Below are 60,948 nucleotides of genomic sequence, written 5' to 3'. Positions count from 1 at the left end.
TAAACATGACTGTAATACGCCTGGCTGATATCCATCCAAAAATTCTACAAAGATTTCCCTCCCCTGCTGCACAACAGCAGTTTATCTTTTGTCCATAGTCAAACAAGACCTGTGACAGCTTGTTGAGAGTACACTGAATTTTATATGTCAAAGGATTCATAGTAAAACCTGAAAATAAATGACCATACCATCTATGCTTTACACATATGTGACAGTCAGAAATATAAAATACCAATTTGTGCATTAGAAATGGGAAAACAAAGAGTGAAATTGTACTGTCAAAAAGAAGTCGGCACTTTCTCAATCTCAACAGAGTGCAGTATGCAATCACATAGTTACAAATAAGGCAGCTGAGTTGGCATGGTTGCATATGTCAAATTGAGGAGGCACTGATGGTCTAGGCTCAATCCTATGATGTTAAGAATCAGTTCTACAAGCCAAATTGAAGATGATTTAGGTTTTCCATATTCAACTAGTCCAACATTGAGCATGGGATACACGTAACAAAAATGACTAAAAAAATGTAGTTTCCAAACATATTTTCTTAAGCTGTTTTTTAAAGCTTTATTTTACATTTCTGAACATTGAAAGCATGCTGCCACTTTTATCACTGGACAAAGCAGCAGTGAAAGCCATATAAGCAATGGGAAGAAAGATTATTATCAGTTCAATACTGTAAGCACTAACAAAAATTTCAGTCCATTGAATTTTAATTTATTCATTGCCTTGGTAAAGGATTATGGTGAACAGTACAATGACAAGACGGACATCTAGTTTTAACAAAAATGGTGTTCATTCCAAGTACTATCAGGACACATAACAAAATCAAAATATGTTTTTCTGACTTACAGTATGGCTTCGTGGAAAAAGTCATCTATTGTTCAGAGCTATTCACAGTAATAAGACTGTTGCACATGTCACAAATTTACTTATAATTGAAGTTCAGCAACTTTTGTATTGCATTTGGCAGTGGGCATCTGAAATACAATTGTTATAAAGTTCACTTCTTTTATGTACTTTAATTTATTAGAGTCTTATGACTAACATTATGTGGCAAAACTTCACTGAGGAAAAATGTTATGCTTATCGATGAGTAATATGGATAATGTGTGGTGGCTAACTCTTCCTGACAATCACTTAGAGAGGCCAGCACACTGATGACAGCCTCGCAATACATTTTCTACCTAATAATGATATTGCTGTAATCAGTAATTATCCAAAATTGACAATATTGCTGTAATACTAAAAGGAGAAAACTCTCATCATTATGCATTATTCAATGAAGTGGAGTACTGACCGATAAAAATCTTCACTCATTTACCTAGTTGTCCGAAGCACAGCAAGTTAGAAAAATACTATATTCACAACTCTTTCGCCATGTGTGACTTTATCTGCAATATGAAACCATAAACTATGTTCATTTATTATAATATTGGACAAATAGACTTAACTATTTACACGGACTGCGTTTAACTAAGGTTTAAAATCCACAGGTATTTACATACACAGATAAAAAAAACAGAGACAAATACAATAAACCATTTAATTATGCTGTAAACATTAATACTAAAAATGCATAATATAAATACAAATTTTATGCACAAGTACAAAAATTTATATAAAAATATTAGTGACACTTACTAACATGAAATACTGAAAAGTCTCTAACATACTAATTCTATGATAATTTTTGTTATTAAAATTATATTTTTCAAAGCACCTTTGTCTTCTGTTCAACTGACTTTCTCAGTCATACATCATAGCTGACATAAAAAATTATAGAGGTAAGTAGGGCAGCACAAACTAATCAGTGTTGTTCAGCTACGTAACCATACGGTTTCCAGTATAATTGTTAAGACATCTGTTTCCTCTAGCTTTTCTTAACTTTTTTCTTAACTGTGAATTGTTTCTCCAAATTTCGCATTACTGAACTTCTCTGGTAATCCACATCTTTTTGACACATTCTTGCAAACAAAAATGGGCACTTATAAGTCACCCGCTCAACACAGAGAGTATTTGGCCCTAATTTGGAAAACATGAATTCAGATGTTGCAGGAACTGTATGAAAAGGAAAAAAAACTATTAACTTTTTAAATGCATTTACATATTAATGTAAAGAAAAATAATGTAGCAGAATGTTAGTAAATGAAATAGTGCAAGATACTCACAGCAAGCCACACCCTTAAAAAAGCATGTGCTATGATTTGAGTTGATTATGTAAGACTCTCCATCTTGTCGTACCTCAAAGTCAGCATGAGTGGAGTGGTGGATAAATGGTGCATGTGGCAGAAATTCTTTATATTCAGCAGAATATTTCCAGTGATCATAGTTACCACTCTCTGTCAAAATGCTGAAGTCTACACTTTAATTTCAAGAAACACACAAATTTATTTTGTCAGTTTCAGATGTATTTTTTTTTTCAAGTATTGAACAATGATACAATTAACATGCCAAAAGTTTTCAGCTGAATCAATTATAATGATTACACTCATTAACTAGGCACTAATACAATTTTTCCAGAAACTTCTCTTTAAAATTTTAGCATGATTCGTTTCTTTGGAACCATACTTCAAAAGCTGTTAAAGGACATTCCCTGGGAAATGTCAAGTAACAATCAGTTACAGATGGTTGTAGCCTCTTGACCAGTCCCTTTTTTCCTTAGAGTGACTTACAACAGTTTTTATGTCCATGAATCAACATCACCCTTGTTTTTTCATTGTTGTGAATACCAGACTTTTGAGATGAAAATATCAAAAACCTGACTTGCTTTTTCAGTTCACACACTCATATCTTATGGTATTATATTCCAAGCCACTCTTCATTGATCAAAAGTATGATCACTGCATAATAGTGAGTAACAAGGATAAAATGGGGTGTGCTATAAACTTTTGGCATGGTTATTACATTATGAAATAAAACTCATAACAACAAAGCACATATATTCTCTAAAATATACACATGTGCTTTCTCTAAATTTGGGCAAAGCAATGCGCGACAACCCAGATTTTGTCAATGAACTGCTTGCATTAGCTTTTGAAGTGTTCTTAGGTCACTGACATATGATAACAGCCAACATTTATGTACACAGAATACATACTGATAGACCTGAACGCTCTTTGCATTACTGTGTGTGAACAGATAAGAAATGATATGATTTCAATGTTGACTGTTAATATACTTTAACCTTCTAAGAAAGCTTAAAGTATACCCACAGTCAACAATGAAATCATAACTATACAGTTTAGAAGCTGAATGTTTCAAATTATGAGTTTTTGTAGTGTTTGAGATACAGCAGTAAGGCACATAATAAGAGGAGAAAATAATTGCTGGAAATAAAAGCACAAACAGCTGTTTATTGCTTACAATTGTGGCAATGGTTCAAGTACATATTTAATCATTCAGATAAGGTGTCAGATAAGAATTCACTGAGTCTCACTTGCTCACTTCTTGAAGAAGTCAACATACATTTCCAGGATAGGTTGAGCCAGCCTCCACACAACAAGGATCAGCAGCCTGGCACCATTTTGCAGCACTATAGCTGCTTGCTGATGACTCAGACGATTAGGGAAAGTTACTGGTTTTTGATGAGCAAACTGTCTAAGAGTCTTGTTCCTCATTCACTGCGGTGACTAGATTTACATTACCATGATATGACTCTTCAGGCTCTCCCAACAGATATTTAGGTCTGCCACTGGATCACATTTTGTGTACAGCACAATGTGTTCTTGAAACAACTGCTCAACATCATCTTATCACTGCTGGTAAGTAGTAAGTGCTGGTGTCAGCACTATTATGCACTGTTAGGAGGCCTCGTTCGGTCTGAAGACATGCATCATGGTCAACTTGCATGCAGACGGATGACGGTAGCATGTTCAGAGCATCCTACTAGGAGGCATACAGTGGCCTTCTGACATGTGCCAAGTGACATGGAGGGTCCATCTAGCTAACACTTTTTGTATGGCTCCCTGTCAGAGTAACACTCATCAGCAGTACCAGTAACCTGGTGTATGCACGTAAGGCCACAGCTCAGTTCCTAGTAGGGGGCTCTCAACAGTTACAGTCATCTGTCTGCAACCAGCTTGACCACACATGCTGGTCTTTAATCCTGGCCTGCTAAAAGACCAAAGCAGTGCAAACAATGGGAGTTGTCACTTGCCAGTATTAACAAGCAGCTGCCACCTGACAATGTCAAGCTATTAACTTGAAGAAATATTGTGGGGTATGTAAAAAATGGTCCAGTGGCAGACCTGAGAGACACATATTATGAAGAAAACTCAAAAGTTGACTATAACTGACCTTCAGATTATGGTAACACTAAAATGCCTATAGCCCCTGTAATATTATTTGACAGGATCACTCTCTTGCTTGCCTTCATTTTTGCATGTAATTCAGCAGTTATTGTGTGTGATTTTCTCTACTTTCCAAGCCATGACACACATTTCAATAACCTTTACAAGTAGAAGAGTCTAACCAATCTTTGCCACTGATTTCAGCGCTATTACATCAATTAATAGAGCTTCTTGTAACTGTCTCAGAGGTTTTTATTCAATATATATGTTTCTTTGAGTATATCTATGATTATTATTTATGTAGCTTTGTAATCTCCCCACCTGTCTTCATATCTATTAGTAGCTTTATCACAGTCACTGTGATTAGGCTAAAGGCCAAGGTTAATTAAGCCTACAAGCATGAGAAGGAGGTCGGGACAGAACACTATAACGTCAGTGCTCATTTTAGCAAGAGCAGACAGTGCTGGGGGGGAGGGGGGGGGGGGCGGAGAGGGCTATTACATGTATATGTAACACATTAGTCTGAAGACTGGTTTGATGTTACTCTCCATGCACTGCATAGATATGTACCCAGTAGAACAGTTCGTAATGGAAGGGACCCTCCATGGCATACAGTCACTGTAAAGAAACTTCTAAAGATCCAGAGATTACTGCCTAATAAGTGAAAAACAAAGCATAGGGTTATAAATAGAGAAAAGCTGAATGAAACACTTTCGGCTGTCAAGGGAGCAACAACTAAAGCCTTCAATGACTACTATTATGATATTGTCACATGATTTTTCACAAAATCCAAAGAAATCCTGACCATATGTAAAGGTTAAAGAGGCATCAAAGTGCCTAGTCACTTGGAGATGAGACAGGAACTGAAACTGAGACCATCAAAGCAAAAACTGAAACATGAAACTCTATTTTCAAATGTTTCTTTACAAAGGAAAATGCAGGAGAATTGCACAATTTTAATCCTTGCACCACTGAAAAGTTGAGGATGTCAAATTAAACACCAATCAGCTGTCAAATTTCCAACCTTATTTTATTTGGCAGCCAGTTTCAGCATTTTAGTACTCCATCTTCAGACCCCTACAGTGATCACTTCAACCTGTGGGTCGGCAGGCGATGGTTGAAGTAATCACTGTAGCAAATATCTACTAACACCAGAGTTACTGGCCCCTGTTTTGATCATAATCCAGATATATTCTTCCTACACATCAGTCAGGGTCCTAAAGCTGGCGTGGTAAAATGCTGAAACTGGTTGCCAAATAAAATAAGGTTGGAAATTTGACAGCTGAAAGGTGTTTAATTTGACATCCTCTATCAAACAGCCGAGTCCCACAACCATCTCTAAAGAGATGGACATACAGAGACTGTAAAGTTGAGCGAAATAAATGTTAGTGTCAGCAGTGTTGGGACACAACTCAAGTTGTTAATACTGAACATAGCTCCAAGGTCCAATAAAATCCCTGTCATATTCAATACTGTATTTGCAGCTGAGTCAGTCCCTTTTTCAACTGTAACCTACTGTAAAGCCTTTGAACAAAAAACAGTGCCCAGCAGTTGGAAGAAAACACAGATCATATCCATTTACAGGAAAAGTAGTAGAGTGATTCACAAAATTTCTGTCCAATATTCTTAACGTTGATTTGTTGCTGAATCTTAGAACACATTCTGAGCTCAAACTTAATGAAGAATGATATCCTCTATGCTAACTATCACGTAGTCCAAAAACACTGATCATGCAAAACCAAACTCACACTTTTCTCATATGACTGCTGAAAGATTCGGATCAAGGCAGTCAGATAGATACAGTGTTTCTTGATACCCAAAGAGCATTTGACTCAATACCACATCTACATTTATTGTCAAAAATATGATCATATGGGATATCAAGCGAAATTTGTGACTGGATTGAGGACTTTTTTGGTAGAGAGGACACAGCAAGTTATCCTGCTTGGAGAGTCATCAGCAGATGTAGAAGTAACTTTTTGGTGCCCAAGGGAAGTGTGTTGACACCTTTCCGGTCATGTTGTGTATAATAACTTTGCAGACAAGTGTTACCAAATAGGACTGACTGCGGATACTGATCGTACAGAGAAGGGCATCATGAATGGTCACAGGTTTGTGTGACCCACTGGAAAGTGTCCCAGAAATATTGAAATAACTGAACAGGCAGATTCTTAAACACAGTTGTAAACTATACCAAAATAGCCTACTTGTGAAGTTTCAAGAACCAGCTTTAAACGATGACTCCAGGAATACATATTGCTCCAACAGGTATTACAAGAACAAGATTACGTTCATTACAACACACGTGGAGGCATTTAAACAATCATTCTTCCCAAGCTTCACACGTAAATGGAACAGGGAAAACCATAATAACAGGTACAATAGAATGGACCCTTGCCACGCACTTCACAGTGGTTTGCGGAGTATGCATGTAGACTAGGCTACACTATGCAAACCTCTTCAATAGTTCATAACTATGGCAACCTACATCCACTTGAATCTGCTTGATGTAGGCACATCTTGTTCTCCCTCTACCATTTTTACCCACTACACTTCCCTCCACAACCAAACTGATTATTCCTTGAAGCTTTAGGATGTGTTCTATCAACCTATTCCTTCTTTCAGTCAAGTTGTGTCATACATTTATATTTCCCCCAATATGATTCAGTACCACTTCAGTAATTACCTTCAAACATTATTCTATAGCACCACATATCAAATGCTTATATTCTCTTCTTTCCTGTTCTGTTTCTTTCATATTTCACTTCTGTATGAAGCAACACTACAGACAGATACTTTCAGAAACAACTTCATAACAATTAAATGTCAGATGTTAAAGTTCTCTCTCTTCATAAAAGCTCGACATGTAACTGGAAGTCTGCATTTTACATCCTTTATAGTTCTGCCAATGTTAATTATTTTGTAGCGAGACTGTAACACTTCTTTACTGTTGAGTTGTTGCATAAGTTCATAGCATTCTTTCATAAGTTTAATAAACATGACAGATACACACAACAGAGACTTTAGTTATCAATAATATTTACTCCTTCACTATTTATAACAATCTCTAATTGCTGGGGTAACTTTTTGAATCTGCAACTGCAGAAAATATGTGATTTTGAGGTGAAGAACTTGTTGAGCCATGTTTGGAGTGCATTTTCATCTGGGAAGGAAGTCCATTGAAGATTATTCAACAGAGTGTGGAAAAGAAGAAAACACGAGGGTGCAAAATCAGGTGAATGAGATGTGTGTGGGATGACTTCCCAATCCAACTCTTGTATAGGGTTTTTTGTCAGTCTAGCACAATGGGAGTGGGTGTTATCGAATAGTAGCATCACTTCGCACAGTCTTCCTGATCACTCCTCTCGGATTGCATATGCAAGGTGTCTCAGGTGTTTACAATAAATGTCAGCAGTGATGGTTACACCTCGGAGAAGCAATTCATACTACACCACAGTGAATACACAGAACTGCTGAATTTATAGTACTATTAAATTCCATGTTGTGCACAAAGAGCTGTTGCACTTTCTGTATGTGACTGTGTGGTGTGGATTCACAAGCACCTTTATTCTCGATCTAGTGAAGATGCTGAGTCGCGATAGGCACAGCAAAAAGATTCACACAATTATAGCTTTCGGCCGTTAAGGCCTTTGTCAGCACCAGACACACACACACACACACACACACACACACACACACACACACACACACAAACGCAACTTGCACACACGTCTGCAGTCTCAGATAACTGAAACCACACTGTTATCTGAGACTGCAGACGTGTGTACAAGTTGCATATGTGTGTGTGTGTGTGTGTGTGTGTGTGTGTATTGCTGACAAAGGCCTTAATGGCCAAAAGCTATAATTGTGTGAATCTTTTTGTTGTGCTTATCACGACTCAGCATTTCCGCTATAATTCCTTCTCTAATATTGTTACATTCCATCCTGGATTTTCCATTGTTTGATTTATTCTCGGTCTATTCTTCTATGAAGAGAATACACTCAGAGGGCCTGTCAGGTGTACCATGGCATCAGCATGTTATCGAGACCTCCCTGTCCATCATATGATTCCTGTTTTGGATAAGAGTAAATGTGTGGAAACCACTGTTTCCATGCAAGAAGGGGGAACACCTCATGTTGCTCAATCATTGAAAGATCTGCTTAATGCAACCTTTCATAAACGTATTGAGACCAGAGGTTTTCCAGATGTATGGCCTGCAAGATCACCTGATCTGAATCCATGTGACTTTTTGCTCTGGGGATTTATCAGGGACATGTTCGGTTCCTACCTGATCTGAAGGCCAGTATACAAGAACACATTACTTAGATTCCACCAGCACTGCTGCAAGCAACTGTTGATCATGTCATTTTATGGATGCAGCATCTCATCAATGTGTCCAGTGCTCATCCTGAATGAATTGTTTAAGCAGATGTTAAAAATAAAATCAACCTTATGCACTTCTCACTTGTTTGACCTTTTCTGCCCACTCCTCCTGTTCCTAATCCATTATATATAGAAACATTTCTATATGTTTTTCTCACATTTACAGAGCCAGGTTTTCACCTGGTGGTCAAAACTGGAATTAATTTTTTTCCATCGTAAATCGGTTCCTCATTAATGCATAAGAATATCTACCGAGTTTCACTTCTCTGTGAGTAGCTGCACTTTAATTATAACCACCTGCTACAATGCTACCTTTGTGACTCAAATGTCTCTATTTCTTTCAATCAGATAGCTCCCATCTTATTAATTTCCTACCTTTCTGTAATGTCAGCCACACGACAATTACAGCACACACTGGACCTCTGTGAGTTGCCGCACATTAATTACAACCAAATGCTATAATGCTCCCTTGGGGACTCTCAAAATCCTCTATTTCTTTCAATTAGACAGTTCCACCTTGTTAGTTTCCAAATGTGCAGTTTGCAATTGATAAATAATGGCCAGAGTTCAATTCTGCTCCTACAAATATTTAGCAATTTAAAATCTTATTTCTGTATCTTTGTCTTACCAATAAAGTCAATCTGAAACTTTTCAGTGTACCCAGATCTCTTTTTTTGTTACAAAATTCTTTCATGATTCTTAAATCCAATGTTTGCAATGACTAAATTTTGGTCTGTGCAAAATTCTACCAGGCTGCTTTCTATTTCATTCCTTTTATCCAATCCATCTTCTCCTGGCATTTTTCTTTCTCTTCCTTTTCCTACTAATGAATTCCAGTCTCTCAGCTATAACAAAATTTTCATCTCCATCAATGAACTAAGTAATTTCTTTTATTATATAATGTGTTTTTCAGTCTCTTCATCATCTGCAGGGCTAGTAGGCATATGAAATTGTACTATGGTGGTGGGCTCTTGGCTTTGTGATATCTTGACTATGATAATGTGTTGACTATGCTGTACATAATAGTTTACCCACATTCCTATTTTCTTATTCATTATAGCCCTATTTCTTCCTTACCTCTGTTTGATTTTATGTATATAACCTTGTACTCCCTGCCCAGAAAGCCTATTCATCCTGACACCATACTTCACTAATTCTCCTTTATGTAACCTCTGCCTATTGATTTCGACTTTCCTAATTCTCTAACCTACTTACTTAGGAATCTAAAATTCCATGCTCTTACCCACATAACACCTGATTTGTTTTTCTGGTGGCAACAACGTCCAAAGTCGCCTCTGTGAGAAGATCCAAATGGGACACTATTTGCCTCTAGAATATTTTATGTTAGCAGATGTGATCCTAATTAAAAAAATAAAGAAGAACTGCATGTCCTCAGGAAATCTAACAGCTGTAATTCACTCTTGCTTTCAACTATTCACAGTACCTGTACTGCAAAGCCATGTTGGCCAGATCAGTGAAACATACAGATAGTTTACCCTGCAACTATTGAAAAGACTGCTGCTCCTCTTCAAGAACCATATGTTAGTCTGGCCTCTCCACCAATATCCATCCAGTGTGGTACTGGGAGATGAAGAAGCTTGCACAGGATAGAGTAGCATGGAGAGCTGCATCAAACCAGTCTCAGGACTGAAGACCACAACAACAACAACAGTGGTTGCACCTGGAGTATGGCTACCTATATCATTTATGCACACAAGTAATAGTATGCACTGTCTGCCAAAAAGAAGAATTAGTCTGTTACTTTGCAGCAAGCAAACAAAGCAAACTGCTGCAATGAAGACAGAAAATTCTAAACTACTATGCATTACAATAATGTAGTATAGGCCCTTATTGTACTCACATTGTAGGATTGAGCTTCTTCATGTTACTAAAATCAGCAACATACTCCCAGACATCAGCTGGTTTAGTATCTCGTATGATAATTTTAAAAATGGCGCTGTGCTCTTGAGAACGAAAGATAAAATAAAGCACAATTGCTGCAATAGAAACAGCAGTTATGCGTTTCTTGTACCAACGGATCTGCATTGTTGGAGGAATTTTATCTTTTTTCTATGGTATTGTAGGGTAACAGCTCTAACTGAAAAAAATGTAAATGCAAAAAGTTTCTCATAAAACTGCACAAAACATTTAATATTCTATTTCTGAAATTCAATTTATGTTACTGCTATTCCAAAAATTAATTCTCATTGTATTATTAATGATCATATGCAAAATATTACCTATGTGTTTCACTGTTTTCTTAAAGTAAGTTGTTAAATACAACTGCATTATCAAATGATGAATTTGATTTCTATCAACAAAAACAAATGCTATCCATAAAGAAGGGTAAGTGCAAACAAAGTGTTACATCTTCAAAGTAAGTAACAAAATCTTATCCCTCAACAAAGCAATTACACAAATAATTATTCTAAATCCTGCGAGAGTAAGCTTAACTGCCAGATAGAAACTGTTGGCACACTCAAGTGAAATATTTGTGAACAGCTCGAAAGGAAGGAAGAAATGAGCAACCCTTAAAATATTTCCCTTCATTGTTTCTACAAATTATATCTACAATTCACCTTAGTGTTGCAGTTACAGGATTTGCATTAAGTCACAGGATTTAGATTCATTCATGGGTGTCCATATCATAGGGCAAGGGGCCGCTCTTTCTCCCTCCCTTCCCCCCGCCCCCCTCCCCAACCTCTTAGGGAATGGAAAAAATATAGTGTATTCAGGTGTTTTTCTTTCAAGAAAATGATCTAAAAATTGGTTTTACACAGGTTTTTATCTGGGTCAGAACTGGAACTTTCACTCATCTTCCAAAATATTAAAAATACTCCAAGGCCCAAATATAATCACCCCCTCCTCCCCCATCTCCCACAAACTATTGTAAGGGTGCCATTGGATTAATTAGCTAAATAATTGCTTTGCTGGGTGATAAGATATGAGTCTACAGAGTGTAGCTGAACTGTTTAGTCAGCAAGTATCTGAACAACAGTGCTACAGTGCTAGCTATGTTGATACAAAACAGAGCAATGACAAACAAAGCAAACATTAGATTATACCTACAACAACAGTTGTTGAAATTGACATTTCGTCAGAAGGAAACCCAAGAAATTTTGCAGAGTAAGAAAGAAGTAGCCAGTGAAATATTAGCATTTCTACATGATGAATCAGTGGAATATATGGTGTCGTATATGCTCGACTCTGCGGACAATCTACATGAGGAGTGCTGTGATGACACTACATGCTTAACAAGCGAACATGATACTGAAACAGGTGTTGAGCCTCATAGTTCATCATAATTGCTGGACAGGGAGCTACAAATCCCATCTCCAGTCAAATCCAATCACTGTCCAAGGACTGGGTATTAAACATAATTGCATACATGAAAGATCATCTGCATCGTAGTAAGAAAAACAATTATGAACAGATTTTGAATAGGTCCACAGCAATATGACCATGTTGTGGACAAGAAAAACTATGGATATTCAAGGGAGGACAAGGTGCACTTGTTACAAAAACTGGTGTTTGCACATTTCAGGATGTATATGATAGTGCCCTACTATGTTATGCATATCAAATTGCACATGGAAGAAGTAAGATAACAAAATTTCAAACAAAGTGTCAACTTGATAATGCACTGTAAACTGAGAAATCGACCCAAAAATTTGTAGATGAGATAAACAAACTTATCCCATCATTTAGTATGGGATTTGTTTTCAGGTCTGACCAACTGGGACTTGAAGAGGAAATGCATATGAAAGGAACCCTGGGAACTAAAGGTACCAAGAGAGCTGTACCAAGATCAACTAACATCAATGCCCTAATGCATTCATACACAATTATGCAAACTGTCGATCTGTATGGTAAACTGGCTGGAAAGTCATTTATTGGGTATTAAAGTTGGAGATGCTCTAACCCCTACTATTCTTTCTCGTCAGCATGATCTTGCAAGGACAGTAGGGAATATTTACATCATACCAACCAAGCATGGGAAAATTGGTGTAAGAGAACAATAACTATATTATGAACACCGCTTTTGGCCAATAGCTCGTCAAAATAACTTGCTTTTGTTTGATTCCTGGCCTGCATATAAAAAATCATACCCCCTTAGACCAATCTATCACTCCTGAAAAGTGTGTCACATTTCAGTTGACACCACCTGGAATCACTGGACAAATTCAGCCTCTGGATGTTTGCTTTTTTCCATGCCTCTAAAACAAATTATTGCACTATCTGCAGCTACACCTTAAAGGTTACAAGGTAAGTTCCACACCAGACTGCTTCACATTCAGTGGCATGCCATCACATTCCATCAGTTCTCATCACCACACCACACCTGTTGTTGTTGTGGTCTTCAGTCCTGAGACTGGTTTGATGCAGCTCTCCATGCTACTCTATCCTGTGCAAGCTTCTTCACCTCCCAGTACCTACTGCAGCCTACATCCTTCTGAATCTGCTTGGTGTATTCATCTCTTGGTCTCCCTCTACGATTTTTACCCTCCACACTGCCCTCCAATACTAAATTGGTGATCCCTTGATGCCTCAGAACATGCCCTACCAACCGATCCCTTCTTCTAGTCAAGTTGTGCCCAAACTTCTCTTCTCCCCAATCCTATTCAATACCTCCTCATTAGTTATGTGATCTACCCATCTAATCTTCAGCATTCTTCTGTAGCACCACATTTCGAAAGCTTCTATTCTCTTCTTGTCTAAACTATTTATCGCCCATGTTTCACTTCCATACATGGCTACACTCCATACAAATAATTTCACAAACGACTTCATGACACTTAAATCTACACTCAATGTTAACAAATTTCTCTTCTTCAGAAATGCTTTCCTTCCCATTGCCAGTCTACATGTTATATCCTCTCTACTTCGACCATCATCAGTTATTTTGCTCCCCAAATAGCAAAACTCCTTTACTACTTTTTCCATTATCCTCGTTTTGCTTTTGTTGATGTTCATCTTATATCCTCCTTTCAAGACACTATCCATTCTGTTCAACTGCTCTTCCGAGTCCTTTGCTGTCTCTGACAGAATTATAATGTCATTGGCGAACCTCAAAGTTTTTATTTCTTCTCCATGGATTTTAATATCTACTCCGAATTTTTCTTTTGCTTCCTTCACTGCTTGCTCAATATACAGATTGAATAACATCGGAGAGAGGCTACAACCCTGTCTCACTCCCTTCCCAACCACTGCTTCCTTTTCACGCCCCTCAACTCTTATAACTGCCATTTGGTTTCTATAGAAATTGTAAATAGCCTTTCGCTCCCTATATTTTACCCCTGCCACCTTCAGAATTTGAAAGAGAGTATTCCAGTCAACATTGTCAAAAGCTTTCTCTAAGTCTATAAATGCTAGAAACGTAGGTTTGGCTTTCCTTAATCTAGCTTCTAAGATAAGCCGTAGGGTCAGTATTGCCTCACGTGTTCCAATATTTCTACGGAATCCAAACTGATCTTCCCCAAGGTCGGCTTCTACTAGTTTTTCCATTCGTCTGTAAAGAATTCGTGTTAGTATTTTGCAGCTGTGACTTATTAAACTGATAGTTCGGTAATTTTCACATCTGTCAACACCTGCTTTCTTTGGGATTGGAATTATTATATTCTTCTTGAAGTCTGAGGGTATTTCGCCTGTCTCATACATCTTGCTCACCAGATGGTAGAGTTTTGTCAGGACTGGCTCTCCCAAGGCCGTCAGTAGTTCTAATGGAATGTTGTCTACTCCCGGGGCCTTGTTTCGACTCAGGTCTTTCAGTGCTCTGTCAAACTCTTCACGCCGTATCATATCTCCCATTTCATCTTCATCTACCTCCTCTTCCATTTCCATAATATTGTCCTCGAGTACATCGCCCTTGTCTAGACCCTCTATATACTCCTTCCACCTTTCTGCTTTCCCTTCTTTGCTTAGAACTGGGTTTCCATCTGAGCTCTTGATATTCATACAAGTGGTACTCTTTTCTCCAAAGGTCTCTTTAATTTTCCTGTAGGCAGTATCTATCTTACCCCTCGTGAGATAAGCCTCTACATCCTTACATTTGTCCTCTAGCCATCCCTGCTTAGCCATTTTGCACTTCCTGTCGATCTCATTTTTGAGACATTTGTATTCCTTTTTGCCTGCTTCATTTACTGCATTTTTATATTTTCTCCTTTCATCAATTAAATTCAATATTTCTTCTGTTACCCAAGGATTTCTACTAGCCCTCATCTTTTTACCTACTTGATCCTCTGCTGCCTTCACTACTTCATCCCTCAAAGCTACCCAAGCTTCTTCTACCGTATTTCTTTCCCCCGTTCTTGTCAATCGTTTCCTAATACTGTCTCTGAAACTCTCTACAACCCCTGGTTCTTTCAGTTTATCCAGGTTCCATCTCCTTAAATTCCCACCTTTTTGCATTTTCTTCAGTTTTAATATACAGTTCATAACCAATATATTGTGGTCAGAGTCCACATCTGCCCCTGGAAATGTCTTACAATTTAAAACCTGGTTCCTAAATCTCTGTCTTACCATTATATAATCTATCTATAACACCACACCTATATGATTCTATATGCATTCTTTAAAAGTGGATACCTAGCTGAAGGCTCTGCACAGTTTGTAACTACCGTTGTGGTGGCTAATACATCCACAACAGACAAGAATTATTTACAAATGTTACTACAAGACAGAGTAGAAACACAAAATATAGCTTTTTTCAGTTTTGACATTTGATTTGGACTTTGTAAGAGGCACGTGTGGATTGTGGCATTCATTCTGCAAATACTGCTACTTTGCTTTTTATTATTACTTTTATTATTACAATCAGGCACCATCAGTGCAGCCTCAGTAGGCCAGGCTTGAAAATGAACCTGTAATGTTTGAAACTAGTTGCCTAGTATACATAAAGTAACTGTTGATAGAATCATTAATACCTATAAACTATATTAATATATATAATATAAAAATAAACAAAATATGGCAATGAGGTGGATAGACAATCCCAGTCAACAAGCAATTGGGAGTAACTTTGCAATTTTTTGCCATAGCCAGGTCATCTGAGTGTTTGAAATTTAGTGTGTTAATATCTACAAAAACTATCAGCACGCCTTTTTAAAATATTTGCCCCAATATACTTCTAATAACTGTTCACTTTAGCATGGGTGGTTTCTGTCACACTAAATAAATTAAGTCATCATTTATTTATTCATTTTAAATTGTTTAAAACTCTAGATTGCTTGAACTTATCGTATGTTGGATCATTTATAACATGTATTAGAACATATTCTGAGCTCAAATATAATTGGTTTTCTTGAATAGAGTGACCTCCTCAATACCAACCAGTGTAGATTCTGAAAACACTGATCATGTGCAGCTCACCTTGCACTTTTCATACATGACATACTGAGAGCTTTGGATCAAGGCGATCAGACAGATGCAATATTTCTTTATTTCTGAAAAGCATCTGACTTTTCCCTTCCTTTTACTTTGTAATAAATTTTTGTACCCATATAATGTGGAGTTTGAGCATAAAGTTTTAAACGGTGCGTGGGCAGCATAAAATTATTTTGATTTCTGGTGTTGTAATCGTGTTGAAAATGATTTGTTACAAATAAATCAGGGCTACTGTGCACAAAGATAATCAGCTCACAGATGTATAGTGCAGGAACACTTAATATATTTAGATTTTTTAGGAGTGGGCAACATGATTTTTTTTGGTCCTATATTGTGCATATTTCTAATGACAGTTTTCCAAAGTTTTAACATTCAACGCATATGGTTTGAGTTACCCCAAAACACGATTTCACACCTTATTACTGACTCAAGTAGCTGTGATATACTACTTTTTTATGCCCATACTGGCAGCATTGTTCAGTATCCTACTTAATTTATTTGCAAGGTACTGTATATGTGAGCCCCATGATCGATTTTTATCCAGTTGCGTTCCTAGGAATTTCGCACAGATGTAGCTTCCTGGAAACCCTGTTTTTGTGACTGACCTGAATATCATTTAATTTTGCTTGTTTTGTTTTAACTGCATAAACTGAGTCTTTTCCATGATTATTTTAACCTGTTTAAATCAAACCAGGTATCTAATTTTTCTAAAGTATTTAATACAGTTTGGGGAATTTGGTCAGTGCTATTACTTTTAATGCTTACAGATGTTTAATCTGCAAATAAAACTGAGACACTCAATGTTAAGTGGTAGATAATTTATGTGAAACAGAAACAAAATGGGACCCAAAATACAGCTTTGGGGGTACTCCACGTGAAATGGTTTTCCATTTTGGTAAGTATACGTTCCTCTCTCTGATGATATAAGTACTCTTTGTCTTTGCTTAGTTAGATAAGACTTAAACCATTCTAATTCTGTGATCCTAATTCTATACTTTTCCTGTTTACAGAGTAGCAAGGAGTGGTTCACACTATCAAAGGTCTTCGTTAGGTTCGCAAAAAAATCCTGTGGCAAGCAGTGAGTTGTCCAGAGAGGAGCTAGCATACTTCAGTGTGTCTGGAAAATAACCTTCTTGAAGGGACTGGCTAAGTATTGTAGACAGTGACTGTGCAATTATTTTAGAGAGTGTTTTTAACACTTTTGTTGGTATCTCGTCCCATCCTGCTGATGTTTTACTTTTTAGTGATAGTATCACATTTTCTATATCTTTTACATTAGTTTTGGTAAATGTAATGCAGAGTTCACCTTCAAATTGCTCACTGTTGAAAAATTTACCTTATCTATGTAATCTTCTACAATGATGTTTGATTTGTTTACATTTATAAAGAATTCATTAAATAATTCAGAAATTTGAGGAGGATTTACAATAGTTTTATCCTCTATTTTGATTTCAGAAATATCATGGCCTCTAGCTGTGGCACCTGCTTCAGCTTTGATCACCGACTATAATGCCTTTGATTTGTTTTCACTATCAAAAATAAATCTATTATTTGCCAGTTCTTTTGCTACCTTCACAACCTTTTTGAAAAATATTTTTGCAACTTTTTACATAGGTAACAAAATCTGGACTTCTGTTATGTTTTAGTTCCCTAGGTAGCCTTCTTTTCCTTGCAGTAGAGATTTTTATTCCTTCAGTAATCCACTTTACTTTATTTCCTACTTTTTATGATGTACAGTAAGGGGGAAAGTTTGATTAAAAACATGTAGGAAGTTTTCCAAGAAAGTAGCAAAAGTTTCAGAACATGAAATACTATGATCTATTGCCTATTCCACCTTATTTAATCTATGATGGACTAAATTCATATTTTCTTTGATGAACTATCATTTGGTGGGGTGTCAAGTGAAATTTAGGACTGTATTGAGAACTTTTTGGTAAGGGGGGGCACAGCATGTTATCTTGTATGGGTAGTCATTGTCAGATGTAGACTTGACTTCGGGTGTACCGCACGGAACTATGTTGGGATCCTTGCTGTTCATGTCATATATTAATGACCTTTCTGACAATATTAATACCAACTTCAGGCTCTTTATAAATAATGTAGTTATCTGTAATGAAGTACTATCTGAAAGAAGCTGCATAAATATTCAGTCAGAACTTGATAAGATTTGAAAGTGGTGCAAAGACTGCTAACTTGGTTTAAATGTTCAGAAATGTGAAATTGTGCACTTCAAAAAACAAAAAAGCATAGTATTCTATGACTATAATATCACTGCATCACTGTTGGAATCGACCAACTCATACATATATCTGGGCGTAACACTTTGTAGGGATATGAAATTTGAATGATCACATAGACTCAGTCATAGGTACAGCAGGTGGTAGACTTCAGTTTATTGGTAGAATACTGGGGAAGTGCAATCAGTCTTGAAAGGAGACTGCTTACAAACCACTTGTGTGACCAGTTCGAGAATATTGCCCATGTGTGTGGGACCCGTACCAAGTAAGACTAACAGGGGAAATTGAACATAAACAGAGAAGAGCAGCACAAATGGGCACACACTACGTGATCAAAGGTATCCACGCACCCCCAAAAACATACATTTTTCATATTAGGTGCATTGTGCTGCCACCTGCTGCTAGGTACTCCATATCAGCAACCTCAGTAGTCATTAGACAATGTGAGAGATCAGATGGGGTGGTCCGCAAAACTCACGGACTTTGAACATGGTCAGGTTATTGGGTGTCAGTTGCATCATACATCTGTACACGAAATTTACACACTCCTAACCATCCCTAGGTCCACTGTTTACAATATGATTGTGAAGTGGAAACGTGAAGGGATACGTACAGTACAAAAGCGTACAGGCCGAGCTCATCTGTAGACTGACAGAGACCACCGACAGCTGACGAGGGTCATGTGTAATAGGCAGATATCTATCTAGACCATTACACAGGAATTTCAAACTGCATTAGAATCCACTGCAAGTACTATGACAGTTAGGCGGGAGGTGAGAAAACTTGGATTTCATGGTTGAGCGGCTGCTCATAAGCCACACATCACGCTGGTAAATGCCAAACGATGCCTCATGTGGTGTAAGGAGCATAAACACTGGACGATTGAACCATAGAAAAACATTGTGTCGAGTGACGAATCATGGTACACAATGTGGCGATCCAATGACAGGGTGTGGGTATGACTAACGCCTGGTGAATGCCATCTGCCAGCGTGTACAGTGCCAACAGCAAAATTCAGAGGTAGTGGTGTTATGGGGTGGTCATGTTTTTCATGGAGGGGGCTTTCACCCCTTGTTGTTTCGCATGGCACTATCACAGCACGGGCCAACACTGATGTTTTAAGCGACTTCTTGCTTCCCACTGCTGAAGAGCAATTTGGTGATGGCGATTGCATCTTTCAACACAATCAAGCACCTGTTCATAATGCGCAGCCTGTGGCAGAGTGGTTACACAACAGTAACATCCCTTTAATGGACTGGCCTGCACAGAGTCCTGACCTGTGTCCTACAGAACACCTTTGGGATGTTTTAGAATGCCTCCTTCATGCCAGGCCTCACCGACCAACATCGATACCTCTCCTCAGTGCAGCACTCTGTGAAGAATGGGATGCCATTTCCCAAAAAACCTTCCAGCGCTTGATTGAACATATGCCTGTGAGAGTGGAGTCTGTCATCAAGGCTAAGGGTGGGCCAACACCTTATTGAATTCCAGCATTACCCATGGAGGGCACCATGAACCTGTAAGTCATTTTCAGCCAGGTGTCGGGATACTTTTGTTCACATAGTGTACGTTTGTTTGATGAATGGGAGAGTGTCACAGAGGTATAGCAGGAACTGTACTGGAAGACTCCTGAAGAGAGATGTAAACTATCCTGAGAAAGTCTACTAACAAAGATTCAAGAACTCGCTTTAAATGAGTATACTACAATCCCCAATGTATTGCTCATGTAGGGATTGTGAGGAGAAGATTAGAATAATTACTGCATGCCCGCCCACAGGCTTTCAGACAATCATTCTTCTTGCACTCCATAAGTGAATGGAATGGGAAGATATCTGCCATGTACCTCACAGAGGTTTGCAGAGTACAGATGTAGATGTAGATATTATACAGAAGCCAAACAGGAAGAATGCAAACACACAATGGCAAAGGATCTGATAATACTTGCCCTCACACAGTCAGTACCCATTGGTAATACTGAGAATATTTTGGTCAGCATCGCTATTGTTCATCAACATTTCTAAGATTGATATTCACTCTCAAGGAATCAGAATATTGACGTACTGATAAAAATCTTAATGTAGACGCACCTCTTAACTTACATGTGACATTTCTACCACTGTAGAAGATAGGCACGAATCATACATTGCATGCACAAAATGGCCGAAGCTGGTCAAATCCATGACAGCAGAGCAGAAAATGGGTCCCGAGCACATTACAATGTGAGCAATTTGCCCTCCCTCCCATTGATTTCTTCGACAGGCCAATTACGAGTTGGATCTGACCCATGGGCTGTCAGTTGCCCACCATGTTCTAGGGCCTCCTATTGAAATTTTTGAAGCAGTCTGAAGGTCTTCTTGGCCACATGTAGAAAAGCATCATCCTGGAAAAGTTTGACAGCTTGCCCCTGCACTTTTCCTTGATGCCCTATTTGAATATCAGCATGTGTTTGTAATACTGCTCAGCATTAACTGTTGCATTTCCTGGTAGCCAGTCAATAAACAGATGTCCCTCTTCATTGAAAAACAAACTGAGTGTTACTGTTCCAGCTTTTGGGGCAGAATTGACTTTTTTTGGATGAAGGAGCCGAGATACCACCACTCCATGCTCATCTGTTTGGAGGCAAGGTTTGAAGTGGCGAGGCCACGTTTTATCACATGCCACAATGTAAGCAATGAAATCTATTCCTTGCTCCACCTATCTCAACAGATGGATCACGCAAACTCCCATTCTTGCCGTCTTGTGATTCTCTGAAAGATGCTTGGGCACCCACTGTGCACAAACTTTACCATACCGAAGCTTCTCATAGATTATGTCATGCACAGTCCCTTTGTTTAATGTCATATGTGCTCATCCGACGATTCATCCATATGAGCTCCTCCAATGCCAAAATCGTGGCATTGGTGGTGACAATGTGCATTGCCTATAGTGTGGTGTGCTCTTGATGTTTACATGTCCTGCCTCACAACACTGGAAACACCAGAATATTATGCACTGTATAAGACACTGCTCTCTGTAAACCTCTTTCATCCTGCAATAAATTTGTGAAGCATGCTCCCCTTTGCATATAGAAACTGGATAACAGCTCTTTGTGCTGATCAGGAGGAACCCATCATGCAATGAACTGTGGAAAAAATTCGCCAGAAATAAGGAAATTGTTATGAAGCCATTAACTTCACTTCTGCAACTGGAAATACCAGCACACCACTTCTCAGCAAACACATTCACACATTGGGACTTCATACAATGCAACTACTGTGAAGGTCTCCTTTTCAATTGGGCATACCTTATACATGTTTCACTGTTTCATTAAAGTAAGAAATTAAGTACAGTTGCATTAGCTCATGATGAACTTGATTTATCGGAGCAAAAAAAAAAACTATCCCTCAGTGATCATAGATGCCTAAAACTAATGAAAGCCATTTAATAAAGAGATTGGAATAATATTTGCCTGACTACGAGGGGCGTTTGAAAAGTTCGCGCAAAGTCCAAGAGATGGTACCATTGGCACATATCAAGGTCATGTTTAGTTAGTAGCATCTTTGGAAAGAACGCACACCAAGTTTCATCCATATGTATTTGTTTGTATTTGGCATTCGTGTTAATGAAGGAAGTCAAGTGATTGTCGAAAAATGGACGAAAAAGAATTTCATGTGGTGATTAAATATTACTTTATGAAAGGCAAAATGCTTCAGGAGACTAAATAGAAGCTTGATAAACATTACGGTGACTCTGCACCTTTGATTAGAACAGTTTATAAGTGGTTTCAAAATTTTTGTAGTGACCATATGGGCACAAGTGATGCTGAAAGTTCTGGATGCCCTGTGGAGGCTACGACTTCAGAAATCATTGATAAAATCCGTGATATGGTGATGGATGACAGAAGAGTTAAGGTGCATGAGATTGCTGGTGCTGTGAGCATCTCAAATGATCAGGTGCATAATATTTTGCATAAACATTTGGACATGAGAAAGCTATCCGCAAGATGGGTTCCGCGATTGCTCATGCTTGACCAAAAATGGAATCATGTGAAGTGTTGCAAGGATGGTTTGCAGTTGTTTAGGAAGAATCCGCAGGACTTTAAGCATCGTTTCGTCACTGTGAATGAAACATGGATATATTACGATACTCCTGAGACCAAAAAATAATCCAAACAATGGGTTACCAAGGGAGAATCTGCACCAAAAAAGGCAAAGACCATTCCTTCAGCCGGAAGGGTTATGGCGACTGTCTTTTGGGATTCGCAAGGGATAATCCTCATGACTATCTGGAAAAGGGTAAAACTATTACAGGTGAATATCATTCATCATTATTGGACCATTTGAAAACCGAGGTGCAAGAAAAACGACAGTGATTGGACCGCAAAAAAGTCCTTTTCCATCACGACAATGCACCAGCACACACCTCAGCAGTTGTGGTCGCAAAATTAGTGGAAATAGGATTCCAATTCGTTTGACATCCCCCCTATTCTGCAGACTTGGCTCCCTCGGACTACTATTTGTTCCCCAATTTGAAGAAATGGCTGGCGGGACAAAGATTTTATTCAAACTAGGAGGTGATCGCAGCAACTAAGTTATTTTTCAGACTTCGACAATTCCTATTATCTGGAAGGGATCAACAAATTAGAACAGCATTGGACGAAGCGTATAAGTCTAAAAGGAGCCTATGTTGAAAAATAAAAAAGGTTTACCCCAAACACGTAAGTAGTTATTATTTTTGCACGGACTTTTCAAATGCCCCTTGTACACCTTACAGTAATCAGTTATTTATTTATTGCACATGTATTCCACAGATCTATAAGAGATCATAAGACAAATAACAAGGAATATACTGAAAAAATAGTCATAGCAATAGCCATCTATACACATTAAAACAAAATGAGAGTGCAGAACTGGATAAATAGTCCCTATGCCCAACAGTACAAAGCATCTGGCAAAGGAAAAATACACAGATATGGCACAGTATTCCCATCAATGCCAGTTCTAGCTGGGCCATCAGTGAATAGATTAATACACTACCTGTAGTCCATTTAAATTTATTTGATAGTGGACATCTGTCACTTGCCACTGCAGTGCTGCCACAGTAGCCGCCAGCTACTGCTCTGTTATACGTAACACGCAAACATGGCAAGTCACTTCACAAATGCTGTTAAGGTGTAACACACAGTAATATTGGAAGTAGCCGCTACAAAGTATGTTGGAAATGTAAGATGCTATGTTGACAGCTGATTTTAAGTGGCCAAAGACTGGACTGCAGCAGGGGACACATTTTGTGGCCCTGAATTTAAACTCGTGTCCTAACCTAAACACAACCTTATGATGTGATATGTATTTGAGAAAGTGGTGATCAACAATCTGTGGCAGAACTAAAATCACAATCGCTTTGTTCATGGCTATCAAAGCTAACTTCTAAGTGCAAACTCAAGACAGACAAACTTCAGTTTCTGCACTAAAAGTAAACTGTAACTCCTTGCTATCATTAGTTACCTGAAACTATCCTCTGGCTATGTGAGCTGCTGCATTACTAACAAATCTGCAGTCCTTATTGGCAGTTGGTTGCAGATTATAGATGACAGAGGCAGATTCCAAATGAAAAAAGAATGTTAGGTAGAAAAATAAAAGCAAATACAAAAGTCAATACCACGATGAAAATGATGTGGCAAAGAATTAGAAATAAAAAAAATTAGCTGAATAAAAATGATAATCACAACTCTTTTGATTAGATTTAGAAAAAATAAATTTCACATTTGACAAGATTCAAATCTGCAACGTTTACAACGGCAAATTAATATGCTAACCATTGCGATAAAGCAGAACACTGAGTACATTTGTTATATTTTTGATCTTGACCAGCCAGTCACAAAGATGAATTGCAGCCTTCAAAAACTTGCTTTCATGCAATGTTGTGTGAAGCTTATCTAATGTGACCTGAGGTTTGTGATTCTAATAACCGCATATGTGATGCTGAATCATGTCTTGTGTGCAAGTATCCAGTAGTGTTTAGTTAGCGCTGGGTATGAACTATGTATATTTCATTACCATCATTATGTCTGTGTTTTTTGTTCATAGTGTGGTTATCATGCATGATGAAACATGAAATAAAAGTGCAGACCCATGATTCGAAATCAATACACAAGTAAGAATGCCGGACAAGGAATTGGAAGTGAACTGACCACTTGTTGTGGCAGTCTGGCTATAGCAATTGAATCATGATAAGATCTGTACCAAATTCATCACACAATAAAACTTGTCACTTCACAGAAGAATTATTGCATTGTTTGCACCATTCAAAATGTCACCTTGTGGTTAGCATTTATGGGCTTGTATAAAACAATGCAAATCAAATTGTATTGCATCTCATGATAATTTTAATCAGACTATATGAAAGATTTGGAAAGTCCAGGTAAAGTTCTGAGTTGTCATAAGCACTGAATATTCTGTCCAGAGAGCAGTCCAAGGATCAAGAGCCTATAATCCAAAAATGTGATGTGCTCTGACAGTGGGGCACCCATAAAGGCTGACCATACAGGTCAGCTGGTTAGCCCATGAGACAGGATGGTTGCACCACAGGTAATACAATATTACCTGCAAATCACTTCCACTGAAGTTTACTGCCACTACAACACACACTCATAAATGCCATCTGCAGGTCCACACAAGCTATCTGTCACACAATGTACCAAATTCATCACACAATAAAACTTGTCACTTCACAGAAGAATTATTGCATTGTTTGCACCATTCAAAATGTCACCTTGTGGTTAGCATTTATGGGCTTGTATAAAACAATGAAAATCAAATTGTATTGCATCTCAATGGCATGTTCTGTCACTGATCTCTGTACTTGAGCTGCAAATAGAATGCTCTGAGGAGACAGATAAGGGTGTTTGCTGGCTGATTTGTACAGTATGCTGTAGAACTTAATGATCACTATCAGTTAACTTATTAGACCTACCAGAATAAGATCTGACTTCAGTTATTTCTCGATAATCATCATCAACCATATGACATCCACTGCTAAATAAATGCCACCCAATGAGTGATATGGTGCAGTGGTTTGCACAATGGACTACAGTTTAAATCTGATGTCAGCCATCCAGATTTGGGTTTTCCATGATTTTCCTAAATCACACCTGAAAAATGCCTTTCAAAGGGTACAGCCAATTTCCTTCTACATTCTTGAAACATTACGAGCTTTTGCTCCATCTCTAGTAACCTTGATGTCAACGCGGTTATATCATAAATTTCTTTCCTTTTTAAAAGCCACCTTCAGACTTTTCCATGGATTACACTCTTCAGCTAAATGTATCACAGTGTTGCTGCATGTTTTGATCAAATGTCTGAGTGGAGTGGAAACAATACTCCCCAGATATTACACAACGGATTTTTGTCCGAATTTTTGTAGCCACACGAGGAGTTGGAACTGGACAAATGGAGTATAAAGTTGACAAGTGTGAGGTCTTGTTTTGCAAAACGGGTTTCACTGCTTGAAAGTAATCAGGATAGCTAATAAAAGTTAATGAGTTATCAGAGGAAAAATTTTTAACTGAATTTTCATAGCCAAACAAAGAATGGGAAAGGGTCAAATGGGGTATCAAACTACTAGTGCAACGTCCGGTTTCGCAAGAAAAGATTTACTTGTTTGACAGTAATCAGGATTATTAAGAAAATACATAGTTAGTGATAAGAAGAAAAACTGAAATATTTCACAAATGGCTACTACTGGCTATGTAAATGAAGTGTCAAAAAGTTTGCCTCTTCAAGGGCTAGTTATTTTGTGTGGAAAAAGTTACATTTGTGTACAAATTGTGGAATTCTTTCTTTCATATTCAAACCCAAAATAAATACCAAATTACAGCATAAATTGAAACCTCTGTGCTTTGTCTTAATCTGTATACTCTTAACATTAATACAAGGATAAGTCAATAGGTGTCTGAAATAAATATTTATAATTTATTGCAATAGGACTACAAGATTTAATTATATAATTTTTCATGATAGTCCTCCTGTTTCTCAATGCATTTGGTCCACTACTGCACAAGCTTCCCAATACCTCCAAAAAAACAGTTTTTTTGTTGTGCAACAAGCCATGTTTGCACCACTTCCTTCTCCTACTAATCAGAGCTGAACTCTTAAAACACCTTTAAGTGGACTAATGTGGTTTGGCACATAATTAACAGTCACTTGCCTGTTACTCAAAGGCACAGACTTATTCAGTATAGGCATCAGTTGTGGCTGTACCTGGATGCTCTGCTCTTTCCTCATCCTTCACACTCATTTGATCACTTTTGAACTGTTCAGTCCATTGGTAAACACTTTGCTGTAACAAAACATTGTCCCCTTACTGTGCTGAAAGTCTTCTATGAATTGGTGCTCCTGGTACACACACACCCCACAAAAAACAGATTACAGAATGCTGTCTATGGTACAAACAGAGAGTGACTTAGCCATCTTTATGTTGCAACAGTGCAAAGTGGACTGTTGAGATAACACTGTAACCCACTACAGGCGAAGATAACAGTCCATTTAGCAGTTTTCGGGCACACAATGCTATAGAACCAATCCAAAGACAATTAAAGGAAGATTGCAGATACTTATTGATTTATCCTGGTAGAACACCATCCAATATTAAAAATTTTTTCCGAACAAAACTCAAGAAGAAAAGAAATTTTTTTTTAAAAAAAAGAAAATAGTCAAATGTTTTGTGAAATGATTTGTCTACACGTAAGAAATAAAGTAGGTTAGAGAAGCATTTGACATGCCACATCTGCTCACATAATTTTGAACATCATTCAAAAGTGTGTCACAGGTTTTTATTTCTACTTTTAGAGAAATAATTTCACAAAAGTTTTTTTCTTTTTTTTTCAAATTAGTCATCCACCTACCTACCATTAGTTCATCGCCTTAGTTTTTTCCAATATCAGGGAATCACACAAAAAATCTCCTTAGCATGCTTCCATATGCCTTAGTTCATAACCTGCACACAAGCATTTCATTTTCACTACAACCATAACTGTATCTTCCACTCCACTGACCCATTTGTTTGTTTTTATATCTCTCCTAGTAAATTCCACCATGTGCCTCTTCATTAATAAATCTTTCACCCCACAGAGCAGAGTGAGCACTGTATTGCAATGTACTAGCATATTAAAACTATGTGCCATTCCTGGAGCCCTGCATGTCGCAGGCAATATTCTTACCAACTAAGCTACCCCAGCATTACTCCCAACAGCATTAAAAGGTTTACTTCTGCTAATACCTCTTTCCTAGTTTCCAAACTTCACAAAAGTTCTCCTGCATACCACGCAGGACCAGCTCTCCCAAAAGAGAGGATACTGTGGAGAAATGGCTCGCCCACAGCCTGAGGGATTCCCTCCAGAATGAATCTCTTATTGTTCACCAGTGTGTGCATCATTCTCCTCCTCATTGCTCACTCACTGACCCTCAATTTTTTTAATGGTTTTCACATTTAAGTGCCTGCCATTCACCTCCTCATGGCTTGCTCAGTGACCCTCAATTTTTTAAATGGTTTTCACATTTAAAGTCCATGTCTCATTGTTATAAATTGAATCTGATAACAGATATAGATTGAAAATCTCCATTTAAAAAATTCTACTTAGTCCTCTAAAACCACTTGAGACCATTTTTATTTTTCTGCTTAATTTATTATGGCATCCATAGAGTCACTATCTTAAATTGGCCTGATTGGTATTGTAGATGGACAAAAAAATACTCTGACAATTATGCACTTGTCTTGCTATCCACCTTAAATCTGAAAAGAGCTGTGCCCTTTCCCCATCACATGCGATGCACCTTTGCAGTAGCAATCTACAATTAACTAACAGATTTGTGGCACCTTCTTATGCACAATAAATATATATTCTATGAGTTATCTCATAGGATCTAGCGGCCTCTTTTCCTTCGAGCAATTTCATTTCCTTTTCACTCCTACTATTGTTTACATCTATGCATTTTTTTTCCTTTTTTTTCTTTTTTTTTTTCTTTTTTTGGCATTTGTTTGAGTGGTAAACTAATGATGGAATATAATACTGATATGAGGACAGATCATCACTATTGCCTTAGAAAGAAGGATTTTGTATAAATTGCCATCTTTTTTACATATCAATTCACTGCTTGCCCCTTCAAATATAACATAATAAAATTTTTCCTGTCACATGACATGTCATATACAATTATTTGATTGAAACATTGGTGATTTGTCAGTAAACACAGTTGCATGCCTACATAAGGAGTTTCAGAACCTCCCTCCCTCCATCCTACACATCACAGAGCCTAAACAGGCCCACAACACAGTCATCAACCTTTCCTCCAAATGCCTCAGATCTGCAAAATAGAGTCCTTTCTTACGGCCTCACCTTTTTCCCTCGCCCAAAGTCATACTGAGCTTTTAAAGACCTTCTCTCTACCCCTACGGTGGTTACATTTTTCTTCCATTAACCCTACCAATCAGACTCACCCCAAAACCATTATAGGACCCTACCTGACTCAGCTTATTCCTCCATCTAACTGTGATCCATCCCCAGTGGCCCCAAATCAGCCCCTGTTATCTTTCCAGAATTTCCGAACCACAAACCTTGCCTAGCCATCATTCCCCTTATCATGCAACATGGGAACCAACCTCATATCTGTAGAGAGAACCACACTCCTTCACCTAAAAACTGATACCAATCTCATACTCCTACTTGCCACAAAAAGGCTATACCACTCTGCTCATGAACAAGGACTACCTGGCAGAAAGACTTCCCCAGCTGTCAGATACATCCACCTCAAAGCCCTGCCACATTGACATCATTCCAGAAATTCAACAGGATCTCTAGTCCCTCCTCAAATCCTTGTGCCTGTTCCAAAACCTCTCCCCTGATTCTATCTCTCTCCTCACCTCCAACAATCCCTGCACTCCTACCTTTTATATGCTACCTACAGGACATAAACCCAACCATACAGGACACCCTGTTATGGCTGGTTACTGTGCCCCCACAGAGAGTATCTCTGCCCTAGTGGACACCTTCAGCCTTTATTTCTCCATCTAACTGTGATGCATCCCCAGTGGCCCAAATCATCCCCTGTTAACTTTGCAGAATTTCCTAACCTCAAACCTTGCCTAGCCATCGTTCCTCTTATCCCACTCCACAACATGGAAACCAACCTCACATCTGCACTCACCTGTAACCCACCTTCCCATGACAAAGACACCAGCCATTTCCTCCACTGACTCTCCATAGTTTCTCTCCCTATACTACCCATCATCTTGCTCATTACTGTTGATGGCACCTCCCTCTATACTAACATCTCCACTGCCCATGGTTTTGCCACTATTGAAAACTACTTTTCCCAATCCATGGCTGATTCCAAACCTACAGCCTCCTTCATGGTCACCATGACCAACAATATCCTCATCCACAGTTACAACTCCTTTGAAGGCATCACCTACAAACAAATCCATGGTTCAGCAATAGATACTCACATGAAACCTTCCTGTGCTAATCTATTCGTGGGCTATCCATGCAGAATCCCAAACTTCTTTTCAGATCCACTGGTAACAGATTCATTATCTGGACCGAGGGCAGAACACCATACCCACATTCCTCCAGAACCTCAACATCTCCTCCCCCATACACTTCACCGGATCCTCCTCAGCCCAATGAGCCATCTTCCTTGATGTCAATCTCCATCTGAAGGATGGACACATCAGTACCACATCACATCTAGCAGTCATCAACAATACCTCCACTTCAACAGTTGTGACCTATTCCACACCAGCAGTGAGTCCCTTCATACAGCCTAGCCACCCATGGCCCTCCCATCTGTAGTGACAACAGTCCTCTCAAAATATGCCATGGGTTTAGCTGAGGCCTTCAATGACCAAAATTACCCTCAAAACCTTGCCCATAAATAGATCTCTCATGCCTTGTCTCCCCAGTCACCCACCACCCCCCACATACCCACTATCCATCCACAAATAAGTACTCATCATGTGACTCAGTACCACTCAGAACTAGCGTGACTGAATCACATTCTCTGCCAGGATTTCAATAATCTCTCATCATGCCATGAAATGAAAAATAACCTTTCTACTATCCTACCTGCAATGGTAGTCCACGGAACACCCAGCCTACACAATATCTTTGTCAGCCCATCTACTCTACCCCTGTTCCCAACACCTTGCCTCGTCGGTCACATCCCTACAATAGACCTACATGCAAGACCTGTCCTATAGATACTCCCACTACCAGCTACACCAATCCTGTCGCAGACATATCCTACCCCATCAAAGGCACAGCCATCTGTGAAAGCAGCCATGTGACCTACACATTTGGCTGCAACCACTGTGCTGCAAGCTCCATGGGCATGACTACTAGCAAGTTGTCTGTCCATATTAATAGCTACCACCAAACTGTGGCCGAGAGGCAGTTGGCCAACTCAGTTGCTGATTGTGCTGCCCAGCACTTTAATGACTGCTTCACAGCCTGTGCTACCCTTATTTGTCCCACCAACACCACCTTTACTCATCTGCTTACGTGGGATCTCTCCCTGCAATGCATCCTTTGTTTCCATAATGGTCCTGGGCTCAGCCTTTGCTAGTCCCTACTCTCCAGTTCCCTCTTCCCTTCACTGCTCCCACTCTAGTACTACTCATGCCTTCCATTCCACCAATTCATGCATATAGTCCTTTCTTCCGCTCTACTTCACCCCCCCCCCCCCCCCCCCACCCCACCTACAGCTCACAGCACAGGCAACACTGGTGTCTCCCCGTACCGTGCTGCCTCACGTCTCCTCTGTGCCCCCACTACCTACCCCAGCTAGATTGCTGTTCACCTCAGATTCAGCTGCAGTTTGGCCTTAGCATCAGGAGATGACAGAGGTCATGTGTGTTTGAGTTATGCTTGTGTGAACGTGTGTGTTTTTTACTACTTCTAATGAAGGACATAGTCCAAAAGCTGAACTTTTCTAGCATTCTTTTCACTGTGCCTATCTGCAACTCAACATCTGTTCTCTGTGGTGAGCTGGAGTCTATTCTTTCCATATTGTCGTTATTCCATCATGGACTTTCTATTGTTTGATATATATAACTATGGCTCATCTGCAAAGGAAAATATAGTTAAAACATTCACACTGCCTACTCATGAATATTTCTCATTCATATAAATTGAAACCACATTAGACTAACAGCATATATTGAACAACTGCAAAGAAAGCCCTTATGTTTGTTATCTGATACGATCAAAGTATTAGCTTGGTAAGTACGTCCATAGTGTTTTTATTTTGCATGTTGGTATTGTGGTCACTATAGGTTTATTTATCAATTGCCATTTTTTATTTGTAGTTCATTGTTGCTACTAATGTTTACATATTGTCATTTTGTCATATGTACATAGTGAGTGGAGCTGTGGATATTAGAATATGGAGTACCAAGTGGAGAACTCAGTACATTTCGATATATTATTCTGTTTGAGTTCAATAAAGGGATGACAGCATGGAGGCAGCCAGAAACATTTGCACCGTGCATGGGGATAAATCCATCGAACAGAGCACAGTAAGACATTGATTGTCTTGCTTTTGGGGAGAACTGTTTTCACATTAGTAGCTCTCCATGCGCAGGAATACTATCAGGGTTTGATGAAGATCGTTTACACGCCTTAATCCACAATGATCCATGTCAGTGTACTCAAGACCTGGCAAAGGTAAGGAATTTGATCATGCCACCATCATGCAACATTTGCATGCAATAAGGAAGGGTCAAAAACTGGGTGTGTGTGTACCGCACACTCTATGCCAAAATCACAAAAATCTGTGTGAGGTCATATATGCATCTCTGCTTGCTTGTCATCAATTGGCTAGTGAACAACACCAACTTTTCCTACCCTGTATTGTTACTGGTGATGGTAAATGGTGTCTTTATGCTAACATATGGAAAATAAACGAATGGCTGAGCCAAAACAAAGCAGCAACTCCACGGACAAAGACTCACGTACACCCACAAAAGGAAATGTTAAGCATGTGGTGGAATGGTGATGGTGTGGTGTACTAGAAATTGTTTCCCTGAGGTGTAACCATCACTGCTGACATTTATTGTCAACAACTGAGATGTCTTGCAGATGCAATTGAAGAGTAACTGTCTGGAAGTCTGCACGAAGTGATGCTACTCCACCATAATGCCTGCCTGCATTCTGCTAGACTGACAAAAACCACTATATGTAAGTTGGATTGGGAAGTCATTCCACATCCACCTTATTCATCTGGTCTTGCACCCTCAGATTTTCTCCTTTTCCACTCTATCGAACAATCTTCGAGGCACTTCCTTTCAGATGAAAACGCGCTCCGAACATGGCTCAAGGCAGAACTGCAAATTTACCCTAGTATTGGCAGGCTACTGTAAATAATGAAGGAGAATATATTATTGATGACTAAAGTCTCTGTTAAGTGTTTCTGTTGTGTTTCTTAAGCTTGTGGAAAAATGCTGCAAACTTATGCACTAACCTAATACCTTGATTTCTATAAATCAAGGTAAAAATATGGAAGTTTTGAGGAGATGACAATAACAAGAAAGCTCGTGCTAAGTAATGGTTCCATGTGCTCCTTGGAGGATGAAATGAGATAATCATGGTTTTTAAAAAAAAAAATCACAAAACTTGTCGAAATTCAAACAGATGTGCATTGGTTGTGTTGAAACTAAGCCAGAGTATAGAAGACTTGATAAGCAAAAAAGAATTTATGTTCAAACCTAGAATGTCTATCAGTTTGGTACAGCACAAGGAATGTCAATACAGAGTGTGATTATGTAAGTACTGAAAGTGGTAGTATAATGGTGATTCTATTACTGACAGCATCAATGAGCCTCAGAGGAGAGAAACACATTTCTTCCTGTAACACAGGAAAGATCATAGAAGAGGACTGTCAGCAACAACAAGCCTTTTACAAGCATAGAAATCATGCTTAAAAGGAGTCAGGTGAGAGCTGAAATTCTTTCTGTTTAATATAATCACTGATGAAACCAGCTGTGTGTGGAACAGTACAGACAACCTGTAGAGTGAAATGATCATTTATTGCACCAGCATTAACACACATATAACCATCAGTGATCTAATGTTGTGCAGTCAGTAATACCTACAAATATTTCATCCCGTGTGCGTACTGCAAGCTAAACTGAAATTCATACATGATTCTTCATGCAGTCTAATGTACATGCCTCGAATCACCCAATCGTTTTCTATCATTTTTCATCTGACATATGATACTTAGACAACTCTCGATTAACATCAGCTGTCTTCTTTCACTATCAAAACACCAACTCACAAATTCCAGTTGCTCTATATCTACATTTAATGCTATCACTCTGTACTGCCACCACGATGTAGTTGGTAGTTTTATGCAACACTATTCTCATAACAACATAGGCTGCTTCAAAAATAATAATTTGATTTCAAAAACCTATATATTTTTAATCATAAACCAAAAATAAGTGCTTGTCTTTAAATATATAGTTAAATCAAAAATTTTAATGTTTATATGAGCACATTTTGTCGATATTATAGGGTACTTCACACCATACTGATGTGAGCACGCCAAGAATCAATGTCACAGTGATCTGATTGTGTAGTTCATTCACATTAGTCAGAAGTGGAGGTACATAAACAGTTCTTTAATGGGTGTTTAACTGACTGACTCATTCCTCAATGTATTTTTGTTGCTGGCAAAACTGTTGTTACTTTCCTGCAATATAATTATAGTGAAGCCAGATTGTGTGCCTTATCCAAATCAAAACTATTATCACGATTTATTGAGCTCCACCAATAAAAAACCTTCACAGCTTTCTTTATCACCAAGACACAAAAAGTGATGTGGTTGTTAAAATCTCAACAAAGCGGTCCATGTTTATGCAGTGTTCCAGCACAGATCCCAGAGCTAATTGCACCAGGCTAGGTGCATAGTGCACAAAGTATTGCTGAGAAGGATATCCTAGAAGATGACCTTGCACAACTGGAGAGTGGTTCTGAGGAAAATGGATGTCAGCAGCATGGTTTCACATAAACCCGTGGTGCAGGTATAAGATCAGAAATATGAATGTGATGTGTTTAAGTATGCGGTATACGTGTTTTTTGTGAGTGCTCTTTCTACAAGTTAGGGCAGATACTCCAAAAATATCAAGCAAATGTGATTTTCTGCCCTTGTGTTTTGTCTCGCCAACCTGCTGTGTACGCCTCTGCCTCATAAATCTCACAGAATTTTTTATTTTATCTTCTTCCTGTGATTACAGACTATGATGCACTGTTATTAAATTGTAAACAAAACAGTAGAATTTTATTTAAATTTCTCTTCACATTTACTGACACATAGTTTGCTTCAAAGACTAGCTATGTAAACTATAGGACATCTGTATTTTCACACATCAGTAAGCTACACAAAATCAGAGAATGTTCACTCTTTTCACAAGTGGAAATAATCAACAAAATAAATGTAAATTTTATGAGACTCACTTAAAACTTCACCATTCTGACATATTGCATCTACACACTTCAACCGTTGAATCACATCTGAATGACACAGAAACTAACATTTCAATTACCGTGTACAGGCTGACATTGCACCTATGATGATTTAAAACTTCTCCACAAAAGAAAATTTCGTAAACATTAGATATTTTGCGAGTTCACTGCTGGGCCCTGACTGACTTCCTGGCTGCACCAAATGAATAACAACTGGTGGCTGAATCATGCTAAATTTGCAACGCCTATTATATATGTGAGTATTAAAGGAATTATAAAATGGGAAAATGCTATGTTATTTCATTTTATATTTTAACATAAAAGAGAGGACAATTACAAGTGACAAAGATGCAATATACAGGGTGAGTCACCTAACATTACCGCTGAACATATTTCGTAAACCACATCAAATACTGACGAATCGATTCCACAGACCGAACGTGAGGAGAGGGGCTAGTGTAACTGGTTAATACAAACCATAAAAAAATGCATGGAAGTATGTTTTTTAACACAAACCTACGTTTTTTTAAATGGAACCCCGTTAGTTTTGTTATCACATCTGAACGTATAAACAAATACGTAATCAGTGACGTTTGTTGCATTGTAAAGTGTTAATTACATCTGGAGATATTGTAACCTAAAGTTGACGCTTGAGTACCACTCCTCCACTATTCGATCGTGTGTATCGGAGAGCACCAAAATTACGTAGGGATCCAAAGGGAACGGTGATGGACCTTAGGTACAGAAGAGACTGGAACAGCACATTACGTCCACATGCTAACACCTTTTCATTGGTCTTTTGCACTGACACACATGTACATTACCATGAGGGGTGAGGTACACGTACACACGTGGTTTCCGTTTTCAATTACGGAGTGGAATAGTGTGTGTCCCGACATGTCAGGCCAATAGATGTTCAATGTGGTGGCCATCATTTGCTGCACATAATTGCAATCTCTGGCGTAATGAATGTCGTACACGCCGCAGTACATCTGGTGTAATGTCGCCGCAGGCTGCCACAATACGTTGTTTCATATCCTCTGGGGTTGTAGGCACATCACGGTACACATTCTCCTTTAACGTACCCCACAGAAAGAAGTCCAGAGGTGTAAGATCACGAGAACGGGCTGGCCAATTTATGCGTTCCGCCACGTCCTATGAAACGCCCGTCAAACATCCTGTCAAGGGTCAGCCTAGTGTTAATTGCGGAATGTGCAGCTGCACCATCATGCTGATACCACATACGTCGACGCGTTTCCAGTGGGACATTTTCGAGCAACGTTGGCAGATCATTCTGTAGAAATGCGATGTATGTTGCAGCTGTTTGGGCCCCTGCAATGAAGTGAGGACCAATGAGGTGGTCGCCAATGATTCCGCACCATACATTTACAGTCCACTGTCGCTGTCGCTCTTCCTGTCTGAGCCAGCGAGGATTGTCCACGGACCAGTAATGCATGTTCCATAGATTCACTGCCCCGTGATTTGTGAAACCCGCTTCATCGGTAAACAGGTAGAGCTGCAACGCATTCTCTGTTAATGCCCATTGACAGAATTGCACTCGATGATTAAAGTCATCACCATGTAATTGCTGATGTAGCGACACATGAAACGGGTGAAAGCGGTGACGATGCAGTATGCACATGACACTACTTTGACTCAGTCCACCGGCTCTCGCAATGTCCCGTGTACTCATGTGTGGGTTCATGGCAACAACAGCTAACACACCAACTGCACCTGCTTCTCCTGTGACGGGCCTGTTACGGACCCGTTTGCGTGCTACGACGATACCTGTTGCATACAGCTGGCGGTAGATGTTTTGCAATGTGCGGCACGTTGGATGCTCTCTGTCCGGGTACCGTTCTGCATACATCCCACAGGCTTCAGCTGCATTTCGTCGACACTCACCATACATGAGTATCATCTCCGCCTTTTCAGAGTTCGAATACACCATGGTCACAGTTCCTACAACACTACACTATCACAGACATCTGGTAACACGGTGTACTACAGTTGGTCTGCGTGCGGAGACGAATGAAGAATAACAATAGCAGCAAGCGCTACATGCGGACACTGCGACAGCTAGACCAAACCACAACAGTGCACTACAGCCACACTCGTAAACACGGTCGTCATCGTAAACATGTTCCTGCAGACGCTGCTCGCCGACCATGGCCTGTGTTTGTTACAATACGCAACTGAACATCGGAGGTTTCAAGCGTCAACTTTAGGTTACAATATCTCCAGAAGTAATTAACATTTTACAATGCAACAAACGACACTGATTATGCATTTGTTTATATGTTCAGATGTGCTAACAAAGCTAACGTGGTTCCATTAAAAAAAATGTAGGTTTGTGTTAAAAAACATACTTCCGTGCATTTTTGTATGGTTTGTATTAAACAATTACACTAGCCCCTCTCCTCAAGTTCGGTCTGTGGAATCGGTTAGTCAGTATTTGATGTGGTTTACGAAATATATCCAGCGGTAACGTTAGGTGACTCACCCTGTATAGTGAAGTTAAGTTTTTCTAACTATTAACTGAATTATTAGGTACTATTTTATGGGAGAGCAATCTTAATGTGCACAGGAGTTTCCAAAGTTCACCAAAAATCTTCAAGAAAGTAAAATTTTTATTGGAATAATTAACACACTAACAGGTTTTTAAGTAAAAGTATATATTTCTGGAAATAGAAAAATTGGTGTTACAAAAACTGTGAAGTTTGGATTTTGCAATGAATTACATTTCAAGATTGGGGCATTCTGGAATATTAATATTTTAAACATGAATAACTTTTGAAACAAGGTGTTATCAGGAAAAGTAAGATGCCTGCTTCAAAGTGGAGAACAAAGGTTTTCAGACATGCTATGTCCCTCTTAAAACAAACAATTGTATCATTATTGAATTTTTACATTCATACAGTTTGCATAGTAAATAATGAATATGTCTTTAAATATAACATTTCCAAGATAACTAAATAAACTGCTGTCATCAGCAATCTGTAAATTATACAGTGAATAATGAAATTTAATGAAATACTGCTTAAAAGAGACATTAGTTATTTCCTGTAACTATTGTATATCAACTAATAACAAAAAGACAATAGAAAAGGAGAAAATAATGTAGGCATCAGGAGTCGTATAAGAGCAGCTAGGATAATCCCAGCTTGCTTTGTTACAATGGGAAAACTGTGTTTATTTTTGGTTCCGTCAAATATATTTAGTTGCTTCATTTAGACAGATGTGTACCACATTCCTTGTGGCAGCTACAGCAATTCAAATATTGAACAAACAACACAGACTGTTTGTGAAAGGTGTATTGAACCTGAGTGGTAGTCCCAATAAACATTACTCTGACATATGGAACTCTTTAAATTACAACAGTCATGTGTAAAATAAGGGAAAGACAACCACTCCCCTACAGCAGATCAATGCTTGAAACACATAACAAAAACACCACTCAAACTAGCTTTCAAGCACACACTCATTTTCTAGCAAAAGTAGGCACATTCACACATACAAATGCCTAAACATACACTCCAAAGGTCATGGTGAGGTTGCCTGATTTGCAATAGTGGTTTTAATCAGGACAAGGCACAGAATCTGGACCACATTGTAGTTAGTTTACAGAAAAGTTGATACATTGTTGTCAGGATCAAAAATACTTTGCTGAGTGACTCAACAAAATGAGCAATCTCTCCACCTCCTGTAGGGGCACATAACTTCGAGGGACCTTTGCCAAGTCTTTGCTACAGATTTGTGTGTACTGTGTCATCACATAATATACCTCCTCCTTTGAGGTTATTCTCTTGGCTCACTCAAAGGATGGCCAGCATATGTGTGCCAAAAATATTCATATAAGACATGGATTTTGCATTGATGAAGACCCAAAGGTTGATGGATAAGTGTCTTTAATATACCCCACAAAGAAACAAAACCAGACACAGAATGATGGGCAACATAAATAGCCATTTACACAATCACAAATTGTTTGGACCCATGAGATCTATCCACTGTTAACTGTGTTAAAATACTTTCAGAAATCATTTTAATAATGTTACACAACTCCACCCTTCTGGAAAATGACATCATCAGAGTCACACATTCCCTTTCAGAAAAGCCAGTTTTTCATAATTTACAAGTTTGATATTTCTGTGATAGTGTCAGTCAAAAAGAAGTCTGGGTCATACACCTCTATCGAGAAATGATACAAAAATACATTAAGTTTATGACAGTCTTTCATGAACAACCTGCATAAACAGAAATGTTTCAGCAAGGAGATCTCTTTCATGCTGGTCTAATTCATATGAATGCTTTGAACACCACTGTTGTTTACCAACCAACACGAGAAGTGACAAAGTATGTTCATCCTGTGCTGAGGGTAAAATTATAAAACACTACGTGATGTATCCTTCAAGTAATACAGAGCAATCAGTAATTAACTATTGTTGTTGTTGTTGTCTTCAGTCCTGAGACTGGTTTGATCCAGCTCTCCGTGCTACTCTATCCTGTGCAAGCTTCTTCATCTCCCAGTACCTACTGCAATGTACATCCTTCTGAATCTGCTTAGTGTATTCATCTCTTGGTCTCCCTCTACGATTTTTACCCTCCACGCTGCCCTCCAATACTAAATTGGTGATCCCTTGATGCCTCAGAACATGTCCTACCAACCGATCCCTTCTTCTAGTCAAGTTGTGCCACAAACTCCTCTTCTCCCAAATTCTATTCAATACCTCCTCATTAGTTATGTGATCTACCCATCTAATCAGCATTCATCTGTAGCAACACATTTCGAAAGCTTCTATTCTCTTCTTGTCCAATTAACTATTATAAGGTTGAAATTGTACCAGAAACATGGACACTGGAGAATAGCTACAAATGAAACAGTCTACAAGGAAACAGAACCGGTAATGAGTACAATCAGGAAGAAATGCATTTCTTTTTTCGGACATCTAATCAGAACACCGGAGAACAGGAGCCTAAGGAGAATAATAGAAAAATTGTGGAATAGTAAGAGCAACATTAAGTGGATTACAGAAATCAAGGAAGATATGGATGAGCTACAGATTACTGTGGAAGACCTAAGAAACAAAACTGACAAAATCAGGAAACTCACAGACACACAAACCAGACTGCAAACGAGAATCAATAAACAGACAACAGGAAGGGTAATTTCCGATGAAGAAAGAAGGATGAGATTCGAGGGAATGAAGAAGTACTGGGCTGACAGGAAACTGAAAAATTCTTTGTATAAAGCTGGCTAGAGAGGTCCAATGAAAGCCATAAAATACAAGCCACGTGATAGTTGGATTACCAGTTCTCTACTTACTTGACAAGTGACCTTTATTGGACTGTGAACAATTTGTTGAATGCATTCTCTATGCATTCATCAGAAACATGAGGATAGCCAATCGATTTCCTTACAAACAGACAACCTTCATCTTTAAAACAGATTCATGCATGTCAAAGTACCTGGCAATTACCTGATTTTGTTAATGTATACTTAACTTGTTTCACATTCCTTCCTGATGAAATGTATGGAGCACAATTAATTAATTAAAAGAATTAAATTTAAAAACAGCTATATTTTTAACACCTTGATTGTGTGCTTTTCTGGTTCTCAGCACTTCCCCTGCATAATGAGTGGTCCTCTTTCCCATATCATTGTTTCCTGAAGAAAATCACTAAATATTGTGCAATGTGTATTTAGCCCCAAAGAACACAATTACAAGTAGCAAAGTGGACTGATATCAAGCTGGAAAGAACATGTGATCCATATTCAGCCCTACAGAACACAATGACAAGTAGCGAAATGGATTGCTATAGCGATGGAAAGAGCGTTGCAAAATGTTAAACATTATTTATCAGTAGAAAGTGAAGCAGCCAACAGTTCAAAAACTGATTAGATTTCCACAATGCTTTCCTGGGTCGACAGAAGCATCCCATGCATCGGCTTTGACCCATGACGTAAGGGTGTTGTCATGTGTGACGTCATGACGGCGCGGAGTTTGGTTTGTGAGTGTGGCATGTTTGTAGATGTCATCATGTTGTGGTTTGTTGTGCTCTCTGGGGGTATGTTCAGGGTTTTCATTTGTGTGGTGTAATGGGCTCAGTTTGCTTTTGCTCATTATCCAGAATTGTTCAAGTGTCGGCTGCGTTTGTAGTGGAATTCGTTTCAGTGAGTTAACGATTTTGTGTAAAGGTTAATTTAGTGTTGTTCACTGTACATCATGTGGTAATTTTAGTAAAATTAATCGGTTGTTGTTTTTGTTCAGGAACGGATATGACGGATAAAATTAACAGTGCACAGGTCAAGGAAAGTGTTCGATCTCAATGTGTGGCTGTGTATGTTGATATTGGTATCGGGAGATGTTTTTGAGCTATATAGGCCAAGGGAAGTGTTTGAGCCTAATTTATGGGATCGGGAGTTGCTGTTGAGCTATATAGGTCAAGGGAAGTGTCCGATTCCAAATGATGTGTTTAGTGGTATTTGGGGAGTTTTGTGATGTCGGTTTTTTTAGTCATTTTGTGTGGTTTTGTATGGGGGTGGCTGTCTAAATTTGTTTATATTTAGTTTGCCCCCACCTAAAAACTCCCCATTTCCCGTCCTTGTACCATTAGTGTCATTACGCTTTTTGTGGAAAGTGTGTGTGTTTGTTTTTCAATGTATTTTCATCCTCATAATGTGTACATACCGACTTTATATGTGCCATATTGGAACCGTGGTTTATGGTCGTTTCCGCCATATTTGTGACGTCATGGGTCAAAGCAGATGGGCAGTATCGGACGCTTCCGTATTTCCGCTTTCCTAAGCATAGTAGTATTGGAGTTAATATGTCCTTGCCTTCTTCCACATGAAAATGACCCACCATCCAGCTTACTGGATTTATGCTTAATGGTCAATTCAAATTTAAATTTTTGCATGCACAAGGCATTACAGTGTGAAGGAAAACAATGTAGCTGCCACAAACCCAATTATCAGTACACACACAAATATTTTTTTTTTTAGTAATGGTTGACCTACAGTAGTGAAATAAAATAAAGCAGCTACCAGCAAAGGCAACCTCACATTTGTACAGAAGTGATGTACAATTCATTTGCTAGCGCTATCAATCTTGGCAGTTAGTATCCCAAAAAAGTCAAAAGGTAATGACACAGATAAAGCCAACCATATCAGATTAAAAAACAAATTTAATGTTAGGATAGGAAATGCTCGTGAGTGGAATGCAGGAGACATTAGTGTGTGGGTAGATATACTACACTTCTTGTACTCAGGACTTCAATAGTGCAATACCCAATGGAGTACAGGATAATTAGCAGGAATGCAATACAAATCAGTGAGCATATTGTGTAAATTGCATGGATGATGAAATACAGCTTTGGGGGATGAAGACATCATTTTTAAGTACAACACCCCTCATCTCAAGGCGTGCTGAGCAGCAGTTCCCACGTTTTGCCCACCCCTTTCCCCTCCTTATCACTTTCCACTCCATTCCTATGCTAAACTGACACATTCCTTCCACCTCATCATTTCCTCTCTCTTATAGAGAAGCTATTATAAAACAATGATTACCTTTTTAATACAATTTCTCTCAAATTTATTCTATCATATCTAAAACAGCAGTAAAGTAACACAACAGTAAATCTGTAGGCACCTTTCTTTTAGCATTACTATATATCTACATTAAAGCTATGAAAAATTTGCTTTCAGTTACATCAGCTTCATCTGAATCCAAATTACTTTTAATACTAAGATGAAAGATTTTATTACACAATTTTATTCCCTCAGTTACAGAATTTTATCCAAAATATTGTGCCATTAGAGTGTTACCGGAAGTGGCTGAAGACCCTTTGTCATGAAATCTTACCTGAGGACTGCCTGGGAACAGTACAATTTGAGCAATAGTGGATTTAATATGAAGGTCTCACAGCAAGTGTTTAGCAGGATTATGTACATAGGTCTCCACTGTTTTAATTTACACAAATGATTTGTCCAGTTTTATGTTAGAATGTTTAAAAATAGTTCCCTTAGCTCCTAAAAGAATTTGGAGACATCAATGCAGCACACTGAAGAACATTTCAAATAGTTTAATATGTGGTTAAAAAGTGAATAAATTACATATCGATCAAGGCAAAGCCACTGCTAGTTTCTCCAGTTTACATAACGGTAATCATTTGTGTGTTTACCACATCAGAATTCATATGCACATAATTTTAACATAGATTAACAGTAGTTGTCACCTTTGTAAAAAGATTGTGTGGAAACCTAGTTATCAGTTACACTTGATCAGCTCTTGTTATACATTATTCTACAAAGCCATTTAACAAATACAGTGCTGTTACATGCAAGTTTCCCTAGAGCAAAAGAATGTTTGTTTCGCAGTGAAGTTTATCATGTACACCACCAGGGTAAAAAGCAACGAATCTTGGAAACTGACTTCCAAGAAACTGTTTAACTCATTCATACGTACAAACAGTTGGTTCATGAAAACAAAAAATAGCAGCTAAAACAACTATTCGTTTGCCAGCATGACACACACCACAGGCAGGTGATCAACATATCTGCTACTATGCACAAACTAGAGTGTGGCAGAGTAGTTATAGCTACTCACAAGTGCAATTAGTTCATATCGTACAAAGAGAAGCATGCAACTGCTTCAAGAACTGGAAGAATTTAAGTCATGCCAGTAACACGATTAATTCTCGATGTTGCTTTAACGTAAGTTGTTAATACTATACATTAATATATAAATACACTATTGCAACCATACAATGTGTAATAATGAGAATTTTAGCTGTTATGAGATACTGTATCTGCCTCATTATATGTGTACCTTGTATGTACATGGACATAAAACAATGACATCCACTGTATAAGAACATTTAAAGACTGATAAATAAATAATGCAATGTAAATTCAGACGTTAATTGTGGGCTGTTTATTAAGGGTACAATAAAAAACTAACAAGCTCTTGGTATGCAAAGAAAATTTCTGTGCATTACAGAATTAACAATTACAACTGTAGTGGGCTACAGTATTCTTAATAAAGTACTAATAACTTCTGCAATTAGATCTCTATATACCACCTCGTTTATTTCGATTACGTCTCTTATTCGGCATCAAATAATTTTCGTTAGTCAGGTATGCAAGGTTTTGCATTGCAGCTGCCAAATTCTTTTTGAGAGATAAAACACAGGAAACACGTTTTTCAATACATTTTATTTGTGTGTTGCCTTCATTTCGATAACACTATTACAATAAGATAAACATTTAAGAACAATTTAAGAGATGTGGCAATTACTACTACAACATTTTTGCAAATGCCTGGGGTTTAATTCTGAAATCAGCATTATCATTACAGAATTGAACGTTTCAGTACGTTGTGACCGACAGCAAATATTTACGGCCTTGAAGTCTACAAAATAAGTAAAGGAAATGAAAGGACTATGCGACATCTTAATACTTTTTTCTTCCTTCTACATAGGTACCTTGTACAGCAATGCGATGGGTATTATTAAGAAAGGTTCATGCTACAAGCGATTCTGAATTTATTTTACCTCAATTATTGGTATAGCGGTATTCCTCGAAGGTTGCTACGAACTAAAAAGACCTAAATTATCTCATTCTCAGTAGATACGAGGGTGGCACAGGACATCCGCTGATATATGCATAAAAAAGGCGGGGCGGAAAGTTTGAGTTACACGTCGCGCCTTAGTGCATTGACATTACCACTCCACAGATGAATACGCATGCGCATATGGAAATCGACGAGCACTTCACTGTAGAAACTAGCAGCTTGAACATTTATCATGTCTCACAAACTGTATCGCCCACAGCTCTGATCGCGGAAGCAATTGTGTACATTTATTACCGAGTGTATAATAATTGTCGAACGACGTGCATATTCATATCTATATTTATTTATCGTTGTTGATTATGTACATATTGTGGGTTTTATTGGTTACGTAAACATAAAGATAAAATACATTCAGCTACATACACAAATGACAAGTATACATAATATATAACACAATATACAATATTAATAATTGGACAGAGAAATAAATGGAATAAAAATAAACGATGTGACTTCTGAAATTTTCCCGGCGTATTTCTTCTTCTAATAATTTCCGGGTATGCAGCCGGATCCCGTCGACATTCTGCCACGATATTTCGGCCCAGAGACGTCCGGCCATCATCAGGTGAGTACACAACTACTGAAGAGCCCAGGTGCAGTCGCGGTATTTATGCCGAATCTCGCGCATGTTGATGGCCGGACGTCTCTGGGCCGAAATATCGTGGCAGAATGTCGACGGGATCCGGCTGCATACCCGGAAATTATTAGAAGAAAAAAAACGACATAATACCGACATACATCTTCCCATGTGTTGTAAGAAAAGGAAGCATGTTTAAGGATGCAGTGTAAACTAATCTTCCATGGTATTTCTGAAATAGCCTTGAATTTTACAGAAACTATTTGTAATATGTTTTTGTTGCGGAACAGTATGTCTCCCGGGAATAAACTGTTCGTTAATGAAACCGATTTGGTCGAACTTCTACAAGAGGTCATGGGCCCAGGCCACGTCTAGCTGAACGAAACATAGTTTTAGGAGAAGACTGATCAAATCCAGTGCGTCTTGGTGGAAGAAATTATTGTTGATACCAGTCGTTCGAACGGTAACGGGAACCGTCTATAACAACATAGCTAAAAATGGCGATTATAAAGTGAATCTTGACGAACATTAATGGCCTGATGATTGGACTAAGTGTATTTGTATTTGTGTCTATTTCGCTTCGTTCACACGTACTCGAGGGCATACTTTCACATTTGTATGTTACGTATTTTGTGGTGAAATCTGTGCAGTGTAAGCCTAGGTTGTCTCAGGATGAATAAACTACTACCACAACTATCACCACTAGCTGTACTATTAACATGTGTGGTATTGCCATGGGATCCGACAAAGATACAAAAGGCACCATGAACAGAATGGCAACAGCATGACGCGAAAGTAGCATGTCTGAGTGCAACTGAGCTAATTTAACCGGTTACTGAACTTAATAATAATAGCTTTATTCAACATCTAATGGTTCACTGCACATGTACGGAAACAGTAATGATTACAGTTGTTTGTACAATACGCAAGACACATTCTTCTGAATACGTCATTCATTTGCAAAAAAATTACAATAAGATGTTTACTGATTTCTATTTACATAATTTCACAAAGCATTTATTGTTCTTCGTATATGTATGGTACTCTTCTAATGTGTAGAAAGGGTGCTTTACTAAAAATTTCTTAAGCTGATGTTTCAGTTTCATTGTAGGAAGAGCCATGACTGCACTAGGCAGTGCACTAGCTAATTTTATACCTGTGTACTGAGGCACCTTTTCGTAAAGTGCTGTTCTGTGGCTGCTGATGTTAAATCTTTCTGGGTCATTCCATGTCAAGTGTACCAGTTTAGAAGATGATCCCAGCTCGACCATCTTCAATTTTGATGAAAATTGTACAGGATGTACCTGAGGGCCCTACATGAACTTATGCAGTTTCAGGCTCACCCGCAACTTGGTTGGAGTGATAGAGCGAGTTTCGTGAAGGCCACTTTTACAGAGACCGAAAAGTCGTGAAGAAATCGTCAAGTTTGGCATTCCACTGTTCCTAATGTAAAAGAGCTAGACTCTTGCTTCTGGATATAGTGGTACAACTTTGTGCGCTCTACACACAAATGTTGCAAGTAGAGTTCAGGAAGAAATGTATTTGGCATAATCTCAGTTCAAAGTGGGCAAAAAATCATATCGCGAGAAATTTGCCCCATAGTTTTACGAGATTTAAGTAGTAGATAAAGTGCGCTATGGACCTGGTCTTTTGCCAAACTACTGTCTGTCTGGGTGTTTAGTATATCACAAATTTTGGCCTGGCTTGTGTGCTTAATTACTGTGCTACTATCCTGTAAATTTGCTAAAAAACATGAATGTATCAAAATATACCCATGTTCGAAATCATGTATCTCAAAATGAACGCCTACTACATTACATTCATTAACACCATTCAACGGAACACATTTCATTTTATTAGAAAAACTTATTTTCATTTTGGTGTCTCTTTGGGTAAGGTGAAAAAAATTCGCCTAAACTATCGACTTTTTTGGTAATTCGGAAAATACCTGCGTTGGTCCATGGTGGCTATGCCACTACCAATCTCACGTCTGGTAACCCCATCGCCAAGGGGCTACGCCCAATAGCCATGCAAGGTCAGCCATGTGTGGGTTTCTTTACATCAGGTTCCCAAGTCTGAAAGTGGGTGTCTAGCGGGTTCCCAAGCCGGAATGCGAATATCTAGCAGGTTCCAAAGTGTGAATGTGGGTATCTAGCAGGTTCCAAACCCTTTTTTGGTCCTCTCTGTGGTTCCCAATCTGTGATACAGAATTCTTCAATTGTTAAATGTTTTAAATTTTTTGCTGATGTCCAAAATTATTGCTTCAGGCAAACTGTATTGCCGCCCCATCATTGTGGCAGCTGTGACTGGCATGACTGCAATTATCTGTTGTTCTGGGATCCAGCAAACATCTCTTCTAGTAGGCCAATGAAGTGATTCGGCAGCTCCATGAGGATGCATGAAATTAATCAAGGCATCTTTTTCTTCACATGAAACTTCACAGATATTTCCTATCAACCTTTTTCCATCATAAACGCAACCAACATACTGTCCAGGCTGTAGTTCATTAATGGCAACATGTTTAGTAGCAACTTTAGCATGTCAGTTAACATTTGCTATAAAGGACAATGTATCATTTGATACTCTGTGAATCTTGAGTCGCTTTTCGTCTATTGGCACAAATGGTGATGGTCTCTTGTACCACTGTACATCCATCCTCAAAACGTTTCTCTTGATCAATTTTTGCATCTTTAATAATTTCTTTTTTAATATAAATAAATTCAATGCCATGAACATTTTTTTGCAATATTCGAACACATCAGTTGGAGTTAAGATTTGGTTGTCAATTGGGCGTTGAAGGCTAGCTCTTGCTGCTAAACGCTTAACTGTGCCCTCAGTTCCGTCACATGGTGATTTCCCATGGCTTGTTCCGAAAAAAATCCATTCTGCAGTATTGCCAACATCTTTTTGATGATGGCAAAGATTTAGGAAGCTCTTAAGATTTTTGTACTGTGCTGCAGAACCGTCGCTAAAATAATGAATATGCTTAATTTCTTTAAAAATGCACTTAAGTGTTTTGATCAAGTATGTTAAAAACAAATGCACTGCAACTGTGTCATGTCAGAGGCAATCACTGATTATGCAGTAGCGGACACTCTTTAGGTCTTCATTACCCTTGTAGTAAATGACAAATGGATGTATTGCAGCATGACTATTTTCCCAATTGAATCCCTGCACTGCGTCTTGGACAATAAAGGAGTAATTTTCTGTGAAATTCATTAACATAATCAATTCTTCTGGATTGAGACCTTCTTTAGTGAACTGGAAATGCTTGCTCTGATGCTTTGCAATGTAATGGTGAGTAACAAGGATCAAAAACTTTGTAACTAATAGTTCAATGAATTCTTCAACTGTCATTTCTCTGGTTTCAAGTGTATTTCTATAAGTGTGAGTCCATTGTTTCAACTGAATTATATCCTCAGGATCAATATCTACAAAAGCGCTTTCCAAATATTCATTTAGAGCTTCTGTTCCTGGACATACTTCACAGTAATGAAGTATGCAGTCCTTTGTTTCCAAATTACGGAAAATTTTTCTCAGTAAAATTTTGTAATCTTCTTTTATTGGGCTATGTGCTAACGTTAGTTTCACATTTTGATGTGTTGTGCAGACACAAACTGAATGTGAACCAGGAGTGCCTACAGTCACACACCACTTTGGCCTTAATTCACAAAATTTGGAAAATACAATTTCCAGTCCATTTTTATTGTGGTATGCAACTAACATTTCTTTAAAGTTGCCCAGTAATAAGTATTTCTGTTTTATAACCTTTTCGCCATCTATCTGAACAGTAATACAGTCCTTTTTTCCTGGACAAATCCGACTAAACTCTTCATCATAATAATGCTTTTTCCCAGATTTGCCTTTGGGCTGTGCCAGTATTCCTAGTTCAGCTTTTAACTTTCTAACCTTCCTTACAATTGTTTCTGAAACACAAAATTCTTCCATAGTCTTTTTGATAGACCAGCTTTGGGAAACTAAGGTCAAAATTTGAATTTTCTCGTTATTATTTGATGTATGTAATTTTTCTTTCAATTCTTGGATCAGCCCAATGTAATCTGAACAAGTCAAGCATTGCTTGCTTGTGGACGGTTGCTCCAATTCACTGGGATCAAGTCCTCCCACTTCTGCAATTTTCTCAATAATTGCACCTTCAACTTGGTGTATTTTGCGCTTTGCATATCCTTTTGTATCCCTTGCACCAATTTGTTGAAATTTTAGTGGTGATATTCTGACAGACATTAAGCTTGTATTCAAATTGTGACCAACATTAGTCTCATCATCTTCATCTGACTGATATGTAACGTCCATTTGTGAATATTTTAGTGTATCAAATTTTTTTCTACAGAAAGGGCACATTTTTTGGCCTGGTTTAATATCAGACATGATCACCCTTTTTAGTAGGTCAGCTGTTTCAATGTTCATTGAGCGCAAGCTTTTTCTTGCAGTGTGGTTTTTCTTGCCAAATGAGTTGCACCGTGATCTTTGAAAGAATTCAAATCTTTTTAGGAGTAAAGCTTCATGATGGAAGCATAGTTGAGTATTTTCAGTAGAGTGTAAACCACTCCAAGTAGCAAGTAATTCTTGTTCTTCTGAGAAAAGTTGCTTTACAGCTTTCAGTCCTTTTAAGGCACTGTATGTCGTTAAATGGCATGGGGAATCAGTATTTCCGAAACTGCATACATTAACTTGATCTTGTTCTTCCCTTTAAGCAACAACTTGATATGCTTCAGACACTAAAATCAGATTGTTGAGTCCTAAATGAAGAAAAGTAATAAAGTTAATAAGCATTCAGCTTCCCAAAAATTATGTAGCAGTTTCTAGTACAGTTAAATGGTTAAATTTAGCAACAAACCGGTCACAAACAGGTTTAAAATCACCGAATAAACAGCAAAATGAATATTTAAACAATGAAGACATGTTGTTGTTGTTGTTGTGGTGGTCTTCTGTCCAGAGACTGGTTTGATGCAGCTCTCCATGCTACTCTATCCTGCGCAAGCTTCTTCATCTCCCAGTACCTACTGCAACCTACATCCTTCTGAATCTGCTTGGTGTATTCATCTCTTGGTCTACCTCTACGATTTTTGTCCTCCACGCTGCCCTCCAATGCTAAATTTGTGATCCCTTGATGCCTCAAAACATGTTCGACCAACCGATCCCTTCTTCTAGTCAAGTTGTGCCACAAGCTTCTCTTCTCCCCAATCCTATTCAATACCTCCTCATTAGTTACGTGATCTACCCACCTTATCTTCAGCATTCTTCTGTAGCACCACATTTCGAAAGCTTCTATTCTCTTCTGGTCCAAACTAGTTATCGTCCATGTTTCACTTCCATACATGGCTACACTCCATACAAATACTTTCAGAAACGACTTCCTGGCACTTAAATCTATACTCGATGTTAACAAATTTCTCTTCTTCAGAAACGATTTCCTTGCCATTGCCAGTCTACATTTTATATCCTCTCTACTTCGGCCATCATCACTTATTTTACTCCCTAAATAGCAAAACTCCTTTACTACTTTAAGTGGCTCATTTCCTAATCTAATTCCCTCAGCATCACTCGATTTAATTTGACAACATTCCATTATCCTCGTTTTGCTTTTGTTGATGTTCATCTTAAATCCTCCTTTCAAGACACTGTCCATTCCGTTCAACTGCTCTTCCAAGTCCTTTGCTGTCTCTGACAGAATTATAATGTCATTGGCGAACCTCAAAGTTTTTATCTTTTCTCCATGGATTTTAATACCTACTCCGAATTTTTCTTTTGTTTCCTTTACTGCTTGCTCAATATACAAATTGAATAACATTGGGGAGAGGCTACAACCCTGTCTCACTCCTTTCCCAACCACTGCTTCCGTTTCATGTCCCTTGACTCTTATAACTGCCATCTGCTTTCTGTACAAATTGTAAATAGCCTTTCGCTCTCTGTATTTTACCCCTGCCACCTTTAGAATTTGAAAGAGAGTATTCCAGTCAACATTGTCAAAAGCTTTCTCTAAGTCTACAAATGCTAGAAACGTAGGTTTGCCTTTTCTTAATCTTTCTTCTAAGATAAGTCGTAAGGTTAGTATTGCCTCACGTGTTCCAACATTTCTACGGAATCCAAACTGATCTTCCCCGAGGTCCGCTTCTACCAGTTTTTCCATTCGTCTGTAAAGAATTCGCGTTAGTATTTTGCAGCTGTGACTTATTAAACTGATAGTTCGGTAATTTTCACATCTGTCAACACCTGCTTTCTTTGGGATTGGAATTATTATATTCTTCTTGAAGTCTGAGGGTATTTCGCCTGTCTCATACATCTTGCTCACCAGATGGTAGAGTTTTGTCATGACTGGCTCTCCCAAGGCCATCAGTAGTTCTAATGGAATGTTGTCTACTCCTGGGGCCTTGTTTTGACTCAGGTCTTTCAGTGCTCTGTCAAACTCTTCACGCAGTATCTTATCTCCCATTTCGTCTTCATCTACATCTTCTTCCATTTCCATAATATTGTCCTCAAGTACATCGCCCTTGTATAAACCCTCTATATACTCCTTCCATCTTTCTGCCTTCCCTTCTTTGCTTAGAACTGGGTTTCCATCTGAGCTCTTGATATTCATACAAGTGGTACTCTTCTCTCCCAAGGTCTCTTTAATTTTCCTGTAGGCAGTATCTATCTTACCCCTAGTGAGACAAGCCTCTACATCCTTACATTTGTCCTCTAGCCATCCCTGCTTAGCCATTTTGCACTTCCTGTCTATCTCATTTCTGAGACGTTTGTATTCCTTTTTGCCTGCTTCATTTACTGCATTTTTATATTTTTTTCCTTTCATCAATTAACTTCAATATTTCTTCTGTTACCCAAGGATTTCTATTAGCCCTCGTCTTTTTACCTACTTGATCGTCTGCTGCCTTCACTACTTCATCCCTCAGAGCTACCCATTCTTCTTCTACTGTATTTCTTTCCCCCATTCCTGTCAATTGTTCCCTTATGCTCTCTCTGAAACTCTCTACAACCTCTGGTTCTTTCAGTTTATCCAGGTCCCATCTCCTTAAATTCCCACCTTTTTGCAGTTTCTTCAGTTTCAATCTGCAGTTCATAACCAATAGATTGTGGTCGGAATCCACATCTGCCCCTGGAAATGTCTTACAATTTAAAACTTGGTTCCTAAATCTCTGTCTTACCATTATTATAATCTATCTGATACTTTTTAGTATCTCCAGGATTCTTCCAGGTATACAACCTTCTTTTATGATTCTTGAACCAAGTGTCTGCTATGATTAAGTTATGCTCTGTGCAAAATTCTACAAGGCGTCTTCCTCTTTCATTTCTTCCCCCCAATCCATATTCACCTACTATGTTTCCTTCTCTCCCTTTTCCTACTGACGAATTCCAGTCACCCATGACTATTAAATTTTCGTCTCCCTTCACTACCTGAATAATTTCTTTTATCTTGTCACACATTTCATCAATTTCTTCATCATCTGCCGAGCTAGTTGGCATATAAACTTGTACTACTGTAGTAGGCATGGGCTTTGTGTCTATCTTGGCCACAATAATGCGTTCACTATGCTGTTTGTAGTAGCTAACCCACACTCCTATTTTTTTATTCATTATTAAACCTACTCCTGCATTACCCCTATTTGATTTTGTATTTATAACCCTGTAATCACCTGACCAAAAGTCTTGTTCCTCCTGCCACCAAACTTCACTAATTCCCACTATATCTAACTTTAACCTATCCATTTCCCTTTTTAAATTTTCTAACCTACCTGCCCGATTAAGGGATCTGACATTTCACGCTCCGATCTGTAGAACGCCAGTTATCTTTCTCCTGATAACGACATCCTCTTGAGTAGTCCCCGCCCGGAGATCCGAATGGGGGACTATTTTACCTCCGGAATATTTTACCCAAGAGGACGCCATCATCATTTAATCATACAGTAAAGCTGCATGTCCTCGGGAAAAATTACGGCTGTAGTTTCTCCTTGCTTTCAGCCATTCGCAGTACCAGCACAGCAAGGCCGTTTTGGTTAATGTTACAAGGCCAGATCAGTCAATCATGCAGACTGTTACCCCTGCAACTACTGAAAAGGCTGCTGCCCCTGTTCAGGAACCACATGTTTGTCTGGCCTCTCAACAGATACCCCTCTGTTGTGCTTGCACCTATGGTACGGCCATCTGTATCGCTGAGGCACGCAAGCCTCCCCACCAACGGCAAGGTCCATGGTTCATGAAGACATAATCAACAAAATTCCAAATTTTAGGCGACATTCTTGCACCTTATCCAAAGAGACACCAAAATGAAAATAACTTTTCCTAATAAAATGAAATGTGCTCTGTTGAATGGTATTAATGAATGTAATGTTGTAGGTGTCCATTTTGAGATACATGGCTTCGAACATGGGTATATTTTGATACACTCATGTTTTTTAGCAAATTTTCGGGATGGTTGCACAGTAATTAAACACACAAGCCAGGCCAAAATTTGTGATGTACTAAACACCCAGACAGACAGTAGTTTGGTAAAAGACCAGGTCCATAGCGCACTTTCTCCACTACTTGTGACTTGTTAAACTATGGGGCAAATTTCTTGCGACATGATTTGTTGCCCACTTTGAACTGAGAATATACCAAATGCATTGCTTTCTCTACTCTACTTGCAACATTTGTGTGTAGAGCACACAAAGTTGTACCACTAACTATACCCAGAAGCAAGAGTCTAGCTCTTTTACATTTGGAACAGTGGAATGGCAAACTTGACGATTTCTTCACGACTTTTCGGTCTCTGTAAAAGTGGTCTTCACGAAAATGGCTCTAGCGCATCAACCAAGTTACAGGTGAGCCTGAAACTTTGCATAAGTTCATGTAGGCCCCACAGGTACATCCTGTACAAATTTCATCAAAACTGAAGATGGTAAATCTGGGAGCCCTAGGACACTTCACGTGGAGTGATCCTTCCTTATTTCTAGTATTGTATTGGTGGAAATGGGAATAAGTGTTTGGGTGCAATTTGGCTTTTAGAATGTATGTGTTTATAACAGTTAACACCCCTGTTTTTGGAAACAAGTTGCGACAAGATTACCTATATTTTGCTACACATATTATTCTCACAACCCTTTTTTGAAAAATGAGTTGCTTATCTAGATTAGCTTTGGTTGTTGACCCCCCCCCCCCCCCCCCCCCAAATTTCAATACCATAGTTCAAGTGAGAGGAGAAAAGAGCCTTGTATGCAGTCTTTAGGACTACAGTGTCTTTACAGAACTTGCTAATAGTACTGATTGCAAATATATTTTTTGACAACTTAGTTTCTAGGAAGTCAATATGTGTGTTCCATTTCAGGTTGCTTCAGATTGTTAGGCCAAGGAATGTTACACTAGACTCTTTCTTTAGCAATTCCTTGCCAATGTATAATTTAATTTCATTATACAAACTACTTTTGTTAAACTGCATCAAACATGTTTTACTGGTGCTTACATTTAAGTGGCTTTCATTAATAAAATGAACAATGTCTTTTGTTACATTATTACAATCGGCCTCTAGTTCATAACATGATTCCTTTTTACACACAATGTATGTGTCATCGCCATACAGAACAATTTTGGAATTTATAGTACAGAATTTAAGGTGACCACACCATGCCTATACAACCCATGTTAAATTAGGCAAGTATTTGACCCATTTTTGAAAAAACTGAAACTTAATATTTTTACTGCATCTTACATGATGCTAATAGAGTCAACTGTACTAAAATATACTTTATCCCCTTTATAGTTATTAAGAAATACTTCTTTAAATTTATTAACAAAAAATATTAAGTTTTTCTGCAGAAAATATTGTTTTGTGAACTTCCTAATGGGGGAATATTAATGAATGTAATACCAGAGGTGGCTTTTTATGTTATGCATAGTCTCTGAAAATTCCATTCATTTATCTATAATAGTTTCTGATATAATGGGACATACGTACTGAAAATTTTAGTGTACAGGAAATTGACTTTAAAGAAAAAACTTTTGAAATTTGTAACTTACAGTTAATTAAAACTGTCCTGCTGCATATGATGGCCCTTCTTTGGCCTCTAGAAGGTCTTCTAGCTTCTTTTTCACCTTCCTCGATGTTTGTCTTGCTTTCCTGGCCATATTAGATGCAGACCCATCTGCATTGGCTATCCTCATTTTATCGCAATATTGCAGCCCAATGATCATATATTCACCAGGATCAATTCCCAGCTTTTTCAGTATCTAACACTTTCCAATATTACCACAATTGAATGTAATAACAGCACCATGAACTCCTAGCTTCATTGTATGCATGCCTACAAATACACTTTTAGGAAGGCAGTTCCAAATTATGCTGTTGAAACATTCATTTGGGTTCTGTGTCTGCCCATGCAGACATTTCTTTAGAAGCTCAGCATGAGCCAAGTCTCTGAAAATAGGTTTAATTGCAGCAAGAAGAGAACGCTGGTGAAAATAAGATTCTCCAATTGCCTGAGTCCTATTGTATTTGCACCACGAATTTTCTCATGATGGATACAATCCATGACATGGCTTATCATCAGTAGAGTACTTATGGAAGAAAAATTTTCCATCTTCTAATTTTTTTCCTCTTATATCAACATTTAGTTTTCTCAGTCTCATTCCCAAACGTTTTTGAACATGGCCTACACATTGTATTTTGGTAATAATGGCCTCTCCATATGGCTTGGAATTCTCCACATTGTTGTATGCCTTACTGTCACCATCGCCCAAATATTTGGTGTACCGTATGCCTCTTGTTTCTATGAAGCGAATAAATACACTCCTGGAAATGGAAAAAATAACACATTGACACCGGTGTGTCAGACCCACCATACTTGCTCCGGACACTGCGAGAGGGCTGTACAAGTAATGATCACACACACGGCACAGCGGACACACCAGGAACCGCGGTGTTGGCCGTCGAATGGCGCTAGCTGCGCAGCATTTGTGCACCGCTGCCGTCAGTGTGAGCCAGTTTGCCGTGGCATACGGAGCTCCATCGCAGTCTTTAACACTGGTAGCATGCCGCGACAGTGTGGACGTGAACCGTATGTGCAGTTGACGGACTTTGAGCAAGGGCGTATAGTGAGCATGCGGGAGGCCGGGTGGACGTACCGCCGAATTGCTCAACACGTGGGGCGTGAGGTCTCCACAGTACATCGATGTTGTCGCCAGTGGTCGGCGGAAGGTGCACGTGCCCGTCGACCTGGGACCGGACCGCAGCGACGCACGGATGCACGCCAAGACCGTAGGATCCTACGCAGTGCCGTAGGGGACCGCACCGCCACTTCCCAGCAAATTAGGGACACTGTTGCTCCTGGGGTATCGGCGAGGACCATTCGCAACCGTCTCCATGAAGCGGTGCTACGGTCCCGCACACCGTTAGGCCGTCTTCCGCTCACGCCCCAACATCGTGCAGCCCGTCTCCAGTGGTGTCGCGACTTGCGTGAATGGAGAGACGAATGGAGACGTGTTGTCTTCAGCGATGAGAGTCGCTTCTGCCTTGGTGCCAATGATGGTCGTATGCGTGTTTGGCGCCGTGCAGGTGAGCGCCACAATCAGGACTGCATACGACCGAGGCACACAGGGCCAACACCCGGCATCATGGTGTGGGGAGCAATCTCCTACACTGGCCGTACACCACTGGTGATCGTCGAGGGGACACTGAATAGTGCACGGTACATCCAAACCGTCATCGAACCCATCGTTCTACCATTCCTAGACCGGCAAGGGAACTTGCTGTTCCAACAGGACAATGCACGTCCGCATGTATCCCGTGCCACCCAACGTGCTCTAGAAGGTGTAAGTCAACTACCCTGGCCAGCAAGATCTCCCCATCTGTCCCCCATTGAGCATGTTTAGGACTGGATGAAGCGTCGTCTCACGCGGTCTGCACATCCAGCACGAACGCTGGTCCAACTGAGGCGCCAGGTGGAAATGGCATGGCAAGCCGTTCCACAGGACTACATCCAGCATCTCTACGATCGTCTCCATGGGAGAATAGCAGCCTGCATTGCTGCGAAAGGTGGATATACACTGTACTAGTGCCGACATTGTGCATGCTCTGTTGCCTGTGTCTATGTGCCTGTGGTTCTGTCAGTGTGATCATGTGATGTATCTGACCCCAGGAATGTGTCAATAAAGTTTCCCCTTCCTGGGACAATGAATTCATGGTGTTCTTATTTCAATTTCCAGGAGTGTATTTGTTGTACTCCATGAACTTCCATACTACCATTTGTTCCTCTAAAATTAGCCACACAGTTGTGTCCTTTATGTTCAACGACTTTACAACATCTGCAATATTTAGACATTATCTCCACATCTAACGTTTTACCGGCGTCTGCACTCGTGGCAGTCACTACTCCATTCAGAGAAGTATGTCCCTCTTTATGCCAACTTCCATCAAGTGCAACTGCAATATCTGAACGTCTATCATTTTCTTCCACTGCTTCACTAGCAACCAGTTTCATGCTTTCCTCGCTGATCTCACATACACCTTTCTCTAATATTGCAGTCAGTTTTTCAAATTAATTGGTGGTTGATGTAAGTTCATCACTGAACAAAATGTTCTCCCTGCCCTTGCCAATGGATCGTAAGGCATAAACTAATCTAGTATTCATTTCATAAGGGCTACTTGCATCTGGTTTTGAAGAACTCATAAAAGAAACCACAGCAGAACATTTAGTGCAAATTAAATCCAAAGCAATTGCTAGGCCTTTTCTCCCACTGGCAGTCTCACAAATTTTCACGCTCAGTGACTGACCACACTGTCTACATTGTACAAATTTAGAAATTACGTCTGATAATATTCTGAAATTTATAATAATGTTACTGCACCCCTTGTAACTTACAGTAAATTCGTTGTAACTCTCTTGAAATGATGAGAACTTCTTTGATGATGCACTTGTTGAAGAATTACAATTAGAAACATCGATGCCAGGTGACATAACCTCCTGTACAGAAGGCTTTCTAAATTTGTTTTCTCTAAATTGTCGTTTCTTGAAAATGCCTTTACGTTTCGTCATCTTCAATAAACACAACAAAACACATGTAAACAAGCACTGCAAACGTAAGTATGACAAGTGCTCGCAGTCACACTTGAACAAAACAAACCACGTCTTTGAAAGTGCGTTGTTTACAAACAACAGAAACAAAAGAATACTGACCGTTGCATTCCACAGATAGCCAACACACTCGGGAGTAAAAAAAAATCCCTAACGTGAAATGTAGGGGATATAAAGATCTAAAATATATGCAGAAAAGTGGGTGAGAGAAAAGTGGGCATGGCACACAAACACACGTGGTAGGAAAATGCTCTTTAAATGCTTGAAAAAAAATTTTCTAGCAAAATCCTTTTCAGAATACTTAAATAAAACCTTAATCTGTCGAAATATGATGAAAACCGAAAATAGATTTTTTGCGACCTGAACCACAATGTGGTCCCCTTAATATCATTTACATAGATCAAGAACAGAAGGGAGCCCAACAGCAAGTCCCGGGGTACGCCATATTTTATATAAGTGATCTCTGATTTGCAGACACCACTTTCCATTTCAAGCAGAACAGACTGTTTTCTGTTGCTCATATAACACTTTATTAGGTTATAAGCAGCGCTTCTAATGCCTATGTTCCATAGCTTGTGTAATAGGATGTCAACATTCACACAATCAAAGGCTTTCTCCAGGTCTAGGTATACGCCCACCACATGTTCCTTGCTTTCGATACCCCCTCTTCAATTAGTTGAACAGCTGCAGTGCTAGTTGATTTATCTTTTAGAAATCCATTTTCATTTTCAAACATCAGATTGTGTTTGTTAAGAAAGTTTACAATCCTGTTGTATATAACTTTCTCAACTATTTTGGAAAAGACAGAAAGGATCGATACTGGTCTGTAGTTTCCTATTTTGTTATTATCACCTTTTTTAAAAATGGGTGTTACCTGTGCTATTTTAGTCTGTCTGGAAAGGTGCTGGTTCTATTATATTGTTGACTGCTACAGACAGAGGTACAGAGACATTTTGGCTACAGGCTTCTAAACCATTATATTTAGGCCATCGTGCCCAGCTAGATTAGAGGGTTTTAGAGAGCTAATGATGTCCATTATTTCTGCACAGTTTGTGTGGGCTAGACATATACTATGGTCACATGCATTACTTTTTTATGTTTGTCATTTATGGTGATGTGCAATAATGCTAAACAAATATGGACCAACTCTGTGTGGAATTTTAATGTAGCACCACACAACGATTGAATACGTTAGTCGAAATATTTATTCAAGTCAAATGTGAAGAGATGAAAGGTGTTAGCACACATGTAGCTAAGTGGCAAAAGTTATTTGTAGATCTAAATGATGACTGTAAACCATTGTAAGCGACATTTTGGTTGTTCTGAGAAATCACACAGTAAGTTTTCAATAAATTTCCATAAGTAAGATATTGTATGAACATTTTGTATACAAATACACAATGTTTTCACATATGTATACCGTAAAAACATTTTTAAACTGTTAAATTCTACCTAGAGTTCCATTCTTAAAATTTCGTCAGTAGGTACTCAATATGCTTTATTTGCACTTTGCATCAGTTACATTGACTTACCATACTGCTGTTTGCTTGGTGGGAGAGTTACCAGAACATAACTGTGAAACCTCTCCAAAATAGAATTTTAAAAGGTCCTTTTACAGATAACCCTTTATGCAACATAAACACCTTCTAGGTATACATTTTACATATCATAGCAGCTGCCAGAAATTCTTGAATATGCTTGGCTTGTCTTTGCCATTTTCTCACTAGAAATTCTTATTAGCGCATTCACATAGGGTCCTATATGTTTTTATACGACAACATCCCCCTTGCCCCCGTATATTCCAGATTCCTTTCACTCACTTGTCTTTTCCTTCATTTATTCCTGGATACTTCCATGTTTTGTCCTATATAGGTGCCTGGTGCATCTTCGAAAAAATGCATTTCTGTGATGCTCCTCTGAATCTATAAAAATTCAGAGCTATAAGCTCATTTTTCTTCTTTGTGTCTACGTGTTTATTTCTCAACATAGTCACCATGAAGACATTTCTCCCAAAGAAAGACCACTTTGTTGATACTGTCATTTTAGACTGACTTTGTTGATGGGGCCACAACTGCAGCTCTACTTGCACCGTTTCGTCAATACCAAAGCCAAGTGCTTGAGGGTCTTCATCAAGTTTTGGACCAGATGTAAATCGGATCGGATCGGCTGTATGGAAGATGAAACACTGCCATGTTACACATTACAATTCAATGCATTCTATCGGCAGAGAGTTGCTTCAGTGAAGCATGGATGTCGAATATGTAATAGGCATGAAATGCAATATCTTAATCGATATTGAGAATAGAATAAAATATTCAGAGGAATTACTTTACAGCGTGCCCTTGTCAAAAGTAAAATATGTCCATTGACAGTTTGTAGTATGTAATCGTTAACACCCACATACACACAACAAATTAATAATATACACGCAATACAGGTCTTATAGGATATATAAATGAGTATTAACATTCATAAGCACATAAACATATAACTGACTTTTCTTCATATAGTTTTTCACACAATGGATATAGCTGTAGATAACACTGTGCAACAATGAAAATGTAAAGCGAATGAAAATAGCCAATTCCCATCAGTTCTAATGTGCTGATCATGAATATCACAAAGACAATTCAAAATTAGCTCTAGTTTTCATTTTACACTGTTGTATTACGGTGAGATAATTATATGCAGATTTTTATACTAAGTTTAAAGTCATAATAACTAGTAACAATGGATTATATTATTGTCCCTTGCCTTATGTGTGTGCAATATTTTGGATATAAACATTCCAATACCAATTTTAGTGATATGTTTGTCTCCCTCCTCTTCAACCTCAGTGACTTTATTAATGCATGTAATAATGTTTGCTGATTTGTTT

The 60,948-nt window shown here is 38.7% G+C and overlaps 1 protein-coding gene across 4 annotated transcripts; it reads right to left on the bottom strand.

The window, feature by feature from the left end:
- Positions 1-1,529: 1,529 nt before the first annotated feature.
- LOC126481089 (uncharacterized) lies at positions 1,530-44,553 on the bottom strand. Of its 4 annotated transcripts, none has more exons than XM_050104594.1 (5): positions 44,350-44,553; positions 26,474-26,609; positions 10,535-10,767; positions 2,169-2,362; positions 1,530-2,058 (listed from the first exon to the last, which is right to left on the bottom strand). In XM_050104594.1, the coding sequence occupies exons 3-5, from the start codon at positions 10,717-10,719 to the stop codon at positions 1,871-1,873; spliced, it is 567 nt and encodes a 188-aa protein (XP_049960551.1). In that variant the 5' UTR covers positions 10,720-10,767; positions 26,474-26,609; positions 44,350-44,553; the 3' UTR covers positions 1,530-1,870. The 4 variants fall into 4 exon arrangements, with proteins under 4 accessions (XP_049960551.1, XP_049960549.1, XP_049960552.1 ...); XM_050104592.1 differs by having other exon boundaries at positions 10,535-10,771; positions 26,531-26,609; XM_050104595.1 differs by lacking the exon at positions 26,474-26,609.
- Positions 44,554-60,948: the final 16,395 nt, after the last annotated feature.

Source organism: Schistocerca serialis, chromosome 5 (assembly GCF_023864345.2).
Source record: "Schistocerca serialis cubense isolate TAMUIC-IGC-003099 chromosome 5, iqSchSeri2.2, whole genome shotgun sequence".
Taxonomy (NCBI): Eukaryota; Metazoa; Arthropoda; class Insecta; order Orthoptera; family Acrididae; genus Schistocerca; species Schistocerca serialis.
The sequence above is the reverse complement of the archived record's forward strand: the minus strand, read 5'-3'. Positions and strand labels throughout refer to the sequence as shown.

Excerpts from the sequence above, each read along its gene's own strand:
- LOC126481089 (XM_050104594.1), bottom strand. The coding sequence starts at position 10,719 with ATGCAGATCCGTTGGTACAAGAAACGCATAACTGCTGTTTCTATTGCA. Across the intron at positions 2,363-10,534 it reads AAGAAGCTCAATCCTACAAT|TGTAGACTTCAGCATTTTGA; the intron begins GTGAGTACAATA and ends TTGAAATTAAAG. Across the intron at positions 2,059-2,168 it reads TTTTAAGGGTGTGGCTTGCT|TTCCTGCAACATCTGAATTC; the intron begins GTGAGTATCTTG and ends CTTTTCATACAG.